This window comes from Vicia villosa, linkage group LG1 (assembly GCF_029867415.1).
Source record: "Vicia villosa cultivar HV-30 ecotype Madison, WI linkage group LG1, Vvil1.0, whole genome shotgun sequence".
Taxonomy (NCBI): Eukaryota; Viridiplantae; Streptophyta; class Magnoliopsida; order Fabales; family Fabaceae; genus Vicia; species Vicia villosa.
Window position 1 is genome coordinate 47,466,804 of NC_081180.1, and position 71,641 is coordinate 47,538,444.

The window sequence follows — 71,641 nt, forward strand, 5'->3', positions numbered from 1 at the left end:
ACAATATTACTCTTCGGAGAAAAAAAAAAAAGCTATATCAAATGTGTTAACAAGTTTTTGAAGGGTGTATGCATATAAAAGATGTGAACATTTACATTTTATGTTATGGAGTGATTCAGCAAATTTGAGAGGAAATGAGTAGAGTGTACGAGGTATTTTGAGTGAGAAGAATTAGAGAGAGAATGAAGAATGAGGATTGTTATTATTGAAGATGATAATAAAAACTGAATTATAATATGTATTTATAAACAACTATGTGATTTGTATGTTAAGTTAAGTAACTAACATAACAAATCCTGACTCTAACTAATTTGGGTTTGAGCTATAACTTGAATTATATCATAACATACCTCTCTTATAATCTAAGTTGTTGAACAAACTAATCATAGTCGATCTGAACTATTTTTAATTTCTTTCTCAATGTTTGGAATTTTCGATCTTCAATCTTTTTGTGAAAATGTCGGACAACTGTGCTTCACTTGAGCAATGCATCATTTCAAGTTCACCTTGATTTACCTTCTCCCTTAAGAAGTGAAATCTAGCTTCGACGTGCTCACTCCTTCCATGTAGAACTGAATTCTTTGCAATATTTATGGCTGACTTGTTGGCGGTCTGCAGCACCAGAGGTTTCTTCACTTTGACCTTCATTTCTTCCAACACAAATCTTATCCAAATTACTTGACACGCAACATAGGATCCTGGTATATACTCAGCCTCACATGATGATAATGCCACCACATAATATTTTCTCGAGCACGATGAGATTGGGGCACCAAATACTTGAAAGAAGTAATCAATTGTGCTTATTCGATCTTCATTATCTCCACATCAGTCAACATCTGAATAGCAAGTTAGCGTAGCTTCTTTTCTTTCAAAATCTCGTGGAAACAGAATTTCATAATTTATTGATCCTTTTAATTATCTCATGATTCTTCTTGCAACCTTCATGTGTGACACTTGGTTCACTCATGTTTCTGATCACCAATCCAACTAAGAAACTTATATCAAGTTGATTGTTGCACACTTATCTCAGAGATCTGACAATTTGTTTGAATAAAGTTACATCGACATTGTCCCCCTTTCAATGTTTTTCTACTTTTAAATTTAGTTCGACAGGTGAGGATGCATGATTTGAATCATCCATCCTGAATCTCTTGAGTATCTCTTTGGCATACTTTCTTTGATGCAAAAACACACCTAGCTTGGTAATTTGAAATTCCATGCCTAAGAAATACAACAAGTTTCTCTGATCCGACATTTCAAATTCCCTCATCATTAGCTCTTTCAACTTCAACAAGTTTTCCATGTTATTTCCACCAAGTCATCGACATATAAGAAGATGATTGTTATATTTTGTGCCATAACCTGAACATAGACATCATACTTAGACTCACATTTGACGAATCCCAATTCAATTAAGCATGAGTTGTTTTTCTTGGTCCATGCCCTAAGTGCCTGTTTGAGGCCATAAAGGGCTTTGTGTAACTTGTACACTTTTCTTACTTGACCCTATATCATAAATCCATGAGGTTGTGTGACATATACTTCTTCATCTAAAAGACCATTCAAAAATGTTGGTTTCACAAGTGAAATGTCGACCAGCCTAGCTTACATGCCAAGGCTACATACAATCTGACAATCTCCAATCTTGCGATTGGTGCATATACTTCAGAGTAGTCGAGTCCTGCTCTCTAAATAAATTCTCGAGCTACTAATGTTTTCTTATGTCTTGCCATTGACCCATCAACATTGTGCTTCAACTTAAACACCCATTTCACTTTGATAGATTTTGTATGTGTTGCCAATTCGACTAACTCCCATGTGTTGTTTCTTTCAATCGTTTGTAACTCTTCGACCATAGCTAACTTCCACTGTTTATTCTTTAAAGCCTTGCTATAGTTATTTCGTTCAGCACTTGCAAGTAAAATGAAATGAACTAATTCTTCATCGTGTGCGACTTCATCATCACCAACCACTTTATAGCCCTGAAGTCTTGCTAGAAGAACTCTAGATCTTTGAGATCTTTGGATTGTACTCACCGCACCCTCTACGACTTTGAAAGTGTCGGGATGTCAGCCAGTTCTTCGACTTCAACTTCATCAATTTTTTCGTTGACACCATAACTCATCAAAGGCTTGTTAATTGCATCACGATAATTCCAATCCTAGGAAAATTCTCATCAATCACAATATCTTAGCTCATCACGATCTTTTCATTAAAGTGATTGAACAACATATATGCACCAGTTTTATGATATCTTACCAGAATCATAGGTTTACTTTTTTCATAAAACTTTCTTTTTCTCACATCAGGAACATGCTTATAACAAATAGAGCCAAACACCTTCAGATGACTCACTGATGGTCCTTTTCCACTCCACACTTCTTCAAGAACCTTGTTCTTCAGTTTCTTTATAGGACACATGTTCAATATATAGACAGCAGTGGTGACTGCTTCACTCCATAAGGATTTTGGTTGATTCTTCATATTTAGCATGCATCTCACCATATCCAATATAGTCATGTTTCTTCTTTTTGCTATTCCATTATGTTGATGCGTGTAAGAAGCCATTACCTCATGATCAATAACGTGTTCTGCAAAAAATTACTCAAATATCTTGGATGTGTGTTTCCCATCTTCATCTATTCGCAGAATGTTGATCTTATTTTCACTCTAGTTTTCGACAAGCATTTTGAATCTTTTAAAGATTTAAAATACTTCGTTTTTGTGCTTAATCACATGGATCTAAAACTTTAGATTATACTCATCGACAAACGAAACAAAATACCTATTTCCACCAATGGTATGCTCCTCGAAAGAGTCATAGACTTCTGAATGTACAACTTCGAGTATGCAGGAGGATCTCATTGGCATAGTAAAAAAAGACTTTTTGGATTGCTTCTCTACTAAGCATCCTTCATAGAGTTTGCCGGGCATCACAAGACTTGGTATACCTACCATGTCTAAAGTAATCAGTTAATTGAGTGACCTAAAATCCAGACGTCGAAACTCAAATACCAAAACCAACTAATCTTGTGGTCCAAAAATAGTTTTAGGCATTGTACCTCAGTCGAATTGATCATGGTCTTAAATGTCATATTCTTCGACAGGGGGGATTTTAAGACCAAACTATTCTGGGGGTTGAACAATTCCAAGGCTCCATCTTTCATAACCATTAAGAAGTCTTTTTTCGTCAAGTTGTCTAACACTTAGCAGGTTGTACTTCATTCCTGGTACATAGAGTACATCTTTGATCATAGATTTTACTCCATTGCTCCTTTGAATAACTATGTTGCCAGTACCTTCTGCTTGTCAATCACATTTTTCTACCAGTCATGTGATTCAAGCAACCTGTGTCAAGGAAACAGATCTTGGATTCAAAATGGTCATCTGCTACTGCATCCATACATAACCATCATATCTTCCTAATCATCTGGATCAATTGGCGTGCAATCGATATACTCAATAGTGAAATTTTATTTTGTATATTTTAATATTTTGTATTATGGTTTATACTTGGATTCATTATGAAATGGTGACATTTTGTATTTGACATTTATATACCACACATCAATTTTTTTATTTTAATTGATTTTAATCTATCTTACTTGAATTGATTTATAAATGACTTATAATTTAAGTTTTAAAAATATCAAATTTCATTAACTTAGTTTCAAAAAGTGGAAAACACTCTCAAAGAGTATATATGAAAATTCGAATTTGGATCTATGATATGGATATTGGAATCCATACCATCTTTAGAGATTGAAATCAAGACATTTTTGTGGCAAACAAGAGGTGCCTCAATCATGAACTGATTTTATCGAAGAATGAGTGTATTTTGAGATTGAAATCTGAAAGATAAGAAGACATTTTAGAGTTTTTATAAGGCGTGTAACCACCACATCAGGTGTAGTAAATTAATTAACACTCTATTTTCAATTTTTTTTATATATAAAAAAAAAAAAAAATTAACTTGCACATGAAGCCCGTTGAAGGCCCACAACCAAGAACCAGTACAGAATCACAAAGAAAATGACACCGACCCTACCGCGTAACACTCCCCTTCCCACACAATCAATCAATCAGGGTATACTACAAACCGTAAAATGGCCGTTTCGTCTCTTCTTCCTACGACACACCCACTGTCACTCTCAACACTACCACCATATTCAACTTCAACCAAAATCGATAATAATAATAATAATATTCGTCGCCTTTCATTTTCACCCATCGCGTACCCTAAACTCTCCCATTCAAATTCAACCGCATTACTTCCCGTCAAATCGTCTAAGTACAACGCACAAATCCTATTCGAAGAAGACGAGCCTGTCAAATCGTCTAGGTACAACGTACAAATCCTACCCGAAGAAGACGAGACCGATGATGACCTCATATACCGTTTCAGGAGAGAGGTTATTAATGCTGGGGTTTTCCGGGAGTGCAGACGCAGAAGATTCTTCGAGAATCCAATTGATAAGGCCAAAAGGAAACGCCGAGAAGCGGCTCAAAGAAACCGTAAACGGTATGCATATTCTATTGAGATTGTCAATGTATAATTACTTAATTATTTAGAACGGTAATTGCAGAAATCTTGTTTTTGAAACTATTTATTGATGTTATTTGTGATTGATTTTGTATATATTAATCCAATAATTGTTCTTTTGAATTTTTGAATAAGTGGAATGTTGCGGTTTTGAACCCCTGTCATGCATCATATATCCCGTCTCTGTCCAACTACCAACTGAGCTGAGCTAACTTATCTGTACATGAAATGATATTTTGTGTTGAAAGAAAGTTTGTTTGTTTGTTGGCAAGCATTGTCTGTTGTTAATTTGCTCTCATGGATTTCAGGAAGCACTATTTTAGAACTCGAGTACCGGAGAAATCTGATACTCCAAATAAGGAAAAGGTTGATGATGGTGAAGAAGAGGATTATTGGGACCTATCAGATGTAGATCTTCCTTATACTTGAAATTCGTATGTGAAACCCCTTCTCCATCTCAAACGGGTGCTTTCATTATCCTGAGAGGTGAATCCATGTCTCTTTTAACTCTTGCTTCACTCTAATTTCATACATATATGAAAGGAAAATTTTGCTTAGTTATAGTGTTTTCAAGATGGCGGCTGATATTGAATTGCTTGCGCAGATAACATGAAACCAATGCATTTGGTCATATTCAATATTACTTGTATTTTTTCAAATTATCGGTGTTTATGTATCCATGTCTATGTTTATTTTATACTTTAGATTACAAGTTCAATATTAGTAATTGCCATAGGTAACTACTAGCCAATCAAAGAAACCTCTGAACAAAGTAGCTCAAATACATTGTCCTTTATCGCAAAGGAGATGGCTAGTCTACAGCCTCTTCAACTGAAAGTTATGAATAAATATATTTTGATATAAGTTCATTCACAATCTCTAGAAATTACATATTTCAGCATATTATTAGTCCTTTTTTGATCAAAATGCGAACCCTTTATGTTTATTGGATATAGCAGGTCATGGTATATAGTAGTATAATGGATTACTTTAGTGCCAAAATCTTCTGCATATTTTAGTTATAATGTCTCATGAAATATTCATCGGATGCCAAAAACAAATCTCCATTTCTTGCTTAATTTCTTGACCTAGCAAGAGGAGCTGCAAATGAAATTAGACAAAACCAAGTCCCTTTTATTTGCAGCCCCAATGATAAGTTTGAGTTTCTAATACTGACTGAAACTATTACAGACCCAAATTCATCATTCTTGAATAGCCTCACCATTGCTTTCTTTAATTCCATCTGTTCAAGAAGACTGAGAACATGGGAACACTGAGAAAGCAGGAACTAGGACAAGGCAAGATTTGGTTTGGCTTGTTTCACGGTTTTCTTTTGATGGACGGAACCACTAAAAGCCTCGATGAATACAAAGGGACAAAATATACATGTTTAGTACCTTAGTTAATCAATTCTGATGAATTTGATAGCAAAATAGATGGAAAGTGATATGAGAAAAAATGGGAATAAAGGAAATTTTTATAGATGGAAAGTGATATGAGAAAAAATGGGAATAAAGGAAATTTTTATTTTTCACTTATGGTCCTCCATGTGTCATAATGATAATTATATAATTTTGGTCACTAAGGTTTCATTTTGCAAACTATATCCCATGTATTCATCTTACTTACCTATGAGGCTTTTGTAACACTCTGATTTCCGGAACTGAAATTGTAATTTTAAATTATAATTTTAAGAAAATATTCTTTTGACTTATGAAAACTTGGAATGTGTTTTTTTTTATAAATATACTACCTCTAACTTCATAATTAAGTTATACAACACATATGCTCAATACGAAGATTGAAAAACTATATTTTTGGTTTAAGGCGGAAGTGAAACAAACACACCGGCATGCATACACACACAATCTTATTATCTACTACATCTTATTCTCTCAGATATTATTAAGGACTATAAGATCGAGTATTCTCTTCTATGTAGTGATAACGACATGGACAAATTCAAGGAGAATGATCATTCTATTCATGTAGTGATGACGAATTATGAAACACAAGTGTAGAAACAATCCAACTTGAAATGGGTCATATCCAACTTGTTAATTAATTAATTAATTACTAAATAAAAATTTAATTAGTTTTTTTTTAATTTTATTTAACCACTTAATCAATTAAGACTCTTAATTTGATAAATAACTAATATAATTAAAATATAGAGTGAATGTCCCTTTTAGTCTCTCACAAAAACTGCAGATGTCAGATTAGTCCCTAAGAAGAAAAAAAAAGTCTCTATTAAATCCCTTATAAAATTTAACTGAGTTATGTTAGCCTATCTACTAATTTTTTTTTTCAAATCGGTTTTTTTTACTTTAGAACCTTGACTGAACTGCCAATAAAGACCCGTTTTAGTCCGTCACAAAAAAGAGAGAGTCCAAATTAGTTGTCAAGGTAATCTGACCTTTGCAGTTTTTATGAGAGATTAAAATGGACCTTCTCTAAAATATATTGCTCATGGAAGATTGTTGAAATATTTTATAATTAAATATTATTTAATTATCATATTATTCCAAAATAACTGTTACATTTCAAAAATAATTTGTCCAATAATAAGTGTCACATTTAAATTCTAATACAACTTTAGATGTTACTTTTTCAATTCTATCTTCTAATTACTACTCATAATTTATTATTTATCTCACATTGCATTACTAGTAATTATAATATACTAGTAATCAATAGAGATAATTTGGTAAAATCACATTTTTTCTCTCTTTATTTATTACATTTTTTTAATTCGTGTAAAAGTGTTAAATATGACACTTATTTTAAAATTGAAAAAATAATATTTAGAGTTATTCGCAACATTCAAAATTCAACGTAGGATTTATAATATGAAATTTAGTAACTCACAGATTAAGTTTTTAAATGTCACATTGCAACATGGATCAATGAAAGATTCACAACTTGTTTTTTAATTTATTATTGGTTTAATATATTTTCTAGTTTCTAGTCATAGTTCATTTTGGTCTCATAATTTTTAAAAAGATTATTTAATCCTTGAAGTTATTAAAAAATGCCACATTCTTACCGCCTAATTTTCAAAATCTGTGTTTAATTTGATTTATGTGAAATCTAAATTGCTGTAAGTGCCATCACTTTCATCAATTTTCTTTGATTCTTCTCCATACATATGAACGCCTTAAACCTAAATTGAATTAGGTTAAGAATCTTAATCCTCTTTCTCTTTGTAGTCATCATAACCTTCTCCTATAGTCCATTTCTCTGCATCTTTTATACTAATTATAATCGTAATCGCCAACGATATATGCACGTTCTTCTCATTTTATTCAAACACAAATGAGTTATGACACTCTCCTCCCATTGTGAAAGAGTATGGTGAACATGGAAACAATAATAATATTTATGTTTGGAAGGTTTATTATAAAGAACAACTAACATTTATCAATTTTGGGGATGTCCACACTATAAGTTAAGCCGGCTAAAATATTTCATCAAAGTGGATATTTTTAAAATTGAATGTGTTTTTATAACTTTGAAATATGGGTAATTATTTCTCATATATTGCAGGGTTATAATCAAACTGATTGTTGTTATTTTGATTGGTTCTATGAAGAAATGGAAGATGAGAATAAATTTTCTTATGATGAAGCAAAAAATGAGGTTGAAAATTTTAACATTACAAATGAAGATCAAAGGAATAAACTTGTTCAATATGAAGGAAGAATTGAAACACAAAGAGTCTCAAATGATGTACAAAAGCAAGAGTTAGGAGAACTTGAGGTGGCTCTAAAGAACACTACAAAGTGGAAGAAGTTTTGAAAGAATTTATGTTTTATTGTGTTTTACTATTTTAATGTACACGTTGGTGTTAATTTGATGCCTAAGTTGTTTTAGTAATGTTAATGTGTTAGTTGTTTATGTTTGTGTTTGTACTTGAATGAAATGGAGTTAATGACATGGAAATCATGTGTCATGCAATTGATACAAAAATTATTGGTTGTTTTTACTGTCAAAAACTGGAATTGGAGTGAATCATCCAATTCCAGACCCTAATTCCACTTTAAACTCTAACATAGTGAACACCAACATAAATGATGGAAGAAATGACAACACGAGGCTTAAACATTTGCCCTTTTCTGAAAGTATTGAGCCATTGGACAATATTTTTTATGTGGTTAGAAGTATCACCCTTTACATAAATTTCTAGAGAAATAACTTTGATTGATATATATTGATCAAGTAGTTTAGTGGCTGATAGTTCACCATTTAAATATGAATGATTGTTATTTGTTAAAAAAATAAAAATTTATTTATTTATTTATATATTTTGAACCACTATAACAATCAATCATATTTTTTCTGCCATTAGTTAATTAATATTAATATATTTGCTCAATTTTATTTTGGTACGAATATTTAACTCAACTTTAAATATTTTGGTAATTTTTTTTAAAACTAAATAAATATTCTTAAATTTTAAAATTATTACACAATTTTTTATTATTTAAAATACATTCTAACAACTTAGAGATTACTTTAATATTTAATTTTTATTTTAATTAAAAACAATAACTATTTTAATAAATCTTTTTAATTAGTTATTTTACTATTTGATTTATTTAAAAATCGATTGATTTTATTTGTATTTTTTAACAAAATTAATTTAATATGATTTTAGTTGGTTAACTAGTAAGAGACCCGTGCTCCCGCACGGGTAATTGAATTATGATATTGTGTAAATAACTAAAAAAATATAATAATTTAGAATCTTCAAAAATAATTATGAAATAAAAAAAATAACGAACAAAATGTTTGTTAATGTGATTACACATGAATGAGTCATAATCTCATAACACTTAGATAGTATTAAATATAAATGTAAAATTTTCAATATAAATTTTTACAAAATTTGAAATGATTTACTTTTTTTTTAAATGAACAGTAATCATATAGATTTAATTATATTAAATAATCATACACAAAGAAGAAAAAATATAATTGTGAGATGGAGAAAAAATTAATATTTAAAAATAAAGATTTTGTCTCTTAAATTAAAATAGTGATTGATTAAACTAAAATAAATATTGTCTTGTTAGTGACCCGTAAATTAAATACATTTTTAAAATATGTAGTAAATCACCGACATAGGATTGGTTGCTGATGATATATAATTGTTATCATAAAATTACTAATAACTGAAAATATTTAAAAATAAATATGTAGCAAGTCACGATCAATCTAATATGTCTAATAACTATAAATATTTATAAATATGACTAATAACTATAAATATCACTTATAACTATAAATATGTCATGTACATATATTTTGTTAATTAAAATTAAAAAAAAAAGTATTGGGGTGATAGTGATCCGTAAAAATAATGAATTTAAATAACCAAAAATTTAATATCAGCAAAAATTAATTATAATAATTATAAATTGAAGGAATAAATTTCTATGGAAACTCTCATCGCTTAGAAGATTTTAAAAAATTAAATATTATCAATTTAATAAATATTTAAATGTGGTAATTGATTTAATTTTACCAAATTAAATTAAAAAAATTAAATTGTTCCATTTTATTTATATAAAAAATTTTAAAGTGTTTATTTATCTCAAATACAATTAATTTGAGTCTAATAATCTTTTTCAAGGATTAAAATTAATATTAAACATATGCATTTATTTACTCTATGTTAAATTTACCATTTACATTATATGATAAAATCTAGTTAAACTTGTATGTAAATTTGTTTTTGCATATTTCTCATCAACCATCATAGCTAGTATTAATTAATTGAAGAGAATATCAAAAACATGAGAGGAAATTCAATTTTGTTGATACTAACATTTTACTCTTTTCACTTTTCTTGGAGAATCAACATCATCATCAACTCAATCAGAGACTAATGATCATGTTTATATTGTTTACATGGGAGCTGCATGTTCAACTGATGCAACTCTTCCCAAAGATCATGTCCATGTTTTAAACACAATATTAAAAAGGTCCTTAAGATAGTAAAATGAGATTACTTTTTTTAAACACATCTTTAACACACATCACAACACTCGGCTTTATATTGGTTGAATTTCATGCAGGTAGGAGAGAGTATATTGCAAACTTTTCTATTATTAATGTGAATCATTTAGGAATGAGAATGTTTCAATACACAACTACAAACATAGATTCTCAATAGTACTGCCTTTAAGATTTAGTAATTATACAAACCTGCAAGATTCAAATAGTACTGCCGGTAACAAATAAATTTTCCATTCACCATCAACTCTAAACTTGATCTGGACTTTTTTTATCAGAAGCATATAATTTAATTATAACCAAAACATGTAATATTCCAAAACATACCCATTTAAGCTAACCAACATAAGATCAAATACAAATGTAGGAAATCAAATTACTGAAAATTTCAAAAAAGCAACAAAATAAAAACCCAAGCATTAAGAACAACATCACCACCAGCCTCCTTAATTTTCTTCTCCGCGATCTCCGAAATCAGCTTTGCCTTAACAACAATCAGCTGATTACTCGGCAAAACACCCTTACCAAGAACCTTAAAGAACCCATGTTGCGTCACATCAATAACAGGCGCAGTTCCCTTCGATTTCGCAGCCTTGACCCATAAGTTTGCGAGCTTTACAAAGCAGTGCTTCCCGTTCCATGTCACCAAATTTAACTCTTGATACATAAAAAAATAATAGTAAGTGATGATAGTTAATTGAGATTCCAACCGAAATGAAAAGATAGAAAGCATCACATCATTTCCTATTTCATTTTAAAATAGTATAGCATCTAAGCTATCCAAACAAATACTAAGTCAAATGCAAGTTGGTGTTAAATATTCAGCTATTAATACAGAATGCAGAAAGGATCTTTCCCACATTAATCTAGCACAGATCTGCACATGCACCTGATTTTGTTACACCTTATATATTAGGAGAGGTTGAACTTTCCACTGGCTGTGAAAGTGAAAATATAGACATATTGAATCTCGGTATATAAATGAATGGGGTTAAAAAAACAGTGCTAAAGCGAGACGTAATACGCACACTCATTATGAAGCATAAGTATGATAAGAAAATATAGAAGCAAGCAATACCGTATAAACGGCCAGCTTGAAAATTTTCCGTTAACAAATCAACAATAGGCTTGAAAATGAACTTGTGTTTTGGGATTTAAGGAATGTTTAGCTTCGTGACAGTGGTTCCATTAGTAAAAAGCAGCTTTAAGATATTCTCGCAAATAAGAAAGAACAAAAGGCAAACGTGTCACAATAGTTAGTAGTTAAACAAATATAAACCTGGAAAGATAGAAATGTAGGTTCATATCATAAACAAAACGTACCAAGTCTCCTACCAGTTTCCTTAGCTATGGCAACCAATGTTCAAAATAGAAATGTAGGTTCATATCATAACCAATGTTCCAAACATTTGGTTTAGTCTCCATAACAAATGTAACTGCAATTGATTGAAGTGTTCCCAATGATTTGAAGTGTAACTACAAATGTAACACAAAATTTAACTTATTTACTACCAAAAACAACATAAAGGAATATACTTATAAATTAACTAATTGTGTATATAAAAGTAACAGCCATTACAAAAGTCATTGTAGGGAGAATATTGCTAATAGCACATAAGTATGTTGGAGGAGTGAATTTCAACTCAGCATAATACAGATTCTGATCAATCACAAGACTAAAACAATAAGAAAAAAACCTTATCTTAGAACACTTATGGAATAGTTAAAGACATAATTCAGATGAAGTGATTATTGGACAAGTACTAACCCGAGGAGTCCCAAGACGAACATTTACATGAACATAAGAAATGATATCTTAATCCTTACCTCCCTGCCAATGATAAGAAAGAAAGAGTGATCAGAAAATAGTTCAAACATTTAGCTGGTGATTTTACAACTTGAGTTTTTCTATGGCAACGTAGTTCAAGAGCAACCTAGCATATCTACTATCTATCAATACACTATTTCAGTTACACCAGTAACAAAGCCAACTTAAAAACAAAAACTCAACATATAATGATGTTATAGTTAAAGCACTCAGTTCAATTCTCATAATTTGTTCACTGTCGAAACAGAAAATGATAGGAGGTAGAGGAAAAAATCTAGAACAACACTCATCACATAAATGAAAATATAATATGTAATTCTTACAAAATCTAAGTCAAATGCAACACATATTTAGAAAAAAAAATTAACCATTCTAGACACTCAGTGCCCTGCCCAGAAAAATGGCACCATAATGGAAGTATATGCTATGTAATTTATGTCAGAAAATGTGGAATCAGATCCACAAAACCACTATCAACAATGATTTCTCTAGCCTTTGATATAATTTTACAGATTCGTTGTGAACAACTCTATTACAAAGTAGACAAGATTTTATCAAAAGCTAATCTCATATACATTCAAGAATAAGTAAATTCAGGGCTAGCTTAAAATGTCTGCGCTATTCATATAGTTTGGTGGTACTAATTAAAATGTTTTATCTCCACAAGTACAATTATTCTACAACAAATACCAAGTGTCATAGACCTGCTGGGCTAAAAATTTTGATTTGGAATTCTCATCCACTTCGCATTTTGTTGCTTTGTTTCCCACCCTACCAAATGAGTAAAGATATATAAATCTTGTGACATCTTCAGCTTTATGCAGAACTTCACATGCAAGAATGGAAGGGTAATAGTAAAATATAGAAGCACAAATGCAGGATAACAAATACTACTATGTGTAATTGAAACTGCTCGGTACAATAGTTCTAGTCGATATTGTTTAACATCCAAACCCTATCTGAGAAGAAAGGTGGATGTAAGTTAAAAATAGAAGAAACATAAAACCTGCAACCGGGAATTCCTAGGTGCGTCGGCGCAGATCGGAGCTGAGAGATGGTGTTGGAGGTGTCAGTCGCAGAATGTGACTTTACGAATCTGATTCGGTGAACCTGGAAAGATGAACGGTGAATCGGATGTACACGGTGGTGGAGATATGGAGATAGCGGCAGCGGCGGCGATTAGGGTTTTGAAAGAAAGATAGAACAGAGAGAGGGGAAAGGGTTAGACGATAAAGAGGGAGAAAGAGAGTGAATGAAACATAAATGTTTTGGGTAATAGATTCCTCTAAATATTAGGATTTGAATTTTAAATTGGGCCAATGAAAAATGAACAGGTGTAGCACTTTTTGAGGAGAGTTAAAAAAGGTAGTCCTTAATTTGTTAATTACTTTTATATCCAATTTGTAGTGCAAATTTATTTTCATGAAAGGGTATTTTAGTCTCTTTAGTCTATTGTTTAGTATAGGATAATATTTTAGTCTCTTTGGTCAATTGTTTAATATAGGATAATAATAATAATAATAGTAAGATACCCGTGCTTCCGCACGGGTAAATTTATTTAATATTGTACGAAATTAATTAGATACATATAAATTTTTAATAAATGATTTAATTACAAATGAAAAATATTATATAAATTTAATTATATTAAATAAATATATAAAAAAATAATCTGGAAGATGAAGATAAAAAAATGAAATTTTAACATTTAAAAATAAAAATTAGATACTTTGTTGATAATGACCCGTGAAAAAAAATTTTATTTTATCCGATATAAAATATATTTAAATACAAATGTAAAATGAACAATAATCATATGAATTAAATTGTATTAAATAATCTTTAAAAAAATCGTGAAATGAAGAAAAGAAAAAAAAATTAAAAATAAGAATATTATCTCTCTAATAAAAACAATGATTGATTAAATAAAATAAGTATTATGTTGATAGTGACCCGTGATATTACAATATTTTTAATTTTATTAAAATTAAAAAATAAATTTTTTTTTTAGAGTTGATACATAAATAGAGAAAAAAATTAAAATGAAAGTAAGAAAGTGTGGGAAGAAAATTTGAGAGAAATTTGAAATTTTAATTAAGAAAGAGAAAGTGTGTAATGATCAATTAAAATAAATTAAATATTGTATTGATAGTGACCCGTGAGATAAATAAATATTTAATTTTATTAAAGTTAAAAAAACTAAATTATTAATAATTTTTGTGATTAAATGAAAAAAAAATAAAATGAAAGTAAGAAAGTGTGGGAAAATGAAATTTGAAAATTTAAGTAAGAGAGAGAATAAGTGTGTTGGATAGAAAAAGTTGGTTATTGAAAAGTTAAAAAGTTGGACCAATGAGAGGCTGACAATTGGCGCTTAGTTATTGAAAGGTTGAAAAAGTGATATGTGATTTTGTTAGTTACCGAATTACCCTTTTTTGTTTGTAAAGAAAATTTTAACTAAGGGCATAATAGTCAGATTGGTCAATCTTTTATTAATTGTTTGTATAGTAGATTAATTCAAATAAATAAACTATTTGACATAAGTATATGTTATTTAAAATTAACTTTAAATTAAAATAACATCTCAATATTGTTGTTGTTGTTGTTAATTTAGTAGTGTTAAAATGTTAGTCATATTGTTTACCAAAAAAAAAAAAAAAATGTTAGTCATATTACTCCACTGAATGTGAAATACGGCAGTGATATATTGCAGTTTTTAAACAAAGGGTAGAAGTGGAAAGGATTGGAAAAGAAGCTTCTCGCTCTCGTTTAAATGTCTCCAACCAAACACACCTTAAGAGCTTTATACTTTTCTTGAGACTTGAGAGAAAGGGCTAGATTTGCATCGCGAAGGTAAAAGCATAAGCGGCAATGGCATCGGAAGGAGAAGAGACTCAGCAGCCACAACTCATCCTCGCCGACAAGCTTTTCCTTCTCAAACAACCCGATGTTCAAGACATTGACAAAGTTGGATACAAGGAAGACGTCTTCACATTCGTCAAGGATCATGGTTCGTTTCACTCTTTCTATCTTCTTTCAACTATTCTCAATTTTCCATAAACCCTAATTCTCTTTTGTGTTTTTGTTTTGTTCAGATATGCTCCTTTTATACGAAACCCTAGTTGCCGATTCTGTTTTGGATATGGATCGTGCGCTCTTGGACTCTATGCGTGCTAAAATTGACGATGAGCTTAAGAAGCTTGATGAAAAGTGAGTCCCTCTTTCTCTTTTTTCCTTGAGATTTTTAGGGTTGACTTCTATAAACCCCAATTTAGAATTTCGGATTTTAAGTTGCAGTAGGTTTATTTTTTCAATTAACTGTGTTATATGAGATTTGCTTATTTGAATTTTACTATTAAGTGTTTTTCTGTTTATATGATTCGCTGGTTATTGATCTGCAATTGTTGCATAATCATCACCATTGTCGTTTCTGAGGCTGTGAATTGCGTTGATTCTTCTAGCTTGATGTAGTGTATGTTTGGTTTTCATCTTGGATGAGTCAAAAGCAATTCTAGAGGTGTGAAATTGATTGACATGTTTGTTTTCTTTGGGCTGAGTGCGTACTGAGTTAAGAATGAGATAAAATTGACCAAATTATTTCATTTTCACCCTGGGAGAGGTGACGCAGTAGCACTGTAATCCATGCCCAGCATATTTGAGGAAGATGCAATGGTTCTACCATACTGAAGATGGCCTACAATGAACCCTCTTTGTTGCTTTGCTATTTGGCTTTGACAGAGGTTATCAATAGTGATTCTCTGAAATTCTGTATGCTTGTTGCTAGAGAACCTAGAAATAGAATTTTCGATGGATGAATTTGACCTGTTTATGGGGTTACGGCATATCTATTGCTAGAACCCGCATACTTTGTAGGACTTATCTTCGTTTTCAACATAGAAAAGATAATTAAATTTTTTTAGTGAAAATATGGAAATTTCAACTCAGCAAGTACAATTCAAAAACCTAAAATACTGGGAGAGTGGAAAATGCCAAGGCTGGGTCAGATGGGTCATAGTAATTGCCCCTTTTTTTTTTCTTTTCTTTTTTCTAATTGCAATTCCTTGAGATACAAACTGTTATTTGAAAAGTGACAAATTTAATTATCCTGGTACTTATGATAGATGTCCATGTGAATATCTCATTTTAGGATTGCTGATGCTGAGGAAAATTTGGGTGAGAGTGAAGTCCGTGAGGCTCACTTGGCAAAGTCCTTGTTTTTCATCCGGATTGGAGACAAGGTATGCATTGCTATTATAATTTATTGATCATTTCCTTTATGCTGCTGGAATCAAGTCATAACTCTACTCTATTTATTAGGAGAAAGCTCTGGAACATCTCAAGATAACAGAAACCAAGACTGTTGCAGTAGGGCAGAAGATGGACTTGGTGTTTTATACTCTGCAGCTTGGTTTCTTTGACATGGATTTTGATTTGATTTCCAAAAGCATTGACAAAGCTAAAAGGTAATCATTTGAATTTCATTTATGTGTAGTTATATCTTTTGCTATGTTTTTGTTTTAAGAATTGGTTTTCTAACTGTTTGCAACATTACGACAGCTTGTTTGAAGAAGGAGGTGATTGGGAGAGGAAGAACCGGCTGAAAGTGTATGAAGGCCTCTATTGCATGTCCACGAGAAATTTCGAGAAGGCTGCAACACTGTTTTTGGATTCTATCTCAACTTTTACAACCTACGAACTTTTTCCATATGACACCTTTATATTTTACACTGTTTTGACAAGCATCATAACACTGGATAGAGTTTCCTTAAAACAAAAGGTACATCTATTTGTTCATGTCGCCTTTACACCTTTTATCCTTTTCTTTTAACTCTTGTTCATTGTTTATTGGGTTATATTATGTATCAATTTAAGCTAATTTGCATCAGGTAGTGGATGCTCCGGAGATCCTGACAGTGATTGGCAAGATCCCACATCTGTCAGAATTTTTGAACTCCCTATATGATTGTCAATACAAGTCTTTCTTCTCAGCATTTGGTGAGTAGAGACTGTATAAAATTCAGTATATCTGTGATTTCACAGAGACGCTTTTTAAAAAGTTAATTTTTGGTTATAATTTGAGAACAAGTACTCAAATAATTCATTTCAATCTTTTTAGTGCCATGTTCATAGTTTTGTTTCATTTTGTAATTCTTTTCAGCTGGCTTGACGGAGCAAATTAAGCTGGATCGCTATTTGCATTCACACTTCAGGTATTACATGAGAGAGATCAGAACTGTGATTTATTCCCAATTTTTGGAATCTTACAAGAGTGTGACAATTGAAGCCATGGCAAAAGCATTTGGAGTGTCAGTGGATTTCATTGATGTGTAAGTGAATGCATCTCAAATGATTCAATTTTTGTTTAGTATTTCTATTAGTTTTAGAATGTTGTTGGATGCAAACTCATTACATTAATTTGTTTTCAGGGAGCTATCACGTTTTATTGCAGCTGGGAAACTTCATTGCAAGATTGATAAGGTTGCAGGCGTTCTTGAAACCAACCGCCCTGATGCCAAGAATGCTCTTTACCAGGCAACTATTAAGCAAGGGGACTTCTTGTTGAACAGGATCCAGAAATTGTCGCGTGTGATCGATCTTTAGGTGATTTTATGATTAAAAAGTGTATTGAAAAGCAGAGATGCTAGCAATATCAAGGGGATAACCTGTTGAATGCATTTTAGTAGGCGGGGGCATGGGCATGAGACATGTCATTTCGGTAGTCCATTTGATTTCCAAATTAATGAACACCCAAGCTGGCCGAATTATCTGAATCCATTTCCAGTATACCTTAAACAATTTAATTATTTTCTGACGATATTAGTGTTTTGAATGTATACTTGTTAGATATGGTATTATTCAGTTTCTCATTTTTGTTCTGTCATTCCGATTTACACAATTCTATGGCAACATTTCCATACTACTCTGGTTGCCTAATTTATCCCGGGGCGGCACTTTACCCCCACCCCAATTTTCCTGTTTACTTCGATACTTGTGATCAATGGCTGTGCTTGAATAGTAGTTTTAATCACGATGACACCTTTGCACATATTACTGATTGTGATCTGATTGATCACAAGAGTTTTGCGAGGGCGGCCGAAATGGAATCATTGCAGCCTGCTGCCGGCCATGTTATTGTGTGACCTACAGTGTTGAGATTATCTCTATTTAAAAAAATTAAAGGACGAATTCATTTGGAGTGAAATATGTATTAGAAGTAGATAGCAGATTTCTCCTTGAAATGAGCTATGCTAATATTAATTGTTCTTAATTTTTTTTTAAAACATATTACTGCCTCTGCTATTAATTATAAGTTGTTTTGAATTTTTCATAATTAAATGTGGAAGATAAATTCACATAATTGTTTCCGTTTTTATTTATAAGTCGTTTTGAATTTTTCATAATTAAATGTAAAGCGATAATTAAAAGAAAAGAGAGTAATCTTCTTAGGTTGAAAATTCGCTAAGTTTAAATTGCTTATTAAAAAAAAATTAAAAGAAAAGAGAATAATAAATATTTAAAAATATAATAGAAAAAGATATTATTAATTATTCATTTGAATTGTAGAAAGCGATTTATATTTAAGGATAATTTTTTTTAAAACAACTTAAAATAACGGAGGCAGTTATTTATTTTGAGAAATAAAAAACATCCTTAACATCTTATTTATTTTGAGAAATAAAAAACATCCTTAACATCTTATTTAACTTTGTTTTATATAGATTATAGATTATTTTATCGAATTTAAATGGTGATTTTAGTTTTATTTTGTGAACTGTTAAAAAAATTGAATTAAAATATTCCAGCACAAAATGTGTCAAGAATGGCAAAAATACAAAATTCCAACAAGTCAGATAACCACCGTCTGAACAAACAAAACAACTAAAAAGGTAATTATTGTTTAGATTTTATCATCATAAAATGAAAATTTTTACTTTTTCACACACAATACCTTTCTTATATCTTCTCCACATAATCATTATTTTATTTTTCTCATTAGTAACTGCCTATGTTGCAACTGTCATAGTTCTAAAATTTTTATTAACGGTTGTCGAACTTAGAAAGAAAAGTAAACCTTCTCTCTTTCCTGAATAGTTCTTTATGTTGAAGCGTCGACATATGCTAACGATAGAGTATACACCTAAATAATTTTTTTATTACAATATTAAGTGAATCCAAACCAAAACAAAGTGAAAGTTACGAAGTAATTAATATCATTTGTTTTATCTTTTTTTCCAATTCATTGTAACATACTTTTCTATATAATTTATAATAAACAAAAAAATTAAATTGATCAGTGATGAAGATAACAAGAGTCTCTTGCAAATAGAGTTGTAAGAAAGCAGAAATACAGTTGAATTTTTGTAATAGTTTAAAAATAGAGTTTGGAGTAAACCAATATGTGGAGAAGATATAGGGAAGACATTGTGTGTGAAAAGTATACATTTTTTCATTTTATGATGATAAAATCTAAGTCATTAATTAAACATGATGGTGTAATTTTTATGGTTCACTGGTGAGGGATTTAATTGATCTCTCACCTTAACCGTCACCCATATTAACATCATAATCAATTGAGAGTTTGAGATAACAACTTATTATTAGAAATACTAGAAATACGAGAGTTTCTTTCTTTCCAAATAACTCAACAACAAGCCATCCAAATCAATAAAATGCAGAATAATTATCCAACCTAATGAGTAACATTATCTTGTTTTCCGCAAGCATCAAAGCATAACAAAATTCAGGATCTATAAGTTCAAGTAGAGCCAATTTTTCTTTGTTGGATTTGATTAGACAATAACCTCAAAATAAATAAAGACACTTTCAACGGAGTAAATTTGTTAATAATTTTGTTGAACTCTATCGGAACTACCTATTCAACTTGTGCCAAAATATTGTAAGCCCCTCTTACTGTATCTTCTTCAATATTTGGTCTCCAAATCCACTTATCAAAAACATTGACCTAAAAAAACATTAGCCAAAATAACACTACACTCTCCCACCCAATCTTTCTCCCAAACAAATAATCTCTGACGCCATCTCCACCCAACTTACATATTTCAGCCATTAATACATTTTTGTCTAACAAAAAGGTAAAAAAATTCTTCTGAATCTATTACACAAAGGGTCCCCATCTAACTAAGAATCAAACAAAGAAAGAGTACTCCATTACTAACCTCCCTGAACACTCTCCCATCAACCTAATTTTTATCACTCGATCTGCCATCCTCCTTCATAAACATCAAATCACGCTATCGTTGTGACACTAACTGTTGGGGTTGGTTGAAAATATACATGTTGAAGAAGTCTCACATCTCTTAGTTTTGTGAAGGAAGAGGGAGTCCAAGGCTATATATAGTATTAAAGTTCTTCTAAGTTCCACATCGCTTAGTTTAGTGATGGAAGAGAGAATTCAAGGTTATATATAAGATTCAAGTTCTTCTTTATAAGATGCACCAGTCAAAAGCACTTTAAACTTGTATTTGACTTTCATTGTTATCTTATACTCTTGTATTAGAGTGTTGTGAGATGTACTTAAATATTTGTTTTGGAGGATATGGATGTACTGGGGGTCTGGGTTAGTTGAGAGTATATTATGTGTTGTAACAATTTTCATACACTATTATTCCCTGGATGTCTATTGACAACGACTGTGGTTTTTTCTCCGATTTTAGAGTTTTCATGTTATGTTCTTGTGTCCCTCTTTAGCTTTGTCTGATCTTCCACATCAGAAAATAAGGATAGCATTGTGAAAGAGTTATTGAGATGCAGTCACAAGTTCCGTTGTGCAGTTTGGATTAAAGAAAAATGATAAAAGAATTGTTTTTGACTTATGGAAAGTTCAAGTCAAAGATGTGTTGATACAATCAAATTTATAAAAGGTGTGAGATTATGTCGATGGTTGAAGAGCTTCCTACCAACATGGAAGTAACACCATTAAGTTTCAACCTGGTTTTCGACATGAGAGAATTCTTGAAGTGGTTTAATTTCAAGTGAAGTATACTCTTCTTTATGTGGAGTATGATAGTTTTAAAAACAATGATTATCGATGAAGGTAATGTGAAATTCTTGAAGTGGTTTATCTTCAAGTGAAATATATTTTCATGAGAGAGTATGATACTTTTTAAAACTATGATTGTCGTTGAAGACAATGTGAAAATTCTTGGAGTGGTGTAGCTTCAAGTGAATATACTCTTTATGGCAGAGTATTATTGTCGGTGAAGACAATGAAATTTGATGTATTATTTTCAATCAAGGTGGAGATTGTTGAGTTGGTGAAGGAAGATGGAGTCTAAGGTTATATATAGGATTAAAGTTCTTCAAAGTCCCACATCGCTTAATTTAGTGATGGAAGAGAGAATTAAAGATAATATATAAGATTCAAGTTCTTCTTTACAAGATGCACCAGTCAAAAACACTTTAAGCTTGTATTTGGCTTTCATTGTTCTCTTATACAAGATGCACTAGTCAAAAGCACTTTAACCTTGTATTTGATTTTCATTGTTCTCTTATACTCTTATAATAGAGTGGTGTGAGATGTAGTTAAATATTTTTTCTCCGATTTTTGAGTTTCCATAATATGTTCTTGTGTTGTGACCGTGTTCATCTTTTTCTCTATGTTTGTTATTTTTCCCAACAATCTGTCACCTGATTGGATCCCTCCACCTTCAAAATCATACATAACCATCAACACCTTAAAACCACAAACACCGACCTGTAATCTCTATCACTAATATGCTAAATTAAATTCCCTTGTCACCCTCCGAACTCCAAACCCTCATGTTCTCTATTAAGTATACATTATTCCAATTAACCCAGTAAATTTGTCCATATTCCTCACTCCCTCTTTCTTTCTCTTAGAGTTTTAAAGAATGAAAAAAATCAATAAAGAGGAGATGACATATTTAAGCAAGACCAAACAACCCCATTTATATAAAAAATAAAGAATTTAATGGGAATACACCGACGGTGTAAAGTAATTTTACACCGTTGATAAATTGTAACCGTCAGATTTTAAATTATGTTTGACTTTTATTTTAATTATATATAAAATAATAATTATAAATGGTTGTGATTGGCTGACAGTTACACTCACAGTGCATAACTATTAATCCCAAAAATAAAAACAATGAATAATTTAATGTAGTATTTATTGAAAATATATAAACAAACAAAACATATTTTAAGAAAACAAACAAAACAAAATTTCTATGTAGACATAAGGAATAAAAAAGAGTTGAGAAAAAGTTATCCAAAATTCAAAAGAAAAAAAAAAAAGTTTCGGTAGCTACGATTCTAAGGTCACCAAAACCCAGCAGTTAAAGAGAATCACAACGTGGCTTGTGAGCCACACTTTCAAGAACGTCTTCGTTCGTTCTAGTTCTAAGCATACCATACAATAACACTACACTACACCGCTACACGAGCCATTGTAGTGTAGTATAGTGTAGCTAGTAACATTATGTTGCCTCCACCGATCGTCTTCGATCTTAACGATGTGAAACAAAAACTCTCCCTTCAGTTTCGCCCTTTGCAACGTTCTTTCCAGTTCTGGGTTCGAGCCATTGATATTTACACCGGATACAAGGTCACTCTCTCAAAAACTGCTACGTTAATTTAACTATTGACGTTTGAATTTACTTCATTCATTCGTATTTCAGGTGTTTCAATTGAGAGTGAATTTCGAGAAGGATGTGCTGAAGCAAGAAGCAATGTGGGAAAGACAGCACGAGCTTGCGGCGGATAAGATTTTCTCTATGTGCTCTGACCTTGGTGGTTTCTTCCTCAAGGTTTTTCTTTACCTTTTGGTTCAGTTGGAATTGGTTTTATTTTGCATGCAATTTTGGTTTGTTCTTGCATTTTGTTTCTTGTGTTGATTTTATTGTATTGTCTTGTACTTAGATTGCGCAAATTATAGGGAAACCGGATTTGGCGCCTGCTGCATGGGTGAAAAGGCTTGTTACGCTCTGTGATCACGCTCCTGCAACCTCTTTTCATACTGTTAAACTTGTGCTAGAGAATGAGTTGGGACAGGGTATTGATGAGGTGTTTGATAGGTTTGATATTGAGCCTCTTGGTTCTGCTTCAATTGCTCAGGTCTTTTTCCAAATTGTTTTTCACCTGCTATCTTTATGTCTTTGTGTTTATGCATCTTGCAATTATGTGTTTTGTGAAAAGGTTAATTCTCAGCTAGCTACAATACACATAATGGTTGGTGATACTTCCTAGGCAATTTAATCTCCGTTGTGTAAATCGCGGAAATTAAGAAAGTTGACTGTGCTATTTAATTTGTTGTATGATGTTACAAGTTGTTGGGTTCAAATGTAAGTGGTTACGTCCACATCACCTATCAATGAGTAGAATGTTGAATTTATAAGAGAGATGACCATATACCTAATGCTTTAAGGTTTTGGATGGAGATGAGGCGTGTCTCCCTCTCTTGTGGTCCTGGAGCTTTGTTGCTTCTGACTCCCGGATTCCCCAACACAAGTTTACCATCGAGGAGAAAGAATTAGTCAATGTTATGGTAGATTAGGATTTTGTAGTTAATATTCAAGAAGATCCTACATTAGAGACATGTGGGGAGATATACTCTGTCGTGATATAATATTCTAGACTGGCATTTTTGTGTGTGCAGGGGTGTTGTCATGAGTGATATTTGATTGGTGGAGTGGCTACCAGATTTACCCAGTGATATTCTAGATTTGATCTATTGTTTGTCATAGAGCTGGTGTGTTGGTTGGGTGGTATATTTGAATGGGTAGATTGTTGAAATTAGGGTAGTGGGTTGCTTGGCTAAGGCAAATCAGAGAATTGCGTGGGCCTATGGGCAAAATTCACTAATGATCGATGATGCAGTGGCCGATGTACACACAACAGTTCTTAAACTGTTTTTTCTTCATGAAAATCATATTTTATTTGTATAGGTACTCTTGAAGATAAACTTAGATTAGTAAGTATCTATTGTGCTGTTCATCTCTGTACATATACTTTTAAATACAGAATTTAGGTTAATCAAGAGTGACAGTTTGGTTATGTCTGAGATATTAAACTAGTCCTGCTTTGTATGCCATGTTCATACTTTTTTGTTCTTTTTCCTATTTAAATTTCTATTTTATTATGCCAATGCACTTCATTCTAATTGGTAGCTGAATAATTTTGAACATGTTAATTAACTGAATTATTGTGTCAACCATGGTTGTTAAAATCGGGATCTCGATGAAGATCGTTAGGGTATAGAAAAAGCGTAAAGCGTAGGATCGTAACATGGATCGTAAGATCCCAAAAATAGACAAAATTATAAAAATAACTAGAAAAAATTACTTTAAAATAAAATTCTCATTCATTTAATCATTAATAGCAAATATTTTATACAAAAAAACATAATAGAAGGTCATTTAAAACATTGCAAGTCCCAAAACCCTACAATATGTGTGCACAATAGTCGGGGTTAATTATGGGTCAGTTTATGGGCCGATCCCAATTGTTTAATGCCCTGGTCGAAACAGGTCTAAAGCTGGTAAAAACAAATAATGGATCGTTGGGATCTCAAGATCCCACGATTTAAAGATCTTTCTCTAGGAGTTCAAAGCTCCAGCCAAATTAAAGATCTTTGTGGCACTTAAATCGGTGGCCGGTTGCTGGAGCGTAAGATCGTAAGATTTTGGGAGTTAGAGCTAGATCCCAACAACCATGGTGTCAACTATTGTGTTTCAAATTTATAACAGGTTTGCTATTTCCATTGTTGATTTTTAGCAGTGTAAATATGTTTTCTTAATTGAAGTAGTATTGTAAGAAGTTGTGTGTTGTTTCTTGGGATTCATGCTCACATGACATATAAATCCTCATGGGGGTGATTGCAGTCATAAATTCCTTTTAAGATTTGGTGCCACATAAGTATGTAATTAACATATGTTTTTTGTAATAGGTTCATAGAGCGAGACTGAAAGGTGACAAAGGTGATGTAGTTGTCAAGGTAAACGAACTAGACAAGTCTTATGAATGAAGGCCATAGTAAACTTCTGATTCTAATTTACTTTGCATGCAAATAGGTTCAGCATCCTGGAGTTCAGGATCTGATGATGACAGATATCCGTAACTTGCAAGCTTTTGCTTTGTACATGCAAAAGACAGATATCAAATTTGATCTATATTCTGTTACAAGAGAAATGGAAAAACAGGTGCACATCATTTCATTGCAATATTACTCTTGCTTGTCACGGATCAGGATTATTTAATTCCTACTTATTTCTTTCCTCCCTGCTTTGTGGGTTTGTTGACTTATAGCATCTTAACGTAAAAAGGAAAGCATTGTTGGATTTATTTTTCAATTTCAAAGTATTGAAGAAGTTCCTATTAGAAATGAATAGTACTATTTAACTTGTGAAGTGTATGATTGATGTGTTTTTTATGCGACGCATACTGGAAGCATGCTGTGCATTAAAATGAATAATATACAATTGAGTTGACCAAGTTACCAACATAACTGACTTCTTGTATCTTTATTTGTTTCTCGTGCTTTCAAATTCAATTTGTTTCTCAAACTTTCTAATTCGATTAGTCACATTAAACCCTTTTCTCCATATACTGGATGTATTACTCTCCCTTAATCTCACTAGACAAAAAGTAGACTGTTGTATTATTTAAGTATGGTGATGAAAAGAAACAGTGAATAGACGACACTTTGATGAAGATGAACCACCCATCAGCCTAAAGTTTATAAGCAGAGGAACCCATCTTATGTAGCAAAACTAAAAAAGTAGCAAAGTTATCACCCTTTCCCTCACAGAACTTCTCTTTGTACTCCTTCCCACCATACTTGCGTACATGTAGAAATGACTTCCCCTTATTCTCAGGTACTCTTTTTCCTCCTTTTGGTCACATTGCTCTCAAACATTGCACATAACCTTTACCAAATCTAGGTCCAGGCCTTCTGGTTAGTTACCTGGGCTGTTAACACTTGGTCCTTTTCCGAGTTTGATCGCCAATAAGATTTAATTATTCTGACATCTGACATGTATTTTAGAGCATTTTGTGACTGAATCTCAACAAAATGTGTATGAATGAGGTGATTGTAGTGTCTGAGTGAATGTTCGATTAACTATTGACTGTCTGATTTGAACCTAAATCTGACCCAACATTTTGAAAATATAGCTTACATATTTTTTGTATAACATTGTGTTGCTAATGAGATTTTTGGAGGAAAAAATAATTTAGGCTCTAGCAGGTCTATTTTTGCTACATATTGTTTTGTGCAAAAGCAACTTATTGCTTCTTTAGTGAAATCCGAGCAAGCTTCCTTTTAAGTAACATGTATATCAGGTTTAAACTACTGAACTAGAGTACTTTATCTGTGAATAGCAGCAAGTTGATTCTTTAGTGAGAAAATAAAGCTGACCTAGAGCCTTTTGCTGCCGTTTGGCCTATTATCTAAAAATTGTGTGTAAATCATTGAACTTCTTTTCTATGGTTATAGCCTCATGGACATGTTAATGGTTCTGAACTTCTACTTGATAATTATTGTAGATTGGCTATGAATTTGACTTCATGAGGGAGGCCAGTGCAATGGAAAGGATTAGAAAGTTCTTGTATAAAGTTAACAGAAGGACTCCTGTTTTGGTGCCAAGAGTAATACGAGATATGGTAACTAGGTATTCAGCACAGCATCTTACATAATCTGGATAAGAGAATATTAATAATGTACGAGAATGCTTAACTTTATCATTTTCAGAGAGGAGCGTGGACAATTTGTTTATTGGACTTGGAATAGGCTTGTGTCTCCAAAATTACATGTTAAATGGCATTTGGTGCTAGTATTACAAATTTCTCATCATATGCATTTTATTTCTTTGCTAGCTAGTTTTGCAGTTATATATTTAGGGAATATTTAGGTTTTTGGGCAATAGATTTACAATAAAATACTTGCAAAGTGTGCTAGTAGTTGTAATGCATTATTAGTTTATGCACACAGCTGTTATCAGGATCTATAATTATATGTTGTGAATCTAACATGTCATCATTATCTTTTGAGCTTGCCATGCCAGCCGTGCTGTATTGCGAAAATCCCTTTTATTGATTAAAACAATACTGAATTGAAAACAACAAAGAAAATAAATTCACTGCAAAAAGTCTTTTTAAATGTTACACATTAAATCTTGGTTAAGTCTTTATTTAAATGCATTGGTTCACATCTATTTCATTTGTAATGAGATTTTGTAGTAATGATGTGCTTCTTTGGTTGTACAGAAGGGTCCTAGTTATGGAATATATCGACGGGGTTCCAATAATGAACCTCGGTGATGAAATAGCAAAGAGAGGCATAAATCCTCACGGTAAGGTTGCAGCTGCCGCAAAGCAGTAAGTTCCTGAACTATCCTGATAGCAGTCCTGTACATTGTACTTTTGTTTTGGTCAATAACTTTTACATGTACTGAACTATGACTTTTGACATTTGCTTGCAGACTTTTAGTTTTCTGGTCTATTTTGCACCATCAAAATAAACTTATTCGTTCATTTTTTTCTTCACGACCTTCTCTCATGTAGTTTAACTTTTTCCTTTCTTTCTAATTCCAGTCGCTCTCTTACTCTCCTGCATATCTCTTGGCAGTTATGTTTTTTATGTCTAAGGGTATATTTGAGCTTAAAGGCTAGTAAGCTTCAACTTGAGGGAGAATGTCAGAATATTAGAGATATCTTATAATATCTTTTATTATGTCAGAGTATATTAGTTTATCTTGTATGATCAATTTGACGGATCTTAGATCTCATTCATCTTTCAATAAATTTAATTTTTTCAAATATGGTTGAGTATAATGACAGTTAACACCAACATTTTTTGAAAATTTCATTACATTCATTATATTTCATAATTATGTATATAGTTTCAGGTGTATTACACTGTTAACTTTCTTATGGACCTACAGGAAAATTCTTCAAAGCTTGACTCTAGCATATGGTCAAATGATTTTGAAAAGTGGGTTCTTCCACGCAGATCCCCATCCAGGAAATATCCTTATTTGTAAAGGGTCAGAGGCAAGTCATTTAATTTCCTTCAATGTTATTGCATCTCTCTGGTTGATATCCTTTTGTTATTGAATAGTCCACGTTTTAATCAAGAGGAATCACATGGAAATGACTTGGGGGTAGAATATTGATATTTAGTTTGACATATTGATGCCTAATATAAATTTTAACTTTTAACCACCCTAATATTAGTATTTTTCCTTGAGTCAGGTTGCCTTGCTAGATTATGGACAGGTGAAGGATCTCCCAGAGCAGTTGAGGCTTGGTTATGCTAATCTCGTTCTTGCAATTGCTGATGGTGACTCAGTAAGAGCTTCCGCGAGCTTTAGGTACAGATATTTGCTCTGAGTCTTATACTCTTGTAGAAAATAAGAACCGAAATAGATAGTTAGCTAATGCCAAGTTACATCTGTACTAGTTGTCCTACTGGTAATAGAGGAGAGAATAATTTATGTGGAATATGATTGCTATGAGAAGTAAAAACAGAAGATAATGATAGAGGAGAAGATAATGGGAATGTTGGAAAATATAAAAAGTATTAGTTGTTAATTCTTCACAAGTAGCACCAAATTTGATGGCCTTTTCAAGTTATCTTTACTAAAATTGAATGCTCAAACCCTATATTAATATGTAATCATGATTGAACTGTACAGTAAACATTAATCACAAAATCTAATGACTATAGTATGTGCAGTTCTGCATTCTTAAATGACTTTGCTAAAATTCTAAATCAACTTAAATTATGTGAAATATGGACTTCATTGGAGGAAAGTCGACTTAACATAATTTTGAATTGAGAATGGTAATTCATCAGTGGCTATATTCAATTCAAATTAACTAACTACTTTTACTCTTATTTTGCAGGGAGCTTGGTATAGATACATTAAGCAAATGTGAAAATGAGCAACAAGAAATGTTTAAACTGGCACAGACAATGTTCGATACAAAATTACCTCCTGGTGTGAAAATGCTGCAACCCTTTTCAGATGAATCTTCAATTAAAAAAATAGCTGTTCAGGTACATTCTAGAGTACAAATGTGCATTTTCCACATTTTTCCCAGCGATTACACATCCTTGATGTAACATGAATGTCTGGGAGGGAGGGGTTTGCTATGCATAAAAAGATGCTAACCCCAGAAAAGTAAGGGGAATGCGGGGGGTTGAGAATTTTCCTTAAAAGGATTTGTAGATTTCATTAAAATAATGCAACACCTATTGATGCATACATATAAACGATATTTATAATCACGGAACAAGCAGGAAATAATTTGTTAATATTTTATGTTGCTACCTTTTCTCCAATAAATTTTTTATTCTTGCGTCTGGTTATGTTAGGCTTTCCCAGAAGAACTGTTTTCTATACTTCGGACAGTGCATCTACTGAGGGGACTAAGTGTTGGACTTGGAATCAATTATTCTTGTGCAGAACAGTGGAGACCCATTGCTGAAGAAGCTTTGTCTCAAGCTGGTAGATTTAAAGGTGCCACTATAACTCCTATTTAAAATGAAAGTATAAAATAAACGACAAAAAAACTTAAGACTAATTTAATTTTTAAGTCTTTATACATATTTTTGAATTTCAATCCCTATAAAAAATTGTTAAGGTTTGTGTTCATATTCATATAACATAAGAAAAACTACTTTTTGTTTTCATTGTTTTGATTTTAAATTTCTGATCCATGTTATTATGCATGTTGGAGAGTTAGTGTAAGAGAAAACATGAACAAATTTAGATAAGCTAAAATCCAAACATGGACCAAAATGTATATATTACAGAACTTAAAAAGTTATTTAAGCCAATATTTGTATAATATCTACCGACATTTCAAAATGGAATGCCTCACATGTTTTCAATTTCTTATTTGTATAATCTATGGTGTATCTATTTCTTATTATGATATCTCTTCATTCTGCTAAACCAGCTATATCTAATTCTGAACTCGTTGTTTTCACAGATAAAAATCTTCAGCAAAGAGGTAGATTACATGGTATATTAAAAACATTATTTTGGAGAGACTAAATAGGTGGGTGTGGATCAATCTACATTTGTTTAGTTTGTTGATTGACTGGCAAATTCTGCGTGGCATTGAAGAAAGGCAAGTTCATCTTCAATATGGCATGAAAGTTTCACATTGATTGAGAGGCAATCACAAGTAGATGTTTCTTACCATTATTTAATTTTTTGGGAAAATGTATAATGACATTATGGAGCCTGTGCATATTTCAGTACATAGCATGAAATTTCCTATGATTGAGTTGATTATTACCTCAATAGGTATCATTCTTCTTCAAGGTCAGAGTTCAAGTTTGTAGCTTACTTGAAAGCAAATGGAATGGCATTGGTACCACAAAAAAGATAGTTTCCAAACACACTTATTTGTAATTATAGATGGAGGCTTTGCCCCCATGGGACAACATTCAATTTATTGATTTTTCAAATTATTAAGTGTCAATGTGTCGGTGCTGCTTCTTTTTCTCTATACACCTTCCTTTTATTTATATTTTACTTATTTGAAACATCTCGTACCATTTGTTTCTAAAAAGGGCATTATGCTTGTGAAGAGTCTTACATCGATCAATATATGGTATGATTCATAATTTTTTTAAAGACAATTTTCACCAAATACGCTAGTTCTGTAGGGTTAAAGTTAGGTATAATTCAAATTCTAAGATGGTATCAGAGTCACTTTTAAAATTTGGTAGACCAGTTGCTATTAGTTTTTCGTTATTCCACTTGCTATTAGTTTTTTGTTATTGGAGCATCAGTTATTTATATATGTTTGTTTGAACAATACTATCACAAAGTATACTCAATTAATATTCATGTTTAAACATCATATTTTGTACCTATATGTCTATTCTGATAATATATCCGAACAAGGCAAAATAGGTAATTTTGAAAATTTGTTTTTTGGAGAAACATTAAAGGTATATTGAACAACCACCTTTATATCCACGTGTCAAGTCCAATAGTGTTAAGTGTGAAGGACTCAGGGAGAATGTTAGAAGTCTCACATCGTATAACATGTGACCTATATATATGTTTATAATTGAGAAAATCACCCTCCCCGTTACAAGTCAGTATTTATATTATGTTAATTTCATTAAGGAAAACTTATTAGATTTATTTTTTTACTTGAATAGAATTATTTTCAACATTGTTATTACAACTTTCAATATATCAAAATTTTATTTTATAATTTGATATTGATAGAGTTTCGATTTTTTAGACTTGTTTTTGCATAAACTCGTCATATTTTCTACAAATGATCGTACGTGTCATCGTAGTCACCTCTGTTTTCGGCAATCCAACTATTGGTTTGCCTATCTAACCCCATTCGTTCCGTTTATATGTTCAAAATCAAATTCCCATATTTTTTATTCAGGTTTTTGTTACGGTTCATTTTTATTTATTAATGAGCATTGTTATTTTCAACATTGTTATTATAACTTTCAATATATCAAAACTTTATTTTACATATAGTATTACAAAACTTTCAAATTTTTAGACACACTAGTACATAAACATTAATCACTGCCTTTAGTTCTTTCCCTCCTTTTTTTTTTTCTTTCTGTGGATTATCGTTACTTCTTTTAATAATATTTTCCAGATCGTCACTATTTGGTATTCTTTGTTATGTATCTAGATGTTGTTTAACCTTTACCATTATTCATTCTCATTTGACTCATTTAGAGATTATTTTTTCACAAACAACCACGTGCCACTGTGGTCACCTCCGTTTTTGTTGATCCACTTGTCAGTTTGCTCGTTCGACCTTCCTCGTTCCGTCTATGTGGTTAAAATTAAATTATAGCATTTTTCATTTTTGAGGTTTTTTATTTACTTAATTAGGAAGAGAAAAGAGATTTATCTTCATTCATATGCTTTAAATAATTGTTATCAAGGTACCATCTAGTGTTTATTACTCTAAAGCATTCCTGCATTAAACTTAGATCTTAATTTTAAGTATCTAAATCATTTTGAATCCTCTAATAATAATTTAATAAATATTTTTATTAGATTTCTCACGAGGATCATAATTACATAAATGTGATGAAGAAGACATGTTTTTTTTTTTTTTTTTTTTCCAACATGGTATTCTTTATGAATGCAAGAAAGATAATTATGTTTACTTTTTTGACTTTTCTTCTACAAAGCAAAATTAAGCAAAGTGACCACTTTTATTACAATAATTCATTTGAAAGTTTTGCATTTAGAAGTCTGATGAGCAAAATATGTTAGTGAAGTTTTTAATATTATGGCTAGCTAGAATATAATCTGCGTGTTGCGCATATGTGTTTAATATATTTTTCATATTTTATGTAATTGAAATAATTAAAATGATTTTTTAGATATGACTTTATTGGTGTAAAATGAAATTGTTTCTATAATTATTTTATATAAATGATGTATGACAATTAAATTATAAATTTATTATTTTAATGTTTAAAAAAAGTATTTGAAATAATATTCTTCTACATATGTTAAGATTTGGACTTATGACCTCAAATAGAAACTCGTGATTTTGTTTTTTGAAAAGTGCTGAATTTTCGGAAATAAAATCAGTTAATTAAATATATTTAGTTGGAGTGATTCTTGTGTTAGAATCTTTAGTTCAAAATGAGTTTTAAAACTATATTTTTCAAAATATTTCTTATAATAAGAATAAAATGTTGTAATGAGTCGAATCCAGAGTATGTTTTATATATATATATATATATATATATATATATATATATATATATATATATATATATATATATATATATATATATATATATATATATATATATATATATATATATATATATATATATATATATATATATATATATATATATAAGAAAATGATATATGTATCAAATGTTAAAACTAATAATTGACTTGTCATAAGAGTATTCTTTGTTTTGTTGTAAATGGTATGATGAAAGAGTAATATATTAATTTGTTATTTTAAAAAAAAAAGAAAAATATTTTAGATATATTATATGGAAGAGATATGTAAAAATTCTTCTATTTTAATTTTATTAGCTAATATATCTTTTGTATTTTTTAGGATTCAAACTCGTGACCTTATTATGTTCAATCTCTATGTGTTTCTTTATTTTTGAAAAGTGAAGATACAATTTAGAAAAACTATCACATAGAATTATGAGTGATGTGACAAAAATGATTTTGTGTAGCAAAAATAATGATATGTGACGTTTGTTTGAAGTTTGTTTTAATATTTATAATAGAGTGGTGATGTTTGTGTAAAATAAATGTTTGATATTATGGCTAATTGTTGATGACCATAATATAATATATGTTAACTTAATGAATGAGTTAATTTGTCTCTTCCATAATTTTATTTGTATTTAATTGATTTTCTAATTTATATAATTGTATTATTGTTGCTCTAATGTCAAATATTTATTTACGAGTTGAGTATGATAGGTACTTTTAAAACTTGAAAGGACTTTTAAAAAGAATTGTGAGAGTGAAAAAAGCTTTCCACCTTAGATTTTTGTCATACATTCACCGAAATTGTTAGATATATAAATAAATAAACACCACCTTAAAATAAAATAAAATGAAAAGAAGTGTGCTAAATACGTTTCCCGCTTCGATTCTACGATTCAATTCAAAAGCAGCGCCAACTAAATCCGCGTTTCATCCCTTTCCCCTCTCTCTATTTAAATTCCCTACCCCCTCTCAACGGGTACCCGACCCGAACCAAACCGAACCAACCCGAACACCGTCGGAAAAATGTTCGGCAGAATCAGAGCTTCGCCTTCTTCGCTGGACAGTCTGGAAGGTTCTCCTCCGTCCAAGATTCTCAAAGACGATTCTTTCTCTATCTACGGTACACTCTTTTTCTCCGCCAATAACCTAATCTCAAATATCTGAATTTTCAATAGTTCAAAAAATAGTAGAAAATCAAATCCGTGTTTTGTTTCTTCAAATTCAGATCTGGTTATGTTTTCAAGATCTATTAATCGGTAGGATTCATGTGTGTTTCATTTCAATTTTAATTTTGACTCAGAGGCTACTCTCATGAAGCTTAAACTCGGTGCGAAACGCGATAAACCTCCGATGAAAACGGAAGAGAAGGAGTTCACAAATGATTTTCCAGTTACTGATGAAGCTAATATGGATGTGGATTGTACTCCGGCAACGGGAATTGCAGAAGCTTCAAGCTCAATTGGTGATAATGATGATAAAGCGACTTTGATGGACACAGATTGTTGTTCTTGCGTAGCCACCATGACATCACCGGTTATTATTACTGGTGTTAGGGATAGTGTTTCTACTGAGAATAACACAGAATCACCAAGGCAAAATAATGTTTCCATCCGAAAATTCTATTCTTTGTTGACGAATAACAGTAGTAGCTGTGGATCTGCTTCGTCATCGGGGTCTGTTGTATCGAATGGCGATACAAGAAGTGGATTGTGCGAGTGAATGAATGAAGATGTGATTTTTTTTATGCGAAGTGCTTTTAGGTCAACTAAACTAAATTGCATCTGTTGTATTGTGTTGTATTGTATCATGTATTATTTGAAAATTGAAATACAATTAAGGTTCTATTAAGTATGAGGAATTGTATGTTATTCCTCAATCAAACCTGTATTTAATGCATAATCCAATTGTCTATTGTTAGTTTAAGCCTGCTACTAATACTTAAGTTAATGGTGGTTTTGATATTCTCTTTTACAATCAACATATAAATTTTTAATGCATATATATATTGGGTTAAACCGTATAGTATAAGAGGCCTTGCCTATTTGACGCTTGCCATTTTCAGGGATGTCACTTCCATGAATAATATACCTGCCGAAAGTTCATAAGATTCTGTTACTCGTACTCAAATCTGAGCAGTTTAAACACATTGATGGATACAGGTTGTTCTTGTGTAGGCACCACATCACCGGCTACTATTACCTGTATCAGTTATAGCGTTTCTACTGAGAATAGCTCAGAACAACCATGTCAAAATAATGTTTCCTTTCTCCATTTCTTTAAAATTCAAGATTCTTTGTTGATGAAGAACAGTAGATGTGGATCTGTTGTATCTAATGGGTGAATTGTGTGAAAGAATGAAGATGCCAAATTTTTTATAAGGAAGCATGGACGTGGGTAATTAATTATGCATAGTGCTTTTGTATCAACTAAACTAATTTCCATTCTATATACTGTTGATTGTATTATTTAAAAAGTAAAATACAATCAAAATTCTATTAATCATGATTAATTGTATCTTTTTCTTGCAAATTTGTTCATCAATCTTGTTCAGCAATATGAAGGATAAAATGTTTAGTTTTATCTGCAAAAGTAATATTTTGTTTATTACAAGCTGCATTGGGTCAAGCAAGGGAAGCATTTGTTTTAATTAATGCTTCTAATAAAAGTTAATTACTACTAGTGAGGGAGTTTAATTTGAATCAGTGTTTTGAAGAGAGATTAGAGAGACTTCCCTTACAAGTTACTATTAGAAAGGGGTCACTCAATCTCTCTTACAAGTTTGCTTTAGCCTTTAGGTCTAAATAGGTACCTTGAATTGAGATGATAGAAATAGAAAACTGTATGGACTTGGAGATTACTCAACAGCAAAATTTTATTAAAAAATCCGAGTAACCGTTTGGATAGAGGTTAAAGGAGTGCTACATTGAATTTGAAAGCCGAAAAGTGAAAACATTTGAATAGATTATATAACATAAAAACAGCATGTTTTGTTGTCATTATGCTTCCTTGATTTATTATTCTCTTAGCCATGGTTGTTGGACGGGAGTCCATTCGCATAATTCACCTTCCTTGAACCATAGAGCTGCAACAAATGGAAATAACAGGGTTAATCAAGAAACACAGTATTACAGGTAATGCTTGCAATGCAAAAGCTCTACAACAATGAGTCAGATTTTATCCTATCAATCTTGACAAAATAATGTAATCAAGGAAAATTCTACCATTCATAAAGTAAAGTGCACAAATTTTATTAATCATTGGATGATCATTATCATCGGATCTATGGTAGACTTTTGCAATCTTTCTCTTTTCTCCCAGCAATTCTTTCCCCTTTTCTTCCTCTTTTACTATTCTTTTTTCTTAAAGTTCAACAGCAGCCCACTTGGTGAATATTTTAGAAAACTCAGTAGAAAATATTATAGAAGTTTAACATATTAACGATTTATATATGCAAATGCATAAAAAACAGGAACAGTAAGGTTTAGGGGACTGGTTTTGTTCTCAAATATTCACAAAAATATTTGTATGGCAGTGCAGTGACCCAGAAAGGAGGGGATGGTTCTGCACAGAGCAGTTGTGTTTTGGCACACAGTGGTATGAGGGGGAATGTTTTTAGCGTTGGGAAGTGGTTATGGAGGTTTGTTGTGGTAGTGTTGGATAGTTGTGTTTTTTCTGATGTTACGATCGAGTGGTGATTGGAAATGGAAAGACCTCTTGTTTTGTGGTGGAGGTGTGAGTTTTTGTTAACATTGATGTTGATTCCTTTTTGGTGACAGGTCAGCTAATGAATGGAAAAATAAAGATACGGTGTAGTGTGTCCATCGTCGATCGTGAGACCCAACAGTTAATAAAACTTGTGCACCATACATCATCCAAGATGCCTATGTATACACTAAAATCCATCTGTATTCAATACATAATCCAATTGTCTATTGTTAATTTAACATAACAGTTACACACAAGTCTGGAAACATAGGAAACAAGCGAGTTAAATTTCAGAATCACTCTTTACTATTGGTAAACTTGCACAAGTCGAAGTGAACTTTAAGAAAATTATAAACCCTGGATTTTACTAGCAGGTTTATAAACGTAAGCTAAAGTGACTCTATTTCATGAAACTGTCTTGGGAGTTCTAAAACTTATGGCCATCAAAGCAAATTGTAAAAAGATGCTAAAACAACAAATAAAATTTTAAGCTTCGTTATGTATTTTCAATACTTTTTAAATCTGTTAATACATAAATTAATGGCTAGCTTTGATATTCCCTTTCGCAATCCACATCATTTTTTTTGTATGCATATATCGGGTTAAATTGGATAATACAAGATGCCTTACCTATTTCACGCTCTCCATTTTCAGGGCTGTCACTTCCATGAATAATATTCCTGCCAAAAGTTCATAAGATTTTGTCACTCCTCATACTCAAATCAACCACAAATACAGACCCTCAGCACCTAATATTGATTTGTGACTAAAGTGCTCAAAAGTCACAAGTCAGATGCGAAAAGGCCTTACCTTCCTGTTTGAACAGCAAAGTCTCCTCTTATTGTGCCTGGTTCGGCTTGAAGAGGATTGGTAGCCCCTATAAGCTTACGCGCTGATGCCACTACTCCAACACCCTCCCATGCCTTGCAAATATAAAACAAGAAAACACATTCATCAAGTATATCGCAAAAAACTCGTCGAAAATAGGATACTACTAGATGGAATTATACCATAGACACAACGGGACCTGAAGTAATATACTCAATCAGCTTAGGGAAAAAAGACTTCTGGCTTAGGTCCTTATAATGCTCCTGGATCAATAAAAAGTCACAATAATAAGCCATCCATGTGTGGATAGAAAATTAAAAATTGAAAGCAAGACAAACATCATAGATAGAATCAAACCTCAGCTAATTCTTTAGAGCATTGAAAGAGCTTCAAGCCAGTTAACTTAAACCCCTTTTTCTCAAACCTAGAAATAATTTCACCTACCTAAACCAGTTCAACAAAAAAAACAACAATTAAAATCTTAAACTTGTTTCAAACCAATAATTACTGTCTGAAACCATAACACTAAACTTACAAGGCCACGTTGAACACCATCAGGTTTGACCATAATGTAAGTCTGGTCAACTTGTTCCTGCAAATTAAAAAAAAAAAAAACAAAATCATTTAGAGTTACGCACTGTGATGATAAATTGATGAGCAGAAAGAGAGAGAAAGAGAGTATACGAGAGAAGCGATTAAGGTGGGAAGGAATATGCCGGATTTGGTGCTGCTTCTGGTACGGAAGGTTTTAGGATAGGAAGAAGAAGTAGTAGAAGGTGAGAAGAGATGGGATTTAGAAGGAAATGCAGATAGGTGTTGGGTGGTGCGTAATTGAGAGTATCTGGTTTTGGAGTCGGTGGTGCGAAGGAGAGAGGATGTAACACAGATATTGCTTCCGGAAAAGACGGCCATGGCTTCCATCTTTCCTTCCCCTCTTTGCGTTGCAGCTCAGTTTGGAATTTGGATTGGATGTGGCAAGTAACAAAGAAAGCGTCGCCAAGCACTTTCCGTAGTACACTATGCTTTAAAATACAATATTATTTGATAAACATTTTATTATGCAAGTATAAGTTGAATCCAATTCATCATTTAAAATTAGGGTTAAACAAGTTTTTAGTCCTATAAATATGCCACTTTTCATTTTTTAGTTTTTATAAAAAAATTTATCGAATTTTAACCCTTATAAAATTTTCCGTCATAAATTTTGGTCCCTTATGTTAGATTGCTCTAAGGAATGTTTACGTGGCATGCCACACGTCTCGCTACGTCAGACAAAGGCAGAATTAAAGAAAAAAAAGGCAGATTGCGAGGGTTTGAAACCCCTTTAAATATCCTTTTTTTGCTTGATATAGATACAATACAATGAATTTTTATTTAATATAGACAATATTTATAGCTCTTTTTTAAATCTTAATATTGCTTACAAGACATTTGTAAAGACCATTAAATTTCATCAGTTTTAAATCTTAATATTGCTATACAAATGTTTAACAAATCATTCAAATTTACAAATAAATATATTATTATGATAATCATTTTTAATTTTATTTTGAAGATATTCAAATTATATTAAAATTTTCTTATTTAATGAAAAAAATAGTTGAAGTGTGAAAAAGTATATTAATTTACTATAATTATTTTTATTTTTACTTCGACAATATTAAAAAGAAATAATTTTAATTAATTTTTTATGCTCATTTGTCCCTATATATTTTTATAATAATATAATGATTCTGATTTTTAATTAAAATATAAAAATTATAACTTACTAATTGAATTTTGGCAAACAATTATTTTTATATAAGGGTTAAAAATTTAATGTGTAAAAAACTATAGTTAATGTATTATTATTATTTTAATATTGATGTTGGCTATTAAAAAACCACTAATTTTATTCTTTTACTACAAATATTTGTCATGAATATAAATTTTATAAATAAAATAATTTATATATTATAATCATTTTTTATTTTTTTGAAGATAAAAAAATAAATCACCGTATTAATTAATGACAAATAGTTCTCCCGAATATAAATTGCATGCTCCAACATCAACCTTCGACGACTATTTTCGAAAAAATAAGATGAAAATAGTGAAGTATAAAAAATTACAATAGGTGTATTATTGTTCTTTATTCTTATGTTGCCAAATTTAAACAAAATACTAATTTACGTAAATGACATGCATTTCTGCTAAATATAATTTTTTATAATAATTAATATTTTATTTATTATCATTTATTTTATTAAATAGAAAAAATTAATTTGATTAATCGATAAAAGATAAATAATTGTCCCACCCATAAATTTTATCTTTCAATGATATTTTTTATTGATTTATTTGTCAAGTTTATAATTTTTATAAAAAAATTATTAGGAGTACTAATTTATATTAATTTTATACAAATTATACAAAAAAAATATTAATTTAAAATCATTAATGAATAAAAATATATATAGCTAGAGCAATACTAAATAAATAAAGTAAACAAAAAAATAATAAGAAAGGTGACTAAGACTTTAATAATTTGGTTAATTGATAAAAGATAAATAATTGTCCCACTCATAATTTATATCTTTCAATGATAGTTTTTAATGATTTATTGGCCATGTTTATAATAATTATAAAAAATAATTATGAATACTAATTTATTTTAATTTTGATAGAAATTGTAAAAAATTATTGTTTTTTAAGTTATTTAAAGGGAGTTTAAACCCCCCGCAATCTGTCTCTTTTTCTTTAGTGTTGACTGTTACTGACGTGGCGTGACACATGGTGTGCCACGTAAGCCTCCGTTAGAGTAATCTAACGGGAAGGACCAAAATTCATGACGGAAAATTTTATGAGGATCAAAATTCGATGAAATTTTTTATAGGAACTATAAGTGAAAAGTGTCATATTTATAAGGACTACTAACATATTCAATCCTTAAAATTATGGATGAATTAAATTCATCTAACTTATTTTAAAATTTAATATATTTTTATTATTTAATTTAAATTTATTGAATCAATTATGATAAAATAATAGACAAATTTATACGTAATTATGAAATCTAAATATAAATGATTTTTTATTATATATTTTTATAGCTTTTTCCTCCTTCTAAATTTGACAAATGATTTATATTAATTTTATAGATAAATTGAATATTCATCTATATATAACATGGTAATAGATAAACAGATTGATTTTTTGTTGGGCCAGTTCATATAAAGCTTTGTTTTGACTTTAAATGGGTCCCCTACTAGTGGACGGTGGAATTGGTCTTCTTAGAATAATCGGTCGCAAGACCGGATACCAATTTTTTTTTTAAAAAAGATTGAATTTCTTTTTAAAAAAATTTAACGAATTGTTAATAAATTATTTAAATTCATCCATTATATTTTAAATCCATCTAATTTACCCATTATCTTATAATTACACAAATTTTATTTTAAATTTCTCCTTAACACCTGAACATACTTATTATTCCCCTATCATGAAAGATTCCAATTAGTAACAAGCTTAACATGTTGTTCATAACTAATAATACTTGAGATATCACTCTTCTTTCCCCCTAATAAAAGAGTTATAGACTGTAAGTGAACTTTTAAGGTGAAATTTTTAGCTAATAACATCATAGAAAGGTAGAAGGCATGCCTTGTTGTTAAGAGATTCATTCAAAGAGGAGGTATCCACTACCATGGAACTTTTATTCTAGTCATTAGAATGACGACTGTAGTGTTATATTTGTGAGAGTCTTAAATAAAGGTGACGCTAGAGTCCTCCCTAATAAGGCATCACCCGTGCGCCACCTTTATGCAACATGAAGGGTTCGCCTTTAGGACATATGACATGTATAATACCTTATTTATAGGAGTGTCGGTTCACTTGAATGTCACCGAAGGTAGTCAACAACCCCCTCAATCAAGGGAGAGCGATTACCACTTCTTAGGGATTCTAAAACCATAGGCCTAAGTGCCTATATAAATATCTGACTCTTTGAGGATATGAGACATTCATAACTTAACCAGCATAATGCTTATACATAGAGCCTCTCACCTCAAATAAGATGACACTCTCTTACCGCAACAAACACCACCAAATAGGGCCTCTTGCCGATACAGACAACCCAAGCCACCCTCATTTACTAAGCCTTCTAAGTATCCCCTACATGTGTAGGGATACCATGCATACTTGTACTTTTTGACAAGTATAGTGCCATCCACCGTGGAACCTGGGGAAAATTAATCTGGGTCAGACCTTCTTTTACAATCTCCATATTCATTATCACCCATGTAACACCCTAAATTTTCGATTATTTATTTTAATTATGTTAAAATGCTTTTAATTATTTTATTATGGTGCGTAAGTGGTTCATGTGCTTTATTTGGCATTATAGAAATTAATTAGATTTTTATAATTTAATTATTAAAGAAAATAGGAGAAATGTTAGAATTGAGAGGAAAATAACATTTTAAAGGAGTTAGCGGGATAAAGAGTAAATTACCAATTACTGAGGAGGATTTGTGGGATAAGTAAAATAAATAAAATATTAGGTTTTATTTGGTTTAAATAGAAAGGTAGGGAGAGCTAAATAGTCAGATACTGATTTTTGAGAAAAGAGGAAAAAATGGGAGAAAGAATTTTAGGAAGCTTTGGAGAAAGAAAGGAGGTAACACCATTATCAAAAGTTCCAATCTTTGATGGAAAATTGAGTTAGGGGGGATTACTCTTATGTGGGTGTCAATTGCATGAAGGATTGAGACAAATTCTCACCCTCTTCTTTGTTTTCCTCCATTGTTGATGCTTATGTATTTTGAAAAAGGTTTATAGAAACCTTTCCCCACTTGTTGTAATCTATGTAAAATTCAGGCCCTATTTTTATGGGTAAAATTCGTGCATGATTTGGATGTGTAAATCTGAATGTTGTTGTTCATGTTTATCGATTTTTGTATGATAAACATAATGTCAGATTTTGTGATAATTTGATGAATTGGGTGATTAATAAGCGGCTAATTAATATAATAAACATGGTATGAAATATGTATGATGATTGTTGTTGCGAATTGGGTGTTATTGGATCGAAATCGGAGCTTTGGAAGAGCTCTCGTGGTGAAAAACGTTGTTTCAGCATTCTGCAAAGTGGTAACGGACATCACGACCACGAAGAGCCGACTGTCAACCTGCCGACGGACCGACCGTCAAGGTCCCAGGAGCAGACACCCATGCTGGACGTCATCCGGATGACGAGCAAGTGAGGTGTGTCGATGACGGGTCGACGTTACGGTCGTCACCCCCTAGGGGTCGACCATCCTCCCTTCAGTTGACCGGTTCTAAGTCACCGGTTTGATTTTCTGAGTTGTTTTCAAGAGCGGTGACTGTTTTGCTGTTGGTGGTGAGTTTGGCGAGTTAAACTGAGTGTTAATATCATTGGAATACATGAGTAAAGTTGAAGTGTTTGGTATGATTTTATGTAATTGATTATAATTCCATACAAATGCTTGAGAAGTGTAGTTTAAAATTAAACTACTATGATGGCCTTGTTAGGCGATGTGTATGATTCGAAGCGGAACAAATGGTAATTATTACATTGTATGTTGTTGTTACATGTCATGTATCATGTGTGTCGGTGATATATGTACGGACTTCGGTCCAATAATGAGTCGCTCATTCAGAAGAGAGGACCAATTTCGACCGAGGTTCGAAGGGGAACCGTTGGTGAATTGACGAAATCAATAACATAACTATGATGTCTAAAATTGGTACCTCATGCATTTGAGTCGAGGTGTTAATCGCACTGCATTCGCATTAGCATTGTGAGTTGATTATTGTTGTTGTGAATGAGTTATATGTTTGATCATTGTATTGAATTTGCTATCTTTTACACCACTAATATATTTTGAGCGTATTCTCACCCCTATTTGTTTTGTTTATGGTGTCTGTGCTCTCTTGGAGTAGCTACTATTTGAGCTGGAGGATTCCGTGTTATTTAGTTTTCGTCGAAGCTCTGATCTGTAACACTAGGACGGGATAATTGTTATTGATATCCTTAGACACGTCGAAAAGGACATCCATTATCTCTTTATGCTTGAGAAAACTAAAGAACAAAAAGAAATTACCACCACCGTCACAATCATCTAAGGGATGGCTATAATCCTCAAATCCCAAAGCTTTGCTATGCTAACCTAAAACCTACTTCGAACCGTTCCTTACAATCCATACTTATAACTACTACAAAAGGAAGGAAAAGAAAAAATTCGTACCTTAGAGGGTTGAAAACAAGAAGTCGTAAGATTGTGGAACAACTTGCAGAAGTTGAAAAAACAAAATAGAGCAAAAAAAAAAAAGGATAAGCTTTTATAAGAGAATTGAAACCTTAAGATCGCGAAAGAAGCCTTTTAGGCTCCCTCAGAAGTTTGAAAAACTGAACATGTTTCTAGGACGTGGCATTGATGTTTAGATTCTCAAAAAATAGGTCATCGTTGCTTACACTAAATAGAAGCAAGCATGTCCCTCTGAGTGATTAATGTTTGACATCTCCGACTAACATCCTGGCTAATTAGGAGACATCTTTCAGGAGGGTGGCGACTCACCCTCAACAAAGGGGCTCACCCTATTTAAAAAGGATGCCTTCGGGCGAGGGACTCGCCCTAAGCTAATGGACTCGCCTCCCATTTAAAATCTGTCTTCAACTAAGATACTCACCCTAAGCTAAGGGACTCGCCTTCATTTTAAAAAGATCTTCTTCAGCTGAGAGGCTCACTCTAAGATGAGATACTCACCCTAAGCCGAGGACTCGTCTCCCATTCAAAAAGGTTTACTTCAGCTGAGGGCTGGCCTCTCATTCAAAAAGTCATCTTCAGCTAAAAGACTCGTCCTAAACTGAGGGACTCACCCCCTATTCAAAAAGGTCATGCCCCAAGTTAAGAGACATGTCTCCCATCAAAGGACTCACCTAGCCCACGGGAAAAAACACGAGAGAAGCCTTAAAACAATTCTCTCTTTACAAGTCCTCGTCCTTAAGGGATTGTGTAGTAATATATTTGTGAGAGTCCTAAATAAGGGCGATACCAGGGTCCTCTCCTAGTAAGGCATCGCCTGAGCGCTACCTTTAGGAAGCATGGGGGACTCGCCTTTAGGACATAAGACATGTATAATACCATTATCTCTCCACTAGTCATATAAACTGAGTCATACCCCGACGTCCTTAAAAATAGCTAGCCAACAGTCTCCCTCAGTCAAGGAGGAGCGTTTATCACTTCTTAAGGTTTCCTAAACCATAGGTCTAAAAGCCTCTATAAATATCTGACTTTTTAAGGGTATGAAACAAATCATTACTTAACGAGCATAACGCTTATACACAAAGCCTCTCACCACCAATCAGGCCCTCTCGCCGCCACCCTTATTTATTAAGGTCTTGAGTATCCCCTACTTGTGTAAAAATACCACACACACCTATACTTTTTAACAAGTACAACAAGCATTAAAGTTCTTCTATTTATGGCACCATACTAACATTTACAATAAATTGATATTAACACAACCATTTTACATAAGACTTAAATGAAGATATCCTCTTGGCTTGAAAGTTTCAATATAAAAACCTATTATATGCCCTTAGGCCTTAAGCAGGCAAGTAGGCATCAGAATACTAAATTAAATTTAATTGATTTGGAACTTCATTAATCTAAATCTGATTATTCTCTCTTAAAAAAAATGATAATTATTTTATTTTCATTCTTGTCTATGTTGATTATCTCATCCTTGTAGGTTATAATATCTCAACAATACAAACCATTAAATCTGTTTTGGATAATAACTTCAACATCAAAGATTTAGGGCGCCTCATTAAGGAAGGAATTACCTGAGGCGCCATTAAATCTGTTTTGGATAATAACTTCAACATCAAAGGGTGTTTTCGTAAATACATCTCTGAAAACACATTTTTTTTCGTGTTTTCGGAAGTGCATTTCCGAAATAAGACAAATTTTTTAAAAAAAAAACGTTTCGGAAATGCATTTCCGAAGTTAGGGGTATTTTAGATTTTTCGCCAGAGGCGACCAAGAAGAAATGGACGTGGATAAAGAAATTTCCTATTTTTTTATAGAAGTTGTTAAGACATTAAGTTATACAAGTACACATTGTAATATTTTTATTCGGTTTACTTCCCTTTCTCTTTTTTCTTTTATAATGAAAAAAAAATGATATATCAATGTTATATGTTGACAAATTCACGTAATATAAGTGAGTTTAGTGCTATAGAACTAGCAAATACCAAAAAAAAAAATTGCAACAATATCATTTAGTTTATCGAAAAATTGAATGAAATAAATGTGTTAGAAAATTTACATATTTGTCAAACTCCTACACACATTATGCACACCAAAGAATAGATCATCACTTTATTTCTGCTCTATCATGAGCAGCCACACTAAAACACACAGAATTTACATCAAAAGTTTTATTCTCGCCCCAACTATTCAGTGCTTTCACAAGTCACTAATTTAGGGTCTTAAATTCAAACATGCACACAAAATCACACAGAATTCAAACACACATAACAGCTTCTCACAGAACTGTTATTTTAGCAGAACTAAAAGAGATTCATTCAGCATTTCCAGCAAGAAACTGCAACAATAGGCTTTGATTTCCATCCAAGAACCAAACACCCTTTCTCTTCCACAACAGTATATCCATCACAAACCTTATTCTTCAAAAGCCACTGCTTAGCTTGAACCACCATCTTAATAGGTGAACCTTGAAATCCAGCCCTACTCATTCTCCTCCTCCATTGATCAACTTTCTCATGCCTCTCCATCCTCAATGGTCCTTCACAGCTCACAATGTTCTTTATCTCCTCAGCAAAATAAAACTGCTCCATTTTTGCCCTCTTGGTATCATATTTTGGTAGCATAGCATCCAATGAGTCAAAAATAGCAGAATAGTAGTGCAATGATTCCATAAACCTACCAAGAAAAAAAGGTCCATTGTGACCTGAATCTTGCTCAACCATCACCAACACTTTCGGCAAAAGGCCGTGGATCATCTGTAAAACCGAATTCAACGCGCCACGGCTCTCTTTAACAACACAGTGCAGTTGAAGAATGCTGTTAACCACAAGAACCTCTTTTTCATTCACTTTTATGTCCTCAGGTTTCAGATTCTCCAAATTCTTCTCCACAATTGAGAACTCCAAATGAATCCCCAAGTTTTTCGCGTAAATTGAGAGTTCTTCACCAATGACTTGGATTCTAGCAACGCATAGACCAACCGCCGTGATCCTAAGCCGACGAATAACACGTTGGCTTCCAGATCGATTCGCGAGGCTTTGAATTAGTCCTCGCCATTGGTGTCCGTGTGGTAGACCTAGACTCATACCTAGGTCAACCACATGGACGAAACTCTCACCCTCAAAGGCTTCCAATATTATGGAATTAGCCACAAAATGTCCAAACTGAATATGTGGACATATCTCATAAACCAACTTGAATGCTTCTTCCATTTCTTCTGAAGCTGCATCCATTATGTTCATCATCGATTTCCCATCCAATCCAACAGAACTGTTGCCAATTGGTTGAATCAGAGTTAGTCTCTCTATCAATCCTTGAACAAAACAAGAAGCAACTCTCTGGAACGACGATCCAAACACCAAAGCATTCGATTTAAGCTCAGATAACAAAACCGAAGCGTGCGATTTGTCCCGACACGCCACCGCTTCAGCACATGCAATCAGAAGCTGAACTAGTCTCATTCCATCAGCACATGAACCATCTTCTTCAGCCTCACAGTTACTATAGTTGAAACTCTCTTCTGCAGCTTCTTCAACAGCTTCAGCAGCAAAATATCTTTGCTTATAAGTCCTTATGTGATCTCTAAAATGAAGCCTTGGAATGCTACTCACACTGCTGCTACTGTTTATACTGTTGAAGAAACTATTACTATGGCTGCTGAAATTCGCAAACCAAATAGGGATAGTTACCGTCGATCTCTTCGCCTTCTTGTTATCCCTAATGGTTTCAGTTTCATGATCAGGAAAAGGAAGAACCCATGATGAAGTAGCACTGTTTTCCAAAATAGGCAAATTTGGATACAAAGAAGCATAACAACCCATTAATGAATTTTCATCATTGTCAAGATACTCTACCTCGTTTTTGAAGGTAGTAGTAACAGGATAATAAAGTGAAGGTGACATGATGATTTCTCAATGAATGTCTCTAACACTTCTATTATAGTTTTGCTTTCTAAAGATTTTCAACAAAGCACTGAAAGAACGTACCTAGAAATGATAAAAATATTTATAGGAAAGAAGAAAGCGTTAACTACAAGGTTTGCAGTATTATATGATTACCTGTCAACTTCTCTTGTTGAGTTACTATAGCAAAGCAAAGTTTAATATATATGATTAATTAGGTATCTTGAGAACATTGTTTTCATTCCAAGCAATTGGGAATTTTATAAACGGCATGCAGAGTTAAATAGTTATAGTAGTAGTTACATTGTTTATTTTTGTTGCTGTCTACGTTGGTATGGTCTGAGAGAAAACCGCGTACAAGAGGTTTTTCTGTTGGTGGTAGTTTGGCATACGTAATTTCTTGTTTATTGACGTAATATCTATTGATGTACTTAGGTTTTTATGAATAGATTAGCTATGTAAGCCCTTACGTCATTTAAGACCCAGAGAAAAAAGTTAATTAAACTCAATAAAAAAAGAATTATAGTACAAAATTTAAGAAACAAAACAATAATAATTAAAAGAGCAAAATAAAACACATTAAATTATAAAAAAGAGTATATGTTTAATGTACCCACCTTTCCTTATTTTCAATTGCAATCAAAGATGAGCAAGTCTTGAATTTTGAGCTTGAATAATAGTATTTCTAATGTGTAAATCTTGATTTAACACGTTTCGACAAGCTTTCATAATATTGTTGTGGGGTGAACAATAATCTTTTCCTGTATGTATAAGAAATGCACAATATTTTTCATTTTTAACTTTCTTTCAATCTCTAATACTCGTAAAAATGAAGACATTTGAACTAGGATGTTCGGTCTTTTGCAAAAAAAATAATATGGTTAGCAATAAGTAATATCATCTGAAGGGGAATATTATTTCTAATAGGAAAAGGCTAAATCAAGTGTGGTGAAATCATCTTTAATGATCTTATTTATCAGAAAATAGATATTGCTCTAAGTATATTTGATATGGATCCCATTTTAATCAATCTCTTCATATTTCACCCATTTGATTTAGTGAATATTTTCACATTTAAGGGTATTTTCCAGAATTACGCTCTAAAAAATTCACAATATCATCCAAACAAACTCTATTAGTTCTCAAGGGTATTTTGCCGTTCCTTTTATAAACAGGTTGGAGAATCCTTAGTTTTCCGTTTGAATGAAATCTTGTTTACTAAAAAAAATCATTTACTTTAATTTTTAGTTCTCAACAACTCTTTAAGATTCAAACATAGAAGTTAAATTTTGAAAATTCCTTTACCCACCTCCCTATGGGGGCCACCCCCAGCGAAAACTCCAGTTTACCCCTGCTTCGGAAATAAACTTCCGAAGTATATTTTTTTTTTTTTAAATTTTCTCAGACTTCGGAAGTGCTTCTCCGAAAACACCAAATAGGGGGTGTTTTCGGAGATGCACTTCCAAAAACACTTTTTTTTAGATTTTGGGAGGTTTCGGAAATGCACTTCCGAATTATGCAGAAACTGTGTTTTTTTTAATGTTTTTTGAAACAGTCTCGTATTTTTAATTAAATGAAAACGCCAAATAAAATAATTGACATATAAACAGAAAATACTAATATGATAAATCAAATCCAAATAATATATACAAGCCGATCCAAATAGTAATAATGTGCGAGAGATACAATCCGAAGACAAAAAAAATAAACCCGGACCCCTACTGGGTATGCCTAACCCTCTCTCCCTGGGTCCTCCTCTGCCGCCTGTATGCCGCTGCACGGCCCACATCAGTGACAATCCTCTCCATCACGGCGACTTCCTCTGCACCTCCCTGATCAACGATACCTCGATCCAACGCGTCCCGCCCAAGCATCTCTATCCGCTGGCAGATCGGCAGGAGATCAATGGCGTGGTCATCCTCGGCCTGCTGGTTCTCCAGGATCTCCTCGTGTGCTGGCCTAGGAGCGCCGAGAGCGTCGGGTCTCATCAGAGGATGTGACACCCAATAGAACCATGTGACATAGCCCTCCACACTGTGCCAGTCCTGGGTGACCCACATGCGACGATACTCCTCCGGGACCACATGACGCTCCCAATCCTCAAATATGCCAGTGAGCTGCACTTGGGTCACTGTGTCGGGAGAAACCTCAAATGGTGACCTAGGTATCATCTGCACATATCCAAACTGCAGCATGCACCGCTCAGGGAGATACCGCACCATGGTGCTGGTCCCGCATGCCAACCAGCCAGAATATAACGAGATGCCGTCAAAGGGGACAACATCAGTGTAGTCGCTGAATGGCCTCCAACAGACGTCATCGTGCATCGTACGATCGAGGTACCCACGATATGGTCCCACTGCATTGTTCCCCCTAAGAGAACGTATCGGGAGGCCCTGGGCATGGCGTCCTCGTACGCAGAATCAACCTGGAAGCCATGGATGCGGGGGAAGTAGGAGATGATCCAGCTCTGAAACACAAACACGATAATCAGCTAAAAATAAATACGAACCATAAATAAATGTGAAAAAATTAAACTGAAACGTAGCGTGAGTAGTGTGCAGGATCCGGTCAACTGCCTGATCCTCCAGTTGGAGGTCTCATTCAGCTTCTGGTGTAGGTATGCCAGAACAACTGACCCCCAGTACCACTGGTGAACGGTAGTCAAGTCCATGAAATAGCAGAGGTAGGTCACGTCGACGTACCTTGCACTCTTGTCCACAAAGAGTGCAACTCCTACCACAAACATGTACCAGAACCGGAGAGCGCAGCCACGGTGATACTGTGTAAATAGGATGTCATCCACCACCTCGGATTTGGCCGCCGCCACCAGGTGGTGCTCGAAATACGCGCTCAGTGTGGTGTGTTAGAACAAGATTTGTTCTGATCAATATTCTTAGTTTTGATGATAACAAGGATATGAATTTTGTGTGAGATAATGTGGTACTCTAATACATTGCAATTTCCATTTCAGGAAATATATAAAGAGTATGCACAAATCAGCGCTCAGAAGCTTTGTCTCAGAAGGTTCAGCATGCAACATCAGAACATGGTCTGACAAGACATCAGAAGATGGTCAAGGCAGAATCAGAACATGGGTCTATGGAAGCATCAGAAGAACTTGAGATCAGAAGCAGAAGCACTGAAGTTCTCATGGTAACACGCTCAGAAGCACTTCAAGGTCAGAAGATAAGAAGATGCTATGCACCACGCTGTTTGACTCTGATGATATTCAAATATTATATTCACAAACATCAGATCAGAAGAAAGTACAAGTGGCAGGCTACACTGACTGACAAAAGGAACGTTGGAAGCTATTAAAGGCAACGTCAGTAGACACAGCGTGAACAAGGCTCGAGGTAGTTGACAAAAGCGTGAAACATTAAATGCAATGCTGTACGGAACACGCAAAGCATTAAATGCACCCAACGGTCATCTTCTCAAACGCCTATAAGTATGAAGTTCTGATGAGAAGCAAGGTTACGAAATCTGAACAACTCTGAACCAATTCTGAAAGACTTGCTGAAACGCTGTTCAAATTAAAAGCTCAGAAACTTCATCTTCATCAAAGCTCACTACATTGCTGTTGTAATATATTAGTGAGATTAAGCTTAAACGTTAAGAGAAATATCATTGTTGTGATTATAGCTTTTTTGAAGCATTTGTAATACTCTTAATTGATTACATTAAGTTGTAAGGAACTAGAGTGATCGTGTTGATCAGAATACTCTAGGAGGTCTTAGAGGTTATCTAAGCAGTTGTAACTAGAGTGATCGTGTTGATCTGGAAACTCTAGAAAGTCTTAGAGGGTATCTAAGCAGTTGTTCCTGGAGTGATCAAGTTGTGATCAGAATACTCTAGAAGACTTAGTCGTGGGCTAAGTGGAAAACCATTGTAATCCGTGCGATTAGTGGATTAAATCCTCAGGTGAGGTAAATCACTCCGTGGGGGTGGACTGGAGTAGTTTAGTTAACAACGAACCAGGATAAAAATAACTGTGCAATTTATTTTTATCGTTCAAGTTTTTAAGACTACACTTATTCAAACCCCCCCTTTCTAAGTGTTTTTCTATCCTTCAATTGGCATCAGAGCGCCGGTTCTAAGGTGCAAGCACTTAACCGTGTTTAGAAAAGATTCAGGAAGAGAAAAACGCTTCAATAAAAGATGGCTGGTGAAATTCCAACAAATCCACCTGCATCTACATCTGGCTCTGCTGAGCAATACAACGGTAACAATGGTTATACTAGACCACCAGTATTTGATGGTGAAAACTTTGAATACTGGAAAGATAAACTGGAAAGATAAACTGGATGCTGATCTATGGGATCTTCTGATGGATGGTTACAAACATCCAGTAAATGCTAGTGGCGTAAAACTTACAAGGCAAAAATGGATGATGATCAAAAGAAGCTTTTCAAGAATCATCATAAATGTAGGACTGTTTTGCTGAATGCTATCTCTCATGCTGAGTATGAGAAGATATCTAACAGGGAAACTGCCTATGATATATATGAGTCATTGAAAATGACCCATGAGGGAAATACTCAAGTCAAAGAGACAAAAGCTCTTGCTCTAATCCAGAAGTATGAAGCCTTCAAGATGGAGGAAGATGAAGACATTGAGAAGATGTTTTCAAGATTTCAAACTCTGACTGCTGGATTGAGAGTTCTGGATAAAGGCTACACCAAGGCTGATCATGTAAAGAAGATTATCAGAAGCTTACCCAGAAGATGGGGTCTAATGGTGACTGCATTCAAGATTGCCAAGAATTTGAATGAAGTTTCTTTGGAAGAGCTTATCAGTGCCTTGAGAAGCCATGAAATAGAGCTGGATGCAAATGAGCCTCAGAAGAAAGGTAAGTCTATTGCATTAAAATCTAATGTTAAAAAATGCACTAGCACTTTTCAGGCTAAAGAAGAAGATTCTAAAGAATCAGAATCAGAAGAAGAAGATGAACTGTCCATGATCTCCATAAGGGTAAACCAACTCTGGAAGAGCAAGCAAAGGAAGTTCAGAGGCTTCAGAAGTTCAAAAAGGTTTGAACGAGGAGAATCTTCTGGTGACAGAAGATCTGACAAGAAGAAGGCTGTCTGCTATGAGTGCAATGAGCATGGGCACTTCAATAATGAATGTCCAAAACTTCAGAAGGAGAATCCCAAGAAGAAGTTTCATAAGAAGAAAGGTCTTATGGCAACATGGGATGATTCTGAATCAGAATCAGATTCAGACTCTGAAGGAGAGCAAGCCAACTTCGCGCTGATGGCTACAGAAGATGATGGATCAGAATCTACATCAGAATCAGATTCTGAAGAGGTATTTTCTGAACTATCTAGAGAAGAGTTAGTTTCCAGTTTAACAGAACTTCTGGAACTCAAGGCTCATCTTAGTATCAAATACAAGAAGCTGAGAAAGCAATTTGAATTTGAAACTAAGAAGCTGGAATTGGAAAATTCTGAACTGAAGGAAAAAGTTTTAAAATTATCCAAAATTAGTGGATCTCCTTCTGAATCAGAAAAATCCATTCCTAGCATGAATCATATTATGAAGGAATATGACTTGAGTTTCAGGAAGTTTCTATCTAGAAGTATTGGCAGAAGTCAACTTGCTTCTATGATATACGCTGTATCTGGAAACAATAGAGTCGGCATTGGTTATGAGGGTGAAACCCCATACAAGCTTGAATCTGTGGATGATATGAAAATATCATACAAGCCTCTGTATAACCAATTTAAATTTGGCCACTCCCATGATATTAGGCACACATCACATGCTCAAAGCTTTCACATAACACACACAAAGAAGCATGTGACACAACCTAAGAAATATCATGAAACTCCTAACAAGAATTATCATGATGTTCCTCCTATTTCTTATGTGAGATATTGGATCGAACTTTAGTATGGTCGAAGGGTAGCTTCTTGGTTCGACAGGATTAGGCATGAAGTCGAAGGTTGTTCACATGCTTGTGTCGAAGATGCTAGGGTTGTTAGCATGTTAAATTAGGTTTTAGTGTTTAAACCCTAATTTGTTAAGTTAGCTTGTTTATTAAGTTGGCTTTTGTAATGGGTCTTGTGGAAAAAGCCCATTAGTTAGTATGTTAGGTTTTATTATAAATAGCATACTAGTCTCTCATCATTGCTAAGCTGCAAATCCTAATTTAGAGTGAGAGAGGTTATTTGGTATTCTTGTAAACTTGTAATCTTGTTTTAAGAGAAAGTGAAAGAATAGCAGTTATAACCAATTCTCGTGTTCCTCTTCTTCCTTGTCTTTTATTCTTCCTTGTTTTATACTTTGTTCTTGGCATTGAATTCACAACAAATTGGTGCGGTGAGCGTGGAGAAGATGCCGTCAACAAAGTATGAGATTGAAAAGTTCACCGGAGTGAATGATTTCGGTCTGTGGCGCTTGAAGATGAAAGCCCTACTGGTTCAGCAGGGTTGTTTGGAAGCATTGAAGGGAGAGGCAGTCATGAATGCTGCATTAATGGCGGCGGAGAAGACAAATATGATCGAGAAAGCACACAGCGCAATTTTGTTGAGCCTTGGTGATAAGGTTCTTCGGCAGGTATCAAAAGAGACGACGATATCAGGGTTATGGGTGAAACTTGAAAGTTTGTATATGACCAAATCGCTGGTAAATCGACTCTACCTGAAGCAGGCTTTGTATTCATTCAAGATGGTTGAAGACAAAGTGTTGGCTGAGCAGTTGGATATGTTCAACAAGCTGATTCTTGATCTTGAAAATATCGATGTAAAGATTGATGATGAAGATCAAGCGCTATTACTATTGTGCGCTTTGCCTCGATCACATGCTCACTTCAAAGAAACTCTCTTGTATGGAAGGGAGTCCCTGACGTTTGAAGAAGTTCAATCATCCTTGTACTCTAAGGACTTGAATGAACGTAAGGAGCATAAACCTTCGACTGTTGGCGAAGGTTTGGCCGTTAAAGGAAAACTCTTACGAAAGGATGGTAAGTTCGACAAGAAGAAAGGCAAAAGCCAGTCGAAGTCTTACAGTGGCGAAGCATCTGGCATTCGATGCTACCATTGTAAGAAGGAGGGTCACACAAGAAAGGTGTGCCCTGAACGCCTGAAATATCATGGAGGAAAGGATAATGGCAACGCTGCCATTGTTCAAGATGATTTCGAATCATCTGATGTTCTTGTGGTTTCAAGCAGTGACTCTAAGAGAGAGTGGATTATGGATTCAGGTTGCACTTGGCACATGACTCCAAACAAAGACTTGTTCGAGGAATTATGTGATCAAGATGGTGGATCAGTATTGCTGGGAAACAACAAGGCTTGCAAGATTGGAGGTATTGGATCTGTTAGATTCAAGCTCCATGATGAGTCAATAAGGTTGTTGACTGAAGTCAGGTATGTTCCTGATTTGAAGAGAAATCTGCTTTCTCTTGGTGAATTCGACAAGAAAGGATATGTTTTCCAAGGAGAGAAAAGTATCCTAAGAGTCATGAAGGGTTCGAAGGAAGTCTTGAGAGGCGTGAAGAAACAAGGCTTGTATACCCTTGAGGCTGAAGTTGTAAGTGGTTTGACAAATGTTGCATCCACGAAACCTTTGTCGAAGACAGAAATTTGGCACATGAGATTGGGCCATGTCAGTGAAAGGGGTCTGGTCGAATTAGGGAAACAAAATCTGCTTGGTGGAGACAAAGTCGAAAAGCTGAAGTTTTGTGAACCCTGTGTACTTGGAAAATCTTGTAGAGTGAAGTTCAACAAAGGCAAACATAGAACACATGGATCCCTTGATTACATCCATGCTGATCTTTGGGGGCCTGCAAGGTGTGCATCACATTCTGGGGCAAGGTATTTCCTATCCATAGTAGATGATTATTCCAGAAAATTATGGGTATTCATCCAGAAGACTAAGGATGAAACTTTTGAGAATTTCAAAAGTTGGAAGACTCTGGTTGAAAATCAGACTGGCAGAAAGGTCAAGAGGTTGAGAACCGACAATGGCCTTGAATTTTGCAATGAGGCATTCGACAGTTTTTGTGCTACCTCTGGTATTGCAAGGCATAGAACTACTGCAGGTACTCCACAACAAAATGGTTTGGCTGAAAGGTTTAATCGAACTATTTTGGAGAGAGTCAGATGTATGTTGACTAGTGCGGGGTTAAAGAAGGTGTTATGGGCTGAGGCTGTTGCGACAGCAACATATCTGATAAACAGATGTCCTTCGACAGCGTTAGATATGAAGACACCTGAAGAAGTTTGGTCGGGACATCCACCAGATCTCGACAAACTGAGAGTATTTGGCTGCATAGCCTATGCTCACATTAGGCAAGACAAGGTCGAACCTAGAGCTCTGAAATGCATGTTCATGGGATACCCAGAAGGAGTCAAAGCTTATAGGCTATGGTGCCTAGAGCCAGGTCACAGGATGTGTATCACCAGTCGAGATGTTGTTTTCAATGAAGCTGAAATGGCTTTTAAGAAAACTGATGATGTTGGTCGAAGTACAGAAACATCTGACGAAGAGCTGGAACAGGTAGAGATTCCTGTTGAGGTGGAGCATGTTGATGCTGAATTGCATGTCCCTGATGAAGTCGAAGAAGAAGCAGAAGATGCTGAGGAAGTTGAGGAAACTGACGATGACTACCTATTGTCGAGAGATAGGTCGAGAAGAGTCATCAAACCACCTCAGAGACTTGGGTATGCAGATCTTATAGCTTATGCATTAATCTCTGCCAGTGAGGTTCTTGATGATGAACCTAGAGATTATAAGGAAGTTATGAGGAGTCAAAATAAGACTGAATGACTGAAGGCCATGGATGATGAGATGAAATCTCTTCATGATAATCACACTTGGGAACTGATCAAGAAACCTGCTGGGGCAAGGTTAGTCAGCTGTAAATGGATTTTCAAAGTTAAGGAAGGAATTGAAGGAGTGACGTCGAAAAGATACAAGGCAAGGCTGGTCGCAAGGGGTTTCACTCAGAAAGAAGGTGTCGACTTCAATGATGTGTTCTCTCCTGTTGTGAAGCATAGGTCCATTCGAATGTTGCTTGCCATGGTGGCACAGTTCGACCTTGAACTGGAACAAATGGATGTGAAGACTGCGTTCTTGTATGGTGATTTAGATGAAACGATCCTGATGAGGCAACCTGAAGGGTATGTCGAAAAGGGAAAGGAAGATTATGTGTGCAAGCTAAAAAGATCTTTATATGGGCTGAAACAATCTCCTCGACAGTGGAATAGGAGATTCGACAAGTTCATGGCACACATAAGTTTCATTAGAAGTCAGTTCGACCATTGTGTTTACTTCAGATTTCGACCTGGTAATTCATTTGTTATATTGTTGCTTTATGTTGATGATATTCTCATAGCAAGCAACAATGTCGAAGATGTGATGAGGGTGAAGGCTGAACTCAATAAGGAGTTCGATATGAAGGATCTGGGAGCTGCTTCCAGGATTCTTGGAATTGACATTCGAAGAGATAGAAAGAAGTCGAAGTTATGCCTATCTCAAGAGGCATATCTACGGAAGATTCTTGAAAAGTTTGGTATGTCGAATTCGAAGCCAGTTGTGACTCCAACAAACCCTCAATTCAAGCTGAGTATTGATCAGTGTCCCAGTACTGATGTGGAAAGAGTCTATATGAATAGCATCCCATATGCTAATATAGTTGGTTCTTTGATGTATGCTATGGTCTGTACTAGACCCGACATAGCATACGCAGTAAGTCTTGTAAGCAGGTACATGGCGAATCCTGGAAAGGCTCACTGGCAAGCATTGAAGTGGATTTTAAGGTACATAAATGGGTCTTTGAATAGAGTCCTAATTTATGGTGGAGCCTTGGGTGAAGATGGTAAAGCAGTAATCGAAGGATACGTCGACTCTGATTATGCAGGTTGTATGGATTCCAGGAAATCTATTTCTGGATATGTTTTCACTATGTTTGGCACAACAATTAGTTGGAAAGCAACACTTCAGAAGGTTGTTGCTCTATCAACCACTGAAGCGGAGTATATTGCATTAACTGAAGCTGTGAAAGAAGCATTGTGGCTTGAAGGTTTTGCGAAGGAGCTGAAACTTCAAGGTCGAGGTATCACTGTTAAATGTGATAGTCAAAGTGCAACACACCTGTCGAAGAATTCAGCCTATCATGAGCGAACTAAGCACATTGATGTGAGGCTGCATTTCATCAGAGGAGTAATCGAGCGTGGAGAAGTCCAAGTGCTGAAGGTTTCGACTGAAGACAATGCTGCTGATATGATCACCAAGACATTACCGAGTTGCAAGTTTTTCCACTGTATGCAGTTGCTAAAGCTGCATGAAGAAAGCTAGTTTGTTCCCTTGATGTTGTAGAGTTAGATCCAAGGTGGAGATTTGTGAGATATTGGATCGAACTTTAGTATGGTCGAAGGGTAGCTTCTTGGTTCGACAGGATTAAGCATGAAGTCGAAGGTTGTTCACATGCTTGTGTCGAAGATGCTAGGGTTGTTAGCATGTTAAATTAGGTTTTAGTGTTTAAACCCTAATTTGTTAAGTTAGCTTGTTTATTAAGTTGGCTTGTGTAATGGGTCTTGTGGAAAAAGCCCATTAGTTAGTATGTTAGGTTTTATTATAAATAGCATACTAGTCTCTCATCATTGCTAAGCTGCAAATCCTAATTTAGGGTGAGAGAGGTTGTTTGGTATTCTTGTAAACTTGTAATCTTGTTTTAAGAGAAAGTGAAAGAATAGCAGTTATAACCAATTCTTGTGTTCCTCTTCTTCCTTGTCTTTTATTCTTCCTTGTTTTATACTTTGTTCTTGGCATTGAATTCACAACATCTTATAATGCTAAACCTAAGTTCAATCAGAACTTGAGGAAAACTAACAAGAAAGGACCCAAGAAAATGTGGGTACCTAAGGAAAAGGTTATTCCTATTGCAGATATCCCCGGCTGTAAAGAAGTCAAAGCACAACATGTCATGGTACCTGGACTCAGGATGCTCCCGACACATGACAGGAAGAAGGTCTATGTTCAAAGACCTGGTACTTAAATCTGCTAGAGAAGTTAAGTCTGGAGAAGTTCAGAAGAACAAGTTTATTGGTTGTGGAACCATTTGTATGGTTTGATTCTAAAGAAAAAGTGTTTCCTTCTTGGATATTCTGAATACTCTAAAGGCTACAGAGTATACAATATTGAAACATTGATTGTAGAAGAATCAATCAATATCTGGTTTTATGATAAGCTTGGTCTTGAAAAACCAAAGCAGCTTGAGAATTTTGCAGATATAGACTTTGACATATCAGAAGCTGCAGAACCAATAAGCATAGCTCCAGAAGCTGATAGTCTCCGAAGCAATGGATCAGAAGATCAAGTTGATGCTTCTTTAAAAGATCTCAGTATTTCTAAAAAGCCAACAATCAGAAGATCATCTAGATTTGCATCAGCACACTTCAGAAGAAGTGTTTCTTGGAAAGAAAGATGATCCTTTCAGAACAAGATCATTTCTAAAGAATGACTATCGTAAGCAGTGATCAGAATCAGAAGATGTATAGTCTATTCAGAAACAACACAGCTGTCATCAATGAGTTTCCATTGGTGAACGCGTGTCTGTATGGTGAGTACAAAGCGTGCAGTTAAAGAGACGCCGCTCTAGGTAACTGTGCAAATCATTTCATTTTGTCACATTATCTCTCCTAACGTCATTTCTCATTCAATGCATAATGATGTCTCTCTCGTTTAATCAATTTCTTTCAAAATAGTTTTTCTTTTTATTTTAATCTCTTTTTCAAAGTGTTTAAATAACCCGCTTCATCTCCAGTTCTTCCTTTCCACTCTTTCTCTCCATTTGTGTATCTCTTTCGTTTCTTTTGTTCTTCAAACCCTAGTCTCTGACTTGATCTCAAAAGCATAATCATCATGAATTCATCTTCAAGTTCATCAAACCCAGCAGAAAGACTCAATTCTACACAAATTCTTCTATGTAAGAATGGGTATGCCCCCTTGAAAACTTGTTTGATTCCCACTGAAGAACTGGAAGTTCTCTGTGAATCTGCGGTGGACATCAACAACCTAAAAGCAAATGGTTTTTAGTGTGATGTAAGAATTTTTGAGCAAGGATGGTCTAAATATCTTGATAGATTGGTTGGACCAATTTATCCTGAACTTGTGAAGGATTTCTGAGTACATGCAACGGTTACCCCAACTGCCATCATTTCCTTTGTGCTAGGGCATGAAGTGGTTATCACTGAGAAACTCATCAGGAATCTCTACAATCTGAATGATGAAGAAGGTTGCACCGGTCCTCAACAAGGAAGGGTTAGCTGGTTTCAGGTTGAACAACAAATCTCTCTGGTCTTTGGAATTGAATCTCATAACACGGGCACCTTAAGGCCGTTTTATCAAGTATGGGCTGAGATTATTCTGGGTTCTCTTCACCATAGAAAGAAGATGCTCTCCTCCTCCTACATTAGTCCGGATCACAAGTATACTCTTTTCTGCATTGGCAGAAAGATAGAACTCAACATCTCTCATATTCTGTTTGAGAATCTGAAGACTTCTATTTTTGAGTCAAGAGAAGATGAAAGGGCGAAGTACCCTCATATTCCTAGAAAGACTATTCCTTTCGGAAGAATGATTTCAGACATTCTGATTGAAAGCAAATTGCTGGACTCCATCAGAACACTTGATGCTTCCCATTTTCTTGGAGTAGTTCAAGGTCCCATCTTCAATGGTGTGGATTTGTTCAGACTGGAGCTCATTCAGAATGTACCTTCTGTGTGTACAAGCTTTCCTGACATTCTTTCAAGAAGAGTTGCTGTTGAAGGTTTTGTCTCTGTGTTTCACAAAGAACTTCATCATGCTGTCAAGCTTTACCTGGAAGATTGTGTTAGGAAGCAATCAGATATTGATCCTGCTTGGATCCGTGGCAGAGTACTTCTGTCCAAAGCTGATCTTCAGAAGAAGGATTAGAAGGAACAACATGCTAAGCTAAAAAGAAAGGCCCGAGAAGATGAGGCTAAGAAAGCCAAGAAGCTGAGAGTCACCTATGATCCTGACAAGGTGAACACTCCAGAACACAGGCAGCAAAAGATCAGAGATTCTTTTTGCTCTACCAGATCTTCACATGCTTCTTCTGCAACTGTATCCAGGCATGTCTTTACTCCACCTCCTTCTGTTCCTCAACCTTCTACCCAATCACCTTCTTCTGAACCTCAAAACAACTTCACTTTACCAAATCCTTCTCCATCTTCTCTTTCCACTCCCGTTCTAAACCCCACACCTCTAAGTATTCTTCCCCCAACTCCTTCTGATTAACCTCTCTCACCAATCCCCTTCATAAATACTCCATCTTCTTCACAACCTACATTTTCTGATACTCCATCCACATCAATCTTTCCCCCAGATGTCCCTTCTTCCTCATCCACCGCACCTCCACCTTCTTTATTCCATCACTTACCTACCAGAAAATCCAAACCCTACTGCCTTCTCTACCCTGACTACAAATTCACCTTCAACCCACCTGAACCTGAACCCTATGCCTACCTGGAGTTGTTCAGACATGAGGTGATCAGCAGTCTAGACCTTCTGAAGGATGCCTTCCTAAATGGTCTGGATGATGTTTCTACAAGAAATCTCTAGAGAAGCTTTCGCCAAGATTTTCAAGCAGGAGCAATGGGTGTACAGAAGAGACTAGTGGCTGCTGCCCCTGGTTACCCTGGTTATCTTCTGGAGGGTGATAATGGTATATACTATCATCCTCTTAGAAATTGTGTTGCTGCTGAAGAGAAGCAGTTTGTGGATGAAATGGAGGAAGCAAGACTGGCTGCTGCATTAGAAGCAAATCCTTGCAGGGAAATTGTGGTTTGGAAACCTCATTTCTTTGTCTTGGTTGGAGACTTCAAGAGTCTTTTTGACTTTCTGAGGGAGAATCCTTTTGAGGAAGACTCAAGCTTGGTCATTCCAGAAGTTGCTGATCCATCAGAAGTTGAAGGACCTTCTGCTCCTCGGAATCTGGCTGCCATTCTTTAGGCACTTGAAGAAGGAGATTCTGAGATTCCGGCTGCAGAATATGAAGATGCTTCTAGGCAAGAAGCAGATGCAGAAGATCATGTTGCTGAAACAGTTCCTGTTGAGGAAAACCCTGCAAATGATCTATCTATGGAAGCTGCAGATCACAATGCCATCCCAGTGGATAGAAGCTGTGAAGCTTCTTCTGATGAATCTTCCCGTCTTGCAAGGACTCTGGAAGTTATTCAGAAGAATCAGGATGAGCAAAGCTCAGTCAATGCCGAGTTTAAAGCTTTCATGGAGAGGTAGTATGAGCACAACAATGGAGTTCAAGAGATGCTGGCCAAGATCTTGTCGAAGCTAGGGTCATCTTAGATTGAGTCTTAGTTGCTTGTTTCTTGTTTGCTTTGCTGCATTTGCTTTGTGTATCTGTTCTCCTCTGCTTATCCTCTTGTACTTCTGTACTTCTGTCTTCTTGAACTGAATGAATTTTTTTTCTTTTTGTTTTTCATCTGAATCTTTTATATTTTTGATGTTATGACAAAAAGGGGGAGAAAAAATGTGATAAATGATCTGGTTAATATTATCAGTTACCGGGAAGAAAGTCCCTACACCACTAACCGAATTTGCAAAGACATGTATGTCTAAGTGTTTTGCAGGATTGAAGTCTATCTTTAAAGCTCAACATGAGAAGCAAATTCTAAAGAATCAAGCTCCTGGATTCTTGAAGCAAGCTGAGTGCTATGAAACTTCGGAATCAGAAGCAAGAAGCTTGAAGGAAGAATGCTATGATATTCTGATGATAGAATATTCTTTTCATTCTAATGCTTTATATGTTCTGATGCATATTTTTATATGCTCTGAAACATTTTATGTGTGTTCTGACAAATTGATATATTTAATGAAACACATTACATATGATCAGATGCAGTCCATATGCTCTGATTCATTCATGCTGACTTTTGTTGTTTAGTTTGTTCTGTAACATTTCAGGATGTAGAGATGCTCTGATGACGCTCTGGTACATTCAACAATGTTCTGATACAATCTAGCATGAAGTGATGTAAGAAGAAATTCAAGTTCTGAAGTTGTCCTAATGGAAGCAGGAATCAGAAGCTGTGAATGTTTTGAAGATCAAAGCAACTCAAGTTCTGAAGTTGTCCGATGGAAGCTGGAATCAGAAGCTGCGAGTGTTCTAGGGATCTAAAGAAATTCAAGTTCTGAAGCTGTCCTACGGAAGCAAGAATCAGAAGCCATGAATGTTCTGAAGACATAAGCTTATGTGAACGTCTCTACTGAAATACTCAGGGAAGTCTTTTATTATTAAAATTCTTCTAGTATTTATTTCAGGGGGGAGATTATCTATCTCAGGGGGAGATTATAAATCTCAGGGGGAGACATATTCACACATTGTCTGTATGCTTATGCTATAGCTGTGTAATTGTCCTTTGCCGTCTGTTCTTTTCTGATTGCAAATTCATATCATTTATGTATGTTTTTGTCATCATTAAAAAGGGGGAGATTGTTAGAACAAGATTTGTTCTGATCAATATTCTTAGTTTTGATGATAACAAGGATATGAATTTTGTATAAGATAATGTGGTACTCTAATACACTGCAATTTCCTTTTCAGGAAATATATAAAGAGTATGCACAAATCAGCGCTCAGAAGCTTTGACTCAGAAGGTTCAGCATGCAACATCAGAACATGGTCTGCCAAGACATCAGAAGATGGTCAAGCAGAATCAGAACATGAGTCTATGGAAGCATCAGAAGAACTTGAGATCAGAAGCAGAAGCACTGAAGTTCTCATGGTATCACGCTCAGAAGCTCTTCAAGGTCAGAAGACAAGAAGATGCTCTGCACCAAGCTGTTTGACTATGATGATATTCAAACGTTGTATACACAAACATCAGATCAGAAGCAAGTACAAGATGGCAGGCTACGCTGACTGAAAAAAGGAACGTTAGAAGCTATTAAAGGCAACATCAGTAGACACAGCGTAAACAAGGCTCGAGGTAGTTGACAAAAGAGTGAAACATTAAATGCAATGATGTACGGATTACGCAAAGCATTACATGCTCCTAACGGTCATCTTCTCAAGTGCCTATAAATATGAAGTTCTGATGAGAAGCAAGGTTACGAACTTCGACAATACTGAAACGCTGCTCAAATCAAAGCTCACAGACTTCATCTTCATCAAAGCTCACTACATTGTTGTTGTAATATATTAGTGAGATTAAGCTTAAACTTTAAGAGAAATATCACTGTTGTGATTATAGCTTTTCAGAAGCACTTGTAATACTCTTATGTGATTACATTAATTTGTAAGGAACTAGAGTGATCAGGTTTGATCAGGAAACTCTAGGAAGTCTTAGCTTGTGTCTAAGCAGTTGTAACTAGGGTGATCACGTGGTAGTCAGGATACTCTAGAAAGTCTTAGCTTGTGTCTAAGCATTTGTTCCTAGAGTGATCAGGGTGTGATCAGGAGACTCTAGAAGACTTAGTTGTGGACTAAGTGGATAACCATTGTAATCTGTTGCGATTAGTGGATTAAATCCTCGGTTGAGGTAAATCACCTTGTCAGGGGTGGACTGGAGTAGTTTAGTTAACAACAAACCAAGATAAAAATAACTGTGCAATTTGTTTTTATCATTCATGTTTTTAGACTACACTTATTCACCCCCCCCTTTCTAAGTGTTTTTCTATCCTTCAGTATACTCTACTTTAGGTGGAGTATGATAGTTTTTAAAATTATGATTGTCGGTGAAGACAACGTGAAAATTTGTGGAGTCGTGTAACTTCCTGTGACTATACTCTTTATGGTGGAGTATGATTTTCGGTGAAGACAATGAAAGTTAGTGTATTATATTCAATCAAGATGGAGATTGTTGGGGTTGGTTGAAAATATACATGTTGAAGAAGTCTCACATCGCTTAGTTTTGTGAAGGAAGAGAGAGTCCAAGGTTATTTATAAGATTAAAGTTCTTCTAAGTCCCACTTGACTTATTTTTGTGAAGGATGAGGGAATCCAAGACATAATATTCAAGTTTTTCTTTAGAAGAAGTATCAGTCAAAAGCACTTTAAGCTTGTATTTGACTTTTTATATTTTCTCTTATACCTTTGTTTTAGAGTGTTGTGATGGATATTTAAATATTTGATTTGGAGAGTGCGGGTGTATTAAGGCCTTGGGTAGTTAAGGGTAGTCTATATATTGTAACAATTTTACATAATGTTATTCTCTGATTGTCTTTTGGCAATGGTCGTGATTTTTCTCCGACTTTAGAGTTTCCATGTTAATCTCGTGAGTTGTCATTTTGTTCCTATTTTTCTCTATGATTTGTTTTTTTTCCCAACATGTGGGATCAGAGCCTGGTTGGCTCAGTAAGGGAGCAAAAGTGGATCCTAATATGGATAAAGGCTAGTGATGTTGGTAACTCACACTTGTGGGGGAGATTGTTGGATTTCAAATGTAAAATTATGCTAAAGTCCTTCATCAACTTGGAATGGAGGAATTGTTTGGTTTATAAGAGAGTATATTGTTTTTTAATTTTTAAATAATATCAAACACATTTTAGGATATAGACGTAACACTTCAAAGTCTTTCCCTCCAAAACCTTTTAAAAACTAACTCCCAAACAACCCCTTAAGGTTTTGGATGGATATGTGGTTTCAAAGTTTCTTATAACCATGAAAGTTTGACCCATTAACAGTTACAGACCTCACTCCCCAGACTTCCTCAACAAGTTTTACCATCCCTTTATATCTGTAAATCTGTGCATCGTGCATTATAGTTTTACAAACTCATGAGGAAGGAAGCAATGTTTGAGTCGACACATGAATGCAGAGCAACATTTAAAAAATTAAAAATATGTGTTATCACAATCACCTTTCTTAGTACGACCAAAGAAACACGAACCCCTATTCGCATACCTCTTAGTGTCTTTAGAGGTTGTAGGGGTGGTTTTGGCAAGGGAAAATGACTCTTCTCAAGAGTCGGTTTATTTCATCAAAAAATTATTATGAACCCGAAGTGTGATACCATAAGGTGGACAAGATCTCTCTAACACTTGTGGCAACATCCAAGAAATTGATGCATTATTTCCTTTCTCACACCACAGTATCAAGATCTGACTACCCAATTCGACAGATACTTCACAAGCTATGCCAAGCAAGAAGGATGACAAAATATGCAGTAGAGTTTTTCAAATTTGACGTCTCCTTTTAGTCCAAGAAACCTCTCAAGTATTTGCATATTTTGTGGCGAGATAACTACCGAGACAAACTTATCCAACAAATGGACTATATTTGCAGACGGTTCATCCAACACACATTCAAATGTGCCACAAATGCCAAAAACATGGAGACATCAAACATTCACCTCACACCCCAACAAAGATGAGCAGCTCATCTTCCCCGTGTCCTTTAGCATGGTGGAGAATATATATTTTAGATCTTTTCCCTCTATCACTCGGGCAACTCAGTAGTGTCATACCCCAAAATTTGCCCATCCCATTTCTCTTATTCAAACTCATATCAAAGGGCAATGCTCAAAGACACATTCTCCTAAACAATGACTCAAGGAATTAGGGTTTTGATTTCTCTGAAGAAAACCAATGAATCAAAGGCACCAAAGCATTTCATATGGCTTATGATGTTTCAAACTATCTCCATGACAAAATTCAGGTTTCAATTCCAAGGATTGACCACTCAATTGCTCAGAAAGTTAACAGTCGACTAGTTTTACCTAAAAGTCAACTATGGTCAAAATACTGTCAAAACTCCTGATTTTTTATCAACATCCTTATTTTGAAGTATCATTCATCATTTGAGCATGGATTGATCATGATTCATCAAGAAAAGATCAGAAATCAACAAAACCAAAAGTTTCTAAATTAGGGTTTTCATAAGAGAAAGTCAACTGAACTTTGACCAGCCATAAATCCTACATGAAACATCATAAATTTTTCATACAAAGCTCATTTGTAAGGAAATTGAATTCCCTACAATTTTGTCTCTCACAAGCCAAGTCTAAAAATGCTTCATTTGAGAGATATGGATCAAGAGATTATAGGTTCTTTTTGAAAGTCAACCAAAAGCAGTTTTTTGTCAAAGCCAATATCATTAAGATAAAATCCTCAAATTGAAAAATGCTTCCAAAGTGGCTTGTAGAGGACATCTTGATTGATACCAACTGTAACACCCCACACATATATGTCTAGAATAATATGCATAAAGTATTAAATAAGGTTCATAAGACAACAATTACATAATGTTTGCAGTGGAAATAGAAGTACGCAAATACATAAGCCGAATGTATCATGGCCAAAATATAAGTACATCATAGGAGTACATATCCAAAACATAAGAACTAGTAAGCACGATAAAGAACTAAGAGAAACATCCAAGCATCGCCAAAAGATCTAATCCATCTTTCCCTTACCGCGATCTTGTCTCGAACCACCTGAAAAAATGTAATTGGAATGGGATGAGATTACTAAATCTCAGTGAGTCCGCCTATCCTACTAGTCCACTCGGATCTAAAGGGAACATACTAAAAATGAACGAATCCACCATTGATTCGGCGTTATTCTTACTTCCGGTACAAATACAAAGCAAATAATCAATTCATCCGCCATTGGATGAATAATGAAAATATACAATTATATAAGCAACCAAGTATGCAAAACCCGCATCCATATACGGGGAATCCAGAAACGCGTTAATGCCTCGACTAGGTTATAAAAACACACCCTCGATGAATCACGCCCATGCCTACTGTCAAGAGACTTGTACAAGCACACCGCAAGATGATTAGATGGGTTCGCACAAGCCTAAACGGCCGCGATATGACCTTAGCCTAATTGGCGTCATTGTCCCATTAACCATCTTCACGCACATGTGTTAACACCGAGTACAATACGCCATATTGACACATGGGTCCATCGGGCGAAAGCCTAGTGATGTAGCCTACATGGCACCACTAGAGATGGTTTACCTGTCATGCGTAGGCCTACTTGGCCGCATAACGCCACCATACCGAGCACGCAAGTGTGTTAACGCCAAGTGGGAAATGCCTCAAGACCCTCACAAGCACACTGCAACGGTAGCTCAGGTGTGAGCCCAAGATCACACGATCGGGGCTGTCCCATTGGTCACAAAGCCCGGGATGTAACGCAACCTAGCCCCCGACCCGTTTCGATTCAAGCATACACACACATCAATCTCCAAATCACACAAGCACACAAAATCCCAATTGTTTAACCGAAACAATGGGCATCAACAATATATTCATGTCTCATCGCAATATGGCAATCACATTTAAACATAATGTAGCAAATAAGTGCAATTAGATTAATCCACTCTAATCATGCATAATTCACATATTAAAGTTAGCACATCCATGATCATATATGACATTAGCATGTTCAAATACCAATTAAACAAGACTCACACGGCTAAAGAGACACTCGGTTCCCTATACGGAACAGAACTGTTCTCGGGGGAAATAGTCACATACAATTTCACTCGACAAGACACACTAAGTGGGTTCAAGTATGATTAAATCAAATATTCTGGTTTGGGGACCAATTCTATTAGAAAGTACACGTCTCTAGCTTTCCAACGATATAGAGTTTGCGCAATTCCGACACCCGAGCCAAAAGTTATGAATTTCTAAAGTTTGCTGATTTTTTTCCCTTTTAACCCAGTGTAACGGGTTACGCCAAATCCGTAACCCGTTACGGGCACGAAAAATAGCCCAGAATTGCATTTTCAGCAGCGTAACCGGTTACACCAACACCCGTAACCGGTTACACTGTACCATAATCATTTTTCTGCATTTTAAGGGTTCTATAACAGTCCCAAATGCTCTATAATGAATCCCCTGCATCCTACATATAGTTCTAACGAATTTCTAACATATTAATATAATCAGAACCACCAGCATGCAAGAATTAACATGAAAATTAGCATATTTAGCATCACATGTTTATCAATTATCTCACAATCCCTAAGCCCCAATCATAACCCTCACATGCAACCCCAAAGCATCTAACTAAGGACTCACCTTAGAGTTGAAGAAGATGATGATGATGCTGAAAGCAAGATGGAGATGATGATGGAAGCAAGGTTTTGGGACAGAATCTGCTGCATGCAAGTGAGCTTGGACCAAGTGTTGGAACTTTCTCCTCTTCCTATCCCTTTCCACGTTTTGTCTCTTCTTCCTCTACTAAACAAAATTCTGGTTTTTGGAAAGAAGAGAATGATCAACCAAACATGTCCCAAGTTCTATTTAAGGGTGAAAATACCATTATGCCCCTCCTATTGCCACTAATAGGTTTAGTTAACACCGTAAACCAATTAGTAGAAATATATATCATATTCATCCATCTTATTTTATACTAATTACATTAGTAATAATAATGATCGAATAAATATAATACCGGATATTACATTCTCCCCCCCTTAAATAGAATTCGTCCTCGAATTCGAAAACTTACCAAAACAAGTTGTCATACCCCAAAATTTACCTTCCACACTTCTCTCATAACAAGGTTTAAGAACAAACTCCAAAACCTTGCTCACTCAAATGATCCAGTCAACTGATGCAAACTTAAAGGTCAACTACAATCAAGGCATGATTCAAACCATAATCATTGGGCAAACATCAAGTATGGGGTGCATAACCATCATTTGATCAAGAATTGATCATGATTCCATTAATAGAAACTCAGAGATGAACAAATATAAAAAGGTTCAAATTAGGGTTTCTTAGGAGAAAGTCAACCCAACTTTGACTGGGCATAACTTTCACATGGAACATCAGAAATTCCCCACTCAAAGCCTATTTTGAAGGAAATTGGATTCTCTACAACTTTGTGTCTCACAAGCCAAGGCCAAAAATGCTTCATTTAAGAGATACAAAGCAAAAGATTACAGGTCATTTTCAGGCATCCTTCAAAAGCAGTTTTTTGTCAAAGAAGATATGATCAAGATAAAAGCCCCAAATGAAAAATATATTCCAAAGTGGCTTATAGAGGACCTCTTGAGGTTTCCAAAAAATCTTAGAACTCCCTCATAGCTTAAAAATTGAGTGAGATATGCTTGATCAAAGTTGGGAAATTTTTGGAGGCAAAATGTGAAATAAGAGGGTTCAAATTGGATTTCTTGCAAATGGGCCCATACTTTTATGACTTAAACTTGGTCCACAAGTTACCCAAAACATATGCCACGAGTTATATCATTTTTATTTGATTTTACATAATTTTATTTCATTAGAAATTGATTTTTAATGATTTTAATTAAGTGGAAAATCAAATATTATTGTAGAAAATATGTTTTGATTTGTTTTCAATCAATATTTATGACTAAATACAATCACATTTTCGTGCATAATCAAATGGGAAAAGATTGATACAAAAATAGGCCAAATATGGTAACTTAGGAATCAAGAATAAATCAAATTTCCAAAATTTGCAAGAGTGGATTCAAAGATCAATGGGCCTCCAATTTCTTGACCTAATAGAAGTCTATAAGTAGTTGAAGCCAGGCACACGAATAAGGGTTGCAAAATCTGGAGAAAAGAGAACTTGCAAGAACTTCAAAAGTCACTCAAAGCTTGGATTCGGGTTCAGAGAATTGGAGGTTTTCAGGGAGATTTAAAGGTTCCAAAAGCTTCCTCAGGTGATTTGGAACGTGTCTGGATCGCTGCTCTACATCAACAACCCCAGAATATCCTCCAATTTGTCAAAGTAAGTGGCTCTGAAACTTGGATCGATTCGAGCAATTCATGCATTCTTACATGTTTTTAATGATATATTCTGCTTGAGTATGATGCTATGATTGTTTCTGGGTTGTTTGTTTGGAGTTTACGCACTTAAAATAGGTTCCACCATTGGAGGCCGAATTGAAGCTTTAGGGTTTGATTTTAGGGTTTTCATTTAGGGGTTAAATTAGGTTTAATTAAGGGCATCATCAAACTCACGTGGTTGGGACGAAGAGAATAATAGGGTCGCGAAAAATTTATGATCATATATGAGCTGTTCGCTATTTTTTTTGCTTAGTTTGCTACGATCCAAACCCATAGCCAAATCGTAGCTAATTTCCAGAAAAGAACCAGGTCTGGTGGGGAAGATGATAACGTGTCATTGTCCGGTTGGCCATTTTTGAATTGCGCGCGCGTTTTAACTGTCATGTTTTCGTTTCACATATAATAATTGAGATGCGTTCCTTTAACACATCAGCTTCATGGTTGAGTTGGCACACGCTTACCCCAAGGGTCCAGGGTTCGATCCCTGGCCCTTTCATTTATTTTTCTGAATTTCCTTCCTTGATTACATACGCCTGCAGCCCTAGACCTCATCATGTACCCTCTCAATCTGACCCTCCATCCTCCCCTAAGCCAGATCTAGCGCCCCAGATTTAATCCCCATGATATGCACCTTCATAATAACCACATGGAATCAAAACCTTAATAACTTAATAAATTCTATTTGTTTTGTTTATTTTTAATTAAAATGCATATGTTTAATATATAATAATAATTGTATTATAATCTTTTTTCTATAAAATAAATACATGATATTTATATTAAATATTCTTAATTTGTTATTCGTGCCGATTAAATCGATTGATCGCTATGGTTAACAATAATTTTAATTGAAATGCTGTTAAATTAAAATAAAATCAAACTATATTCGATTAAATGGCTGCAATCATCTTATTGATTGTGGTGATTAATCATGCCTCGTTATATAATTAATTTGTTATTATTTGTGACCGTATTAGCCGGTCATGAGAGGTAACAGTATAAATAAAATTC

At 34.2% G+C, this 71,641-nt stretch overlaps 6 protein-coding genes and 1 long non-coding RNA gene across 14 annotated transcripts; 4 read left to right on the forward strand and 3 right to left on the reverse strand.

The window, feature by feature from the left end:
* The first annotated feature begins 4,040 nt into the window (after positions 1-4,040).
* Positions 4,041-6,624, forward strand: LOC131605560 (small ribosomal subunit protein bS21c). 3 transcript variants are annotated; one of them, XR_009284681.1, is made up of 3 exons: positions 4,041-4,525; positions 4,855-5,032; positions 5,738-6,624. XR_009284681.1 is itself a non-coding variant. In XM_058877907.1 (2 exons), the coding sequence occupies exons 1-2, from the start codon at positions 4,110-4,112 to the stop codon at positions 4,973-4,975; spliced, it is 537 nt and encodes a 178-aa protein (XP_058733890.1). In that variant the 5' UTR covers positions 4,042-4,109; the 3' UTR covers positions 4,976-5,144. The 3 variants fall into 3 exon arrangements, 1 of the variants encoding a protein (XP_058733890.1); XR_009284682.1 differs by lacking the exon at positions 5,738-6,624 and adding an exon at positions 5,151-5,717; XM_058877907.1 differs by lacking the exon at positions 5,738-6,624 and having other exon boundaries at positions 4,042-4,525; positions 4,855-5,144.
* A 4,152-nt stretch (positions 6,625-10,776) lies between these two features.
* LOC131636782 (uncharacterized) lies at positions 10,777-13,670 on the reverse strand. 6 transcript variants are annotated; one of them, XR_009294184.1, is made up of 6 exons: positions 13,399-13,670; positions 13,097-13,163; positions 12,333-12,395; positions 12,144-12,240; positions 11,643-12,040; positions 10,777-11,221 (listed from the first exon to the last, which is right to left on the reverse strand). It is a non-coding gene; the product is annotated as an uncharacterized LOC131636782 (long non-coding RNA). The 6 variants fall into 6 exon arrangements; XR_009294178.1 differs by having other exon boundaries at positions 13,083-13,163; XR_009294183.1 differs by having other exon boundaries at positions 13,083-13,218.
* A 1,459-nt stretch (positions 13,671-15,129) lies between these two features.
* LOC131636805 (26S proteasome non-ATPase regulatory subunit 6 homolog) lies at positions 15,130-18,273 on the forward strand. The gene is made up of 8 exons (XM_058907400.1): positions 15,130-15,402; positions 15,488-15,602; positions 16,540-16,630; positions 16,710-16,855; positions 16,950-17,169; positions 17,279-17,387; positions 17,551-17,719; positions 17,819-18,273. Exons 1-8 carry the CDS (start codon positions 15,264-15,266, stop codon positions 17,991-17,993), a joined length of 1,164 nt encoding a protein of 387 aa, XP_058763383.1. The 5' UTR covers positions 15,130-15,263; the 3' UTR covers positions 17,994-18,273.
* Positions 18,274-22,648: 4,375 nt separating this feature from the next.
* On the forward strand, positions 22,649-30,855 carry LOC131636813 (uncharacterized). The gene is made up of 12 exons (XM_058907409.1): positions 22,649-22,980; positions 23,054-23,182; positions 23,295-23,489; positions 25,321-25,368; positions 25,445-25,573; positions 26,919-27,043; positions 27,639-27,749; positions 28,316-28,424; positions 28,626-28,744; positions 29,280-29,433; positions 29,752-29,896; positions 30,372-30,855. The coding sequence occupies exons 1-12, from the start codon at positions 22,855-22,857 to the stop codon at positions 30,434-30,436; spliced, it is 1,455 nt and encodes a 484-aa protein (XP_058763392.1). The 5' UTR covers positions 22,649-22,854; the 3' UTR covers positions 30,437-30,855.
* Positions 30,856-34,023: 3,168 nt separating this feature from the next.
* Positions 34,024-35,059, forward strand: LOC131636831 (uncharacterized). Its single transcript, XM_058907429.1, has 2 exons — positions 34,024-34,262; positions 34,443-35,059. The coding sequence occupies exons 1-2, from the start codon at positions 34,166-34,168 to the stop codon at positions 34,859-34,861; spliced, it is 516 nt and encodes a 171-aa protein (XP_058763412.1). The 5' UTR covers positions 34,024-34,165; the 3' UTR covers positions 34,862-35,059.
* Positions 35,060-35,996: 937 nt separating this feature from the next.
* On the reverse strand, positions 35,997-38,692 carry LOC131636824 (nucleoside diphosphate kinase 2, chloroplastic). The gene is made up of 7 exons (XM_058907420.1): positions 38,360-38,692; positions 38,211-38,267; positions 38,033-38,119; positions 37,858-37,938; positions 37,658-37,770; positions 37,478-37,527; positions 35,997-36,224 (listed from the first exon to the last, which is right to left on the reverse strand). Exons 1-7 carry the CDS (start codon positions 38,594-38,596, stop codon positions 36,157-36,159), a joined length of 693 nt encoding a protein of 230 aa, XP_058763403.1. The 5' UTR covers positions 38,597-38,692; the 3' UTR covers positions 35,997-36,156.
* Positions 38,693-46,030: 7,338 nt separating this feature from the next.
* Positions 46,031-48,073, reverse strand: LOC131605571 (GRAS family protein RAD1). Its single transcript, XM_058877918.1, has one exon. It carries the CDS (start codon positions 47,850-47,852, stop codon positions 46,269-46,271), a length of 1,584 nt encoding a protein of 527 aa, XP_058733901.1. The 5' UTR covers positions 47,853-48,073; the 3' UTR covers positions 46,031-46,268.
* Positions 48,074-71,641: the final 23,568 nt, after the last annotated feature.

Excerpts from the sequence above, each read along its gene's own strand:
- LOC131605560 (XM_058877907.1), top strand. The coding sequence starts at position 4,110 with ATGGCCGTTTCGTCTCTTCTTCCTACGACACACCCACTGTCACTCTCA. Across the intron at positions 4,526-4,854 it reads GCTCAAAGAAACCGTAAACG|GAAGCACTATTTTAGAACTC; the intron begins GTATGCATATTC and ends CATGGATTTCAG.
- LOC131636805 (XM_058907400.1), top strand. The coding sequence starts at position 15,264 with ATGGCATCGGAAGGAGAAGAGACTCAGCAGCCACAACTCATCCTCGCC. Across the intron at positions 15,403-15,487 it reads CACATTCGTCAAGGATCATG|ATATGCTCCTTTTATACGAA; the intron begins GTTCGTTTCACT and ends TGTTTTGTTCAG. Across the intron at positions 17,388-17,550 it reads GTCTTTCTTCTCAGCATTTG|CTGGCTTGACGGAGCAAATT; the intron begins GTGAGTAGAGAC and ends AATTCTTTTCAG.
- LOC131636813 (XM_058907409.1), top strand. The coding sequence starts at position 22,855 with ATGTTGCCTCCACCGATCGTCTTCGATCTTAACGATGTGAAACAAAAA. Across the intron at positions 23,183-23,294 it reads TTGGTGGTTTCTTCCTCAAG|ATTGCGCAAATTATAGGGAA; the intron begins GTTTTTCTTTAC and ends TCTTGTACTTAG. Across the intron at positions 25,369-25,444 it reads AAGGTGATGTAGTTGTCAAG|GTTCAGCATCCTGGAGTTCA; the intron begins GTAAACGAACTA and ends GCATGCAAATAG.
- LOC131636831 (XM_058907429.1), top strand. The coding sequence starts at position 34,166 with ATGTTCGGCAGAATCAGAGCTTCGCCTTCTTCGCTGGACAGTCTGGAA. Across the intron at positions 34,263-34,442 it reads CGATTCTTTCTCTATCTACG|AGGCTACTCTCATGAAGCTT; the intron begins GTACACTCTTTT and ends ATTTTGACTCAG.
- LOC131636824 (XM_058907420.1), bottom strand. The coding sequence starts at position 38,596 with ATGGAAGCCATGGCCGTCTTTTCCGGAAGCAATATCTGTGTTACATCC. Across the intron at positions 37,939-38,032 it reads GCTCTAAAGAATTAGCTGAG|GAGCATTATAAGGACCTAAG; the intron begins GTTTGATTCTAT and ends TTATTGATCCAG. Across the intron at positions 37,771-37,857 it reads CAGGTCCCGTTGTGTCTATG|GCATGGGAGGGTGTTGGAGT; the intron begins GTATAATTCCAT and ends TATATTTGCAAG.
- LOC131605571 (XM_058877918.1), bottom strand. The coding sequence starts at position 47,852 with ATGTCACCTTCACTTTATTATCCTGTTACTACTACCTTCAAAAACGAG.